The sequence below is a fragment of the Adiantum capillus-veneris genome, chromosome 29 (assembly GCF_014529385.1).
Source record: "Adiantum capillus-veneris isolate H3 chromosome 29, ASM1452938v2, whole genome shotgun sequence".
NCBI lineage: Eukaryota > Viridiplantae > Streptophyta > Polypodiopsida > Polypodiales > Pteridaceae > Adiantum > Adiantum capillus-veneris.
Genome location: NC_140959.1, coordinates 29789100 through 29861188, shown reverse-complemented (window position 1 = coordinate 29861188; position 72089 = coordinate 29789100). Strand labels below are relative to the sequence as shown.

At 41.7% G+C, this 72089-nt stretch overlaps 1 protein-coding gene across 1 annotated transcript; it reads right to left on the bottom strand.

The window, feature by feature from the left end:
- Positions 1–28048: 28048 nt before the first annotated feature.
- Positions 28049–47816, bottom strand: LOC147418974 (uncharacterized). The gene is made up of 6 exons (XM_086505764.1): positions 46568–47816; positions 32229–32581; positions 31825–32020; positions 29667–29739; positions 29454–29578; positions 28049–28344 (listed from the first exon to the last, which is right to left on the bottom strand). Exons 1-6 carry the CDS (start codon positions 47814–47816, stop codon positions 28049–28051), a joined length of 2292 nt encoding a protein of 763 aa, XP_086361890.1.
- Between the last annotated feature and the right edge of the window lie 24273 nt (positions 47817–72089).

The window sequence follows — 72089 nt, the reverse complement described above, 5'->3', positions numbered from 1 at the left end:
GATAATGCCTTGAAAAAATCAGCCCCCTCTCTCTCTCTTGGGCGAGCCCTTCCTGCTAAATTGGTCTGGCTTTTGCCTCATTGGACCTCTTCAAGTCAAGCCAATGGGTGTTAAGCAGCATAAGTGATAGCCTTCTGACATGTGTCCCCCTTTCCCCTTTTGTGAGAGCTTTAGGTAATTAAATAATTAAACTAAACTCTCATCGGACCCCTTTGCCTCCTGGCCAATAGAAATCAGGCAAGCCATTGGGCTCCTGAATGCTCATTGGACCCCTTGGGAGACTTCCCAATAGTCTTCTAGGAGACTTAATTCTCATTGGTTTCTTTTATTAAATGTTTTTAAATTAATTAAACTAGATTTACTCTAGCTTAATTCTCATTGGTCCACTTCAAGGGTCTTCCAATAGGAATTGGGCACACCTTGTGGGCATCTGGCCTAGGGAGCTGACATGTGTCCCTAATTCCCTTTGTGTAAAGGGAGCCTGTGTGTGTGTGTGTGTGTGTGTGTGTGTGTGTGTGTGTCTTTCTCTCTCATTTCCTGCTAAATGGGCTCGCCCCCTCCTTTGTAGGCTTTGAAGAAGACTTTTGTACACACACTAAGCATTCAATTTTCCCTAGGGTTGACCTTTGGACACAACCTTTGAATTTTGGAACCTTAGCATTTTGGAAGTCTTAATGGGCTGAACCTTAGGGTATTTTTAGCCCATTGTTGCACATGGTCCTTTTGCAGATGGCCCCCCCCTTTTGATCCCTATTTTCCTTCCTTTGGATCCCTACTGTGGCCGGTCTGCTAGCTTAACCAATATTCTAGCTTTTTCTCCCCTGGTACCTCCCCACATTAAATGATCAGTTTAATATGAAAAAATCATTTAGGAGAATTAGATACTGATTATTATGACAAGAGATGAGTTTTTCAAATGTTGTAGCTTGAGGTTCCAAGCATGCTTGGAAATTAAGGGGATGGAAACTTGGAGGAGTCTATTGATGAGGTCATTGAGCCGTTCTTCTACGTGTGCGTGATATTCGTCAAGGTACGTTTGAAGATTATTGATGAGGAGCGATTGTGCTTGTGCAAGTTCTTTTGTACAATCAAGTTGATATCTTATGGTAAGGGCGGTGAACTTGGCATTGAGAAGTGCTTGAGCTCGTGCATCATCTATTGTTAATTTTGGTGGTTTCATACACAAGCTATTAGGTGCTCTTTGATTTCCAAGCAAATCGTTGAGGTGGTTAAGGAAGCCTTTAGCTTTTCCAATTTTACCATGAAGCTTTTTATATTCCAAAAGAGAGTTGGATATAATCACCTTGAAGTCCTCCGGTTGCTTGAGTTGAGAAAGTGCATGATCGGTCAAGGATGAACTCAAAGCTTGAAAGGTTGAAAGTGTAGTGGCTTCGAGAGGGTTGATCGAAGGCAAAGCAAGGGTGCTTTCAATAGGGTTTGGGCCGGAGCTTCCTTTTGTGAGCAACAAAGATAAATCAAAGGATTCCATCGGAAGTCGCTTCAGTTCTTCCGTGATGTTTTCATAGGCGTTGGTCGTAGTGCAATCCTTGTTTCCCAAAGGCGGGGAAACGACGGCCGACAAGTTTGTCACCGAGGCTTTCGCTCTTGCATAAGCAGCGGCCGAAACAAACCCTAGGAGGGACGAGCCAATCGTAGATGAGGAAGGGATGTCCAAAGTGGGGTTGGCTTGAGGTTGCTGCAAATTTGAGGAGCTGGGATCCATTGTTAAATGTAAGCATAGAGGACTCTACACCTCGAGACACAAGCAGGCGCTCCAATGTGGAGGTCCCAAGCATACAATCCTTGAGAGTATAGGTGGGATGAGCGTCCTTCTAGTGTGTTGAATAGGGGCTGAGCAGGTGTGCCAAACGCAAGCGTGTATTTGTAGAAGTGACTTATGTGTTAGGTTATTGTGTGTGCAGCTGGGGTTAAGGCATGCACATGATAAGGAGCCCTTTCAGGTTAAAAAAAAAGGGAATGGGTAAAGTTAAATCGATCTGTAGGGGTTGCAAGCACCGTGGTAAGTAGGAGCTTGAGCTTTTGGGGTTGTTAGACGCATGCACGGGTGTGGTTGCGAGGGTGAGCAAGCTAAGTTGCACGTGAGGAAGTGGGGTTCTGGTTCAGCGACGATCCAAGACCTCACACACTTTCAAAAATGGTGAGAGCTAGCAGGGAATGAGGAAAAGTGAAGAGGAAGAAGATGTAACATACGAGAAAGAAGTATTCTCCTCACATAATCACTCTTAGAGCTTAGCATAGCATAATAATTTAGATGGTAGAGGAGATGAGCATGCCATTGAAGCTTGGTTCTTGCTTGGATTTGCATTCCATAGCCAAGAGTTGTTGGTGTAGGCCTCTACTTCTCAATGCTTGGAGAAGGAGATGGAGTTCTTTGCTCAACACATGAGTTGTGTGAGTGTGTGTGTACAAAATGAAGATTCTCTCTCTCTTCTTGGTCAACCCCTCTTGCTAAATTCTCTTGCTAGCATCCCATTGGTTCATGCCAAGCTTAGCCAATAGGAATTAACACAAGCAAATTGTGTAGCCTTGTGAGACAAGTGTCCTCATTTCCCCTTTAGAGAGAGCTTAGGTATTTTTTTTTATTAAACTAAACTCTCATTGTACCTTTGAGTCTACTAGCCAATAGGAATCAAGCTAGCTTATGGGCTGCTTAATTCTCATTGGACCCCTTGGTAGACTGTCAAACATGACAAGTAAGCATGCAAACCCTCAAGCATGGTCTTAGGTCTAAGGACTTTTAACACTAACTTTTGGAGGTCTTTAATGAAGCTAACCCTAAGGTCTTTTAAGCTCTATTAGTTGGCCATTGCTCTTTGATAGACCATCTCTCTTTTGGACCCATTTCCTTTTCTTACTTTGGTTCCGTGTTGAGATATATCTAAAAGCACATGTCTATATTCTAACTCTTGTTCCCATTTATTTTCCCACATTAAATGATCATTTCAACATGAGAAAATCATTTGGGTTAGTTAGATATTAGATTTCATGACATTACCTCTCTCTTGAAATCATAGTCTTGTCCTCAACTATGAGGTAGAGAAGATAAAGTCTTAGTTATTAGTCCATTTTTCTTAGCGGGTGTAGGATCCCTTTTTACCCTTCGACATCATTCCAGAATGGATGACTAATCCATTTGGGGCTTGGGAGACGCAGCTACTGCAAGCATGTCTTCTCATGTAGTCCATATCATACTCTCTAAGTAGAGTGACGTACCTTGTCTTCATGTTGAAGAATTGATTCGGGTTGAAGCACCTCTTCTTGATCTTCGACCTCGAGCGAGTCCTCTATGATTGGTTCACTTAGTGGTTCTCCTTTGTAAGGCTTGAGTAGGCTCACATGAAAAGCATTGTGAATGAGCCACTGGTTGGGTAACTTGAGTTGATAGGCCATCTCATTGATTTGTTTGAGGATTTGAAAAGGACCATAGTATTTTTGCTAATTTAGCATAATACTTTTGGTGGCCCGTAGGATTTTTACCCGTAGTTTGCCTCAATCGAGCTTTGGGAAACTTGAGTAGGACCCAATCATTTTCCTTGAAAGTAAAGGCCTTTCTGTGCTTGTCAACAACAAATTTTTGCCTTTGTTGTGAGATGGATATAGACTCCTTAATCTTTTGAAAAGATTCTTATAGGTCCCGGCTATATTCATCGGCAGCAAAAATCTTCCCATGTACCTTAAGTAGTAAGGGACTTTTAGGTCTTCCCTCGATGATTTCAAAAAGCGCCTTCCCCGTAGTAGTATGGACAGTGTTATTGTATGCATACTCTACAAGAGGTAGGTACTTTTCCCATTGTGAACGTTGATCTACTTCTGTAACATAGGTCTTGAGTAGATCTAAAATCGTAAGGTTGGCTATTTCACTTTGTCCATCCGTTTGGGGATGGTAGGCCAAAGAGAAATTTAGCCTTGTACCTAGATTCTCAAAGAGACCCTTCCAGAAATTACTGGTCATTCGAGGATCTCTATCCAACACTATTGATGTTGGCAAGCCATGGTACTTGAAGATTTGGGAGATGAATAGGGTTGCCATTTGATGTGCCTTAATAGTCTTTTTTGACAGGTATGAAATGTGCTTGTTTACTAAACCTGTCGATTATTGTCCTTATTCCTGTATTCCCATGGATAGACTTGGGCAATCCAAAGATAAAATCCGTGGATATTCTCTCCCATGGTGAATTTGGAATTGGTAAGGGCTGGAGTAATCTAGGTTGCTTCCCTCTATCATACTTCGTCTTTTGGCATACCACACATTTTGAGACATACTCTTGTATGTCTACTTTCATGGTAGGCCAATAAAAGTATGTCTCTACTCCTCGAAGGATAGGTTGAATCCCTCTGTGCCCCGCATAGGGAGGAGCATGGGATTCATACATTACTTTCTCACGAAGAGAGTGAGTAACACATAGCCGATTGCCATGGAGAAGATAACCATCTTGCAAGGTGAACGGGTCTTCTTTCTTCCCTAAGGCAAGGGATGAAATTGTATCCTTGAAATCAAGGTCAGTAGCATACTCATCTATCATGAAAGATAGATCTTTATGAGTTGCTATAGACACCGCATTTTCTCGTGGTCATTGTGATAGTGCATCAGCTACTTGATTGTGCTTGCTAGCAATGTGAGCAATATGAAAATTGAATTGCAAAAGAAAATTTTCCCACCTCATTTGTTTTGTTGGAGAGTTTGGTTTGTGTCATGAAGTACTTAAAACTTTGCTGATCCGTTCGTAGGATGAATGGAGTCCCCAAAAGATAGTGCTTCCATGTGTCAAGGGCATGGAGAACAGCTAGTAGTTCCTTTTTGTAAATGCCCAAAGCTTGCTCAATAGAGTCAAGTCTTCGACTCTCATAGGCTATGGCATGCCCTTCTTGAAGCAAAATTGCTCCAAGGAAATCACCACAAACGTCACATTGGACCTCAAAGGGTTTTGAGAGATCCGGTAGTGTAAGCACAGGTTGAGAGATAAGCTTCTCTTTAAGATTTTCAAAAGCATCTTGCTCTTTTGTAGTCCATGTATACCTAACGTTCTTTTTTGTTAGGTCATGTAATGGTCTTGCTATGAGCGAGAATTTTTCTATGAAGCATCTATAGTATGCACACATACCAATAAAGCTTTGTAGTTCATGTAGATTCCTTGGATTAGGCCATTATTTTATTACCTCTAACTTTGATGGATCCATTTGGATGCCATCTTGAGAGATAATATGACCTAAGTATTGAATCTCTTGTAGGAAAAATTCACTTTTCTTTTGATTAATAAAGAGCTTATTTTCTCTCAATGCTTGAAAAATTACCTGGAGATGTTGCTTGTGCTCCTCAAGTGAATTGGAGTAAATGATGATATCGTCAAACAACACTCCAGTAAATGTGCAGTAGGGCCTAAAATTTTTCTCCATTAAGCGGTTAAATGTGGTCGGAGCATTTGTCAAACCAAAAGGCATGACAAGATATTCATAAAGACCAAACGTAGTACAAAAAGCGGTCTGTACAATATCTTCATTCACTATCTTTATTTGATGATAGCCACTTTTAAGATCAATCCTACTAAAGTAGTTTGAGCCTTTTAGCTTATCAAATAGATCTTCTACTTGCGGTATAGGAAACTTGTTTTTGATAGTGATCCAGTTTAGTGCTTTATAATCGATACACATACGGTATGTGCCGTCTTTCTTTTGCACTAAAAGGGTTGGTGACCAAAAGGGAGAGGAACTAGAGCGCAAAAAAAAGATCGCGTCATATATCGCTAAATTATGAACAGACAATATTTTTCCTTCCTTTGATTCAATCACATAGGGGGGAAGCTAAGAGGCTCCTGACCTTCCTAAATTTTCCATTGTGCTTAGCCTGTTTTTCTCCGTCTCATTTGTGATCAAATTTTCCACCACTTGCGGTTGAAGTACCTGCGAGGCGTGCCGCAAAGCCTATCTCACCTTTGCTAATCTTTTACGAGAGTTCTTTTGTGCCAGTTATTGGCAAACTAGTTGCAGACAACTACAGAGTATTGTTCATAAGAATAAGTACTATTGATATATATTGTGAACACAGTTAAAGTCCAGAGAACAATCAAGTAAAATATTTAGCAGGAAATACCTTGGTAGTGCCCCCTTTCCACCGACCTTTGCTGCCCTTTTCAGGTTTTCCAACTGGTTTTTCGCTTCCTTTGCTATATGGGACTTCTTTTCAGCTAATCTCTGTGCAAAGGGATCCGCACCTAATTCTTCAGAGAAAAAAGCATGTCCAATTAATTCGAATATTTGCATTTCCTTCGTTCTCTTCAGAAATACAGTAAAGAAGTCTTTCAGCTAAGAAAGCAGGTTCAGTTATTTGTTGGTCATTGAGGATGCCATGATTATTAAGGAACCAAAAAATGTGAAAAGAAGAAAGATAACCATATTAACTCATCTAAAAACATAGTCAATATGCGAAATGTCCCTATGCTGTGTATCAAGGATAACATGTGCATACAAGCATGAAGGACCCCGGTGGCCAGGTGTGACAAGTTTGCTGACTTGGGAACGCAGCAGGTGATGGAACCATTGATGCAAGAACAGCCGAAGGAGCGCCGGATCAAAAGACCCGTCCCTAAGCAGTAGGGCTCACAATTTGCAGCGCAAAGACGGGACTGTATGGACGGGACGTAGCAGATTCAACATTGACGAGCTTTTTGGCACCAATTATCTAAAAGAGTTGACTTCAAGACTTTTTGGGGACCAGTTATCTAAAAGAGTTTACTTCAAGACTTTTTGGGGACAAGAGGATGATTTTTAAAGCCCTCTTTTTAGAGCTGATTTTTCAGTTTCTTTTTAAGGCCAAGTACCTATAAATTAAAGCCATTGTAGAATGCCAGATAAGTGGTGCGTGGTCAAAATGATTGAAAACTGGAATTACTAATCAATAACAAAATACCACCCGGGGGCACTCGATTTGCTCTCTGGAGGGGAACTATAGCTCTCCTGTGTCGTCTACAAAGTGCAAGTGTGAACTTTTCTCTTTCATTCAAGTCTTTCAGATACACCTTTACATATTAGAGTGGATCATCCGCCCGGCGGTTTACAGTGATGTCAGAGCCCAGCCACCGCCTCCTCTCACAAGAAGAACAATCACTTCTGACAGAGGCTAACCCTAACCCTATATGAGTTTGGCATCTCTCTGGATTCGTCCAATCCGTCTCGATATCTCCCAAGGACAGGCAATAGGGAGTGAGGGTTGTTTTGTGGCTGTGTCGGCCGGAGTGAGGTAGTTTTCTCATGTTTGGATATGTCTAGCCATGTGAAGCCTTGAGTTTTGGCTCTTGCCATGGCCATTTAGGAGCCTGCAAGCTGGGGGTATTTTCCCCCCAAGCCCCTAGTGTGTTTCTCCCTTTTTCCCACTTTCCCCCCTTTTTTCTTTCTTTGTCGTGGGGCCTTATATGTGGTTCAGGCAGCTGCATGTGGGGAGTATATAGGTGGGGCCGGGGGGAGGGGGGGGGGGGGGCTCTTATGCATGTTTCAGATGCCTCTGAGGGCAGCCCCTTAGGGCGTCTTAGGGCAGCCCTTGAGTTGAAGCAGCCTAGCCCTTGAGTTGAAGCAGCCTAGCATTTTCTCTAGCAGTAGCCCTTCTACTTAGATGTGTAACACTAGGCTATAGTGAAGTTCAACAGTTAGCGACTCTTGCTTGAGGATCTGCGATGTTGGATTGCTTCGGTTTCCCCAGATGGAGTTTGGTCGTGGCTTCCCACAAGGGGAGAAAGCTTGTGGCTTTCGGATCCACAATGACTTCTATAGACGCAACCAATGGAACTTCATAGAAGTTAGAACCCTCTTGTTTACGAGACCTCCGGGACAATTCCCCTTTAATCGTGAATATTTGGTGGAGCTTGTTTTATAATTGCAAATGGTTTTTCTTCAAAGCCGTATGCACATTATGTGGAAGGTTAAGATTTCCAATCTCTTTATGAGATTTTGGGGTGTACTTTTATCTCGGGTGATATCTTCCTCTCAACCTCAATCATTTTTTGCGGCATCTGTTCCCCCTGTTCCGCCAATGTCCATGGGATTGTTGCCTCCGCATAGCCCTTTTCCACAACTCCAGACCTGAAAATTTTTATTCCTCCAATTTCTACTCCTCTTGCTCCTCCTCCACAATCTTCATTGATAAGAGGTGTTTTCTATTATCTTGCACCCATGTTGCCATGTCCCAAACCATTTAAAGATGGTGGTTCTAAGGTAAAAATCGACGGATTCCGTGGAGTTCAGAATAGACCAAAAGCTTTGCAATTTCTCCAAAAATTTGACATCGTCGTTGTGGCCTCCATTCTCCAATTTAGGAATATTGCCTTACCATTAAAATTTCTACCATGCAAGATATTATGGATCATGTTGCAGTTGGCTACAAGATATCCAACTGGCTACAAAGATGATGGTTGGAAAACTTTCACCAATGATAAACCTTCTTCAATGAATGCTCCTATCACAACCTGTTGACATGGCAAGCCCCGAGAAGCAGGCCAACCTACAAATCCTAGCCGAGGGGCCTAAAACCTAGCAGAAGTAGAAGAAGACGAAAAAACTGAAGGTTTACCAACTTATGAAGTTTTGGCCGAGTGGCCCAAATAATAAATGGGTTGGGATTAAAATAAACCAACTTACATATCCTTGCCCGAGGGACCTAAAACATGAAATAAAGCAAAACACACTCACTTGCGGAAAAACTGATGACGTGGCAGGCTGTCGAAAATTTCCACGTTTTGTGTTGAGACGTGATGATGTGGCAACAACGTACGGACAGCCCTTTGGGCACTTGGCTTTTGGAAGATTAGCTTTTAGAAGTGTTTCTTTTCATGTAACTACTTTTGTACAAGGCAAGGGCCTTTAAATATGTGTTGTGGGCACTCACTCTGGCATTCTAACCTTGGGAGATGCAGAGCAAAGCCACAGAAGTTGTACCTTGTAGAAGCAATATAAAGAAAGACCGAAAGGGGCGCCACAGTTTGGGGCCAATGCAGTCCGAGGGCGGAACTCCGCCACTTAGCGTCTCGTGTGGATTCTCTCTCTTCCAACTCAGTTGTATTGAAGTTCCTGAAAGTATGTTCTGTCTGTTCTTTTTAGTAGCTCCAGTCGTGTGCTTTTCTGAAAGCATACCGATCCTCCCAAGAATAGACAGAACAGGATGGCGTTTCTGGATTCTACAAAGTGTCTGCAGTTTCTCTTCGACCAACTTCACAACATACTTTTGAGGCATCCTCAGCAGAATCTCCCGGTTCTGCAAAGCTTTCAGTAGTTCCTGAATTACATGTTTCCACCTCTATTGCCTCAGACAGTACCTCCTCTTCCGACACCAAAAAGCGCAAGGGCCTCTAGTCGACAACCTACTGAGTCTTGTATTCCAATCGGGGGAGTTTTCAAGAACATGGTGCAGCCTTTTAACCTTGATCCGGTGCAACCGCCTCTGCCTTTTGCCATTGCACCGCCTCCCCCACCACCACCACCTAGATACAATGGTTGGAGCCCATATGGATATCCCTACTACTACCCACATCCTGGATTTTCTCCAAACCACTCAAAATATTTCAAGGATGGTGGATCTACTATAAAAAAAATTACCTTTTCAATCGTGAGAGTGTTAGAGTGCACAAACGCGGGAGCATACACACACACACACGATCACGAGAGAGAGAGAGAGAGAGAGAGAGAGAGAGAGAGAGAGAGAGAGAGAGAGAGAGAGAGAGAGAGAGAGAGAGAGAGAGAGAGAGAGAGAGAGAGAGAGAGAGAGAGAGAGAGAGAGAGAGAGAGAGAGAGAGAGAGAGAGAAATGACACGTTGACTTGAACCAAAAACAGATCTTGGCTTATGAAGACGCGAGATTACAATGGGAGCTGAGGGTTACTTATATAGCACCTTAGCCAAATTGCCCTACCCAGATTTTGACTAATAAGTAAAGTAAATACCTAAAGCCAAAATAAATAATGGGACCACATTCGGCAGTTCACTTGAGATGCCAAAAATTTAACAACCTCTATGCAGCTCATAGTGGACATGAATGGTGAGACCAAGTCAATGAAGAAGCTACCATGGACACCCTAGAAGAGGCCTGCAACTGGGTACACCTCGGTTTTGCTAATATCAACATGTCTCCCAAGAATAATGCCATCTTGAGCACCTGTAGCCGTTAAGAAAGTTGAACTGTAGACCACACTACGTCCAATAATCCCCACTCGTGAACTGTGAACACATCACGTTCAAACCTCCAAGATAATGAACTGGGAAACACATTCTATTCAGAATCTGCCAACACAATGAATTGGCTAGCTCATCCATAGTGTTTTAGATACATCTGTTTGGTTCCTTGCCAGATGCATGTGCATTGAACTCCAACTCACGGGTCCAAACACCAAGACCTTGAACTCTTAACACATAGGTCCAAATCTTTTATACGGAGCACCTTGTGCCCTCTTTGCCACTCACAGAGCTCTCTCTAGCTGAAGCACGTGGCGGCAACCATCCTTTGACTAGAAATCTGGCATCATGGCCACCGTGGCCATTGGCACGTGTGCCATGCCGATCTCCTCTATCAAAGCTGCATCACCAATGTCTCTGTCCAGCTTGCCTCCGCCTTCGTCTTCATGTGAGTTCTTGCTATTGCCTTTGGCTTCAAACTCCAGAGCCAAACAATGCGTCATGTCACATTCAAGACAATGAGTCTTGAACCTCGTTGATATCGAAGTAGCTAACTGAGCACTGGTCAGGGCGCTTTTCATAGCCGATAGTTGATCATGGTCGTCGATGTCTCTGGCAATCTTGCAAGGGGGGGCCAAGGCGACGTGGCAAGATGCTCGCCTACACGCTCTCCGATAGTTGGCCGCAAACTCCGCTTCAAGTTGCCGATCAACGTTGTCGAATCTCCTCTCTGCTAGGATCGGAGAAACTGAGTCAGAAAGCACGAGTATGTATAGTCAAGGTAAGTTAAAAGTAGTTTCATTTTCATTTTCCTTCTTTGGAGAGAGATCTTGGTGACTACTATGCGTGCGACTTCCTCGGCTTCTAGCGATCACCACATCACACTTTCTTGCACAAGACATGAGGGGTGAGTTCCTAACCTACTAATGAATGTTTCTAATCATGCATATGGGGTCAGGGTAGCTCAGAAAACCCTTAGGTTAGCAGAATCTCCTCGGGGAAAAGTGAGTGTAAAAGTGATTGTACCGACCAAATCAGTCTACCAAAAGCTACCAAACTTGATAGGGGGCATAACACTAACCTATAGAACATTTCTAAATGACTAGATGACCATTTGACCAGGGTCAAATGAGGGGTCTATAGATAATAATCTCAATTCCTGCCCGAAGTCAGAATTCAATTCTGACTTCACAGGAAGCTTCCCCACAGGTAAACTAACCAATGTACCATAGTGGAACTCGAAGAAATCATTATTTGATACCTATGGTAATAAAAAACGGTTCGACAGATGACAAAGCATCATTTTTGACCTACGACAACAAACCAAGTCCAAAATGGGCAAAAGTTGACGGAGTACATCTATTGACCTTTGGGATGCACCCATATGCATAACGGGAAGAAAATGGCCGTCACCAAGTGCCAGAGCTAAAAACCGCTAGAGTTAGAGTACCAAGCACTAAAATGGCATCATTAGCTCAGAAAGGACCAAGCTAAAGCTACTTATTACTTACTAGGGTTGTAGAACAAGTGTGGGTCATAGAAAAGTTAACTTGATAAAAATTTGCATGGTTAGATAATAATCACGATTATTATCTCTAGGGTTAAATCTAGCATCTACTGACATTTTGTCACTTTGGCACCCCTCCACATGTTGTATTAAAGCCAAAAACCCAACTGATGCACAAAATTCACTTGTTCAATGACTCCCAAGATTAAAAACGCACTCTTTTCACACAAAGCCAAAACTTGACTCTAGAAAAAATTTATGAGCCCAAAAATCTATAAAATCATATTCAGGGTATGGGGACATGATGGACAAACAACCAATAACACCAAAATGCCAAAAAGGTCAAGAATTTCATACCCAAATAATAATCCCGATTATTATCTTAGAGGTAAAAAAAAGGTGATGACTTGGCAATTTTTGGTAACCACCAACACGAGTACACTCTTACAAGCTCACATACCAAATTTCAATCCAAATGGACATCCCAAGAATTTGCACCATCACTTTTTCATTCTGGGAAGCTTTCAAGCCAAAAAATGATCAAATTCTGGTATTTGTGCATCCAAATGTTTCCAAAAGTTAAATCCTACCAATATCCAATGCCCTTAACACAGGTGCACAACCAAAAACATGGGTACTATATTTGAGTGCCAACCACAAAGTCACCATGTGTGGAGTGTGCAAGCTTTTTGAAGGACAACAGCTGCATGATCGATGCAAGCTTTGTGGAGGACGATCAACACAAGCACAAACTTCTCCTATTGTAGTTGCGTCACATAAATGGCCAATCACTAAAAGCTACTCAAAATAGGGAAAACAACATAGCAATGCCATCAGAAGCCAAAACCAAACTCTGAATTGGTGAATCTGCTAACGAGACTGGCTTTGAATTTGAGAAGGGTTTTATGAAGCATGCTAAGAAAATCTTGACATAAAGAAAATGTGTTGGGTGCTACTCTTTTTGATTGATTATTATTCAACAACCTTAACTCTAATAATAGAAAAGTTAGTGCCTTCCAAAGGTGTTATGCCGTTGTCTACCCTTCCACAAGTTGTGGCTCTAGGATCCTCCCACGCTACTCGACAAGGCATCCAATGCTCTATTTCAATGGCCATCACCATTTGCTGTTGTGATGCTAGAGAGGAGGAATGGTGAACACACCCATAACACACACAACTGCCCCTATATAGCTCAAGGTATTCACAACACCCCTATCCCCTAGTACTCATACACACAAGAATACAATATGCAAACAATCCCTTTCCCATGCCCAACTCAAGGCACACAAACCTTGTGAAATCATAGAGTGGCACACACACCCCATGCCCCGGTTTCCCACCATTCACAACACACCTCTATCACTCTCTCTTTGCTCATAACAATATCCCGGAAGACACACACACACACTCTCTCTCTCTCTCTCTCTCTCTCTCTCTCTCTCTCTCTCTCAACCCACACCTCAAGCATAAGAGATTAACAGAGGAAAAAAGGGGTAAAGGGGGATTTGGCACGAAGAAGCAATGGAAGTGTATAGATTGTGCTGCCAACAAAACATGTACAAAGCTTTTTCCCTAAGCCAAGCAGTCTTCAAATTTCTCCTTCAATAGCGAAACGAGACAACCCGAAGAAGTGAACTTGCATGCCACCATCAGGCAAAACTCTCCCACAGCTCAACCAGATGCCCCAAGCCAGCCAACCACCAAAGCCGTGGCAACCAACAAAGCTACCGCTAGTACACCAACTAGTCTTGCTTGGTGGGCCTCGCTATGTAACATGAATATAGTAGGACATATGCAAATTGGCATTTAACATTGCCCACTGAAGGAAACAGAAGCATGACTAATTTGGCAATGGCGGCACTACGTGAAAGGCAGATATACCTTTGGAAAATGCTATAGTTGTTTTGAGAGGAGACGGAGTTTAGTGCTTGGATTGTAACCTTGTAGGCCTTGAGAACTTCATATTGACACCTAGTATGAGAGAAACGAGGACAAATATAGTATGGCATCAATTTGTTTAGGTCTAAAGTAAAGATGCACAAAGTGCATTGAAGATTTCATTACACTACATGTATTCACTACTTATGCATTTAATTCTTTAATACACCACATGTTGAAATTGTTATTATGTATTGCCTACCTACCATATGCAAAGAGTTGTATGTATAATTAACATATACAAATATAGATGTTGATCGGCATCGAGTGTATAGTTCTGAAAGCATCATGTAGGTAAAGAAAACAAAAGGAAGCAATGTACAAAATTCTAAAACAAGCAAATTGATAAAGCATCAATGGATTGCAATTTGAAATGAAGTACTTTACTGACCTGAAATGTTGTACAGATGTTTTTGGATTGTCCAAGCTACACGCCAATCTTTGACTCTAGCTACAAAAAAGGAATGTAAATAGTTAAACATTTCATCATGCAATGAAGCATCATAAATTGAAGATGTTAAGTATTTAGTGCACGTCATGCAGAAGTGCCATACAAAAGTATGGTGGAAAGTCGGCACTGTGGTCTCTCCAAAAATTATAAGAAACAGAAGCCGTGCCCTGCCCCGTAGCGTTTATGTATTGCGCAAAGCAAACACATAGTCATGGGGAGTTGGATGGATATAACGAACCTTGCAGTGTAGTCCAGCTGGAGTTGTACGTTTGTGCAATCGAAACGTCCAATGTTTTGAGTATATGTTCTCCCTGTCAGACACAAAATACACATTATGATAAATACATGGTATGTAGCATATTGATTAAGCTTAAAGAGAAATAGATCTAATTTTATTGCATGCGCAATAGATGGGCATGATAAGAACGTCACCAAAAAGGAACTCGTTGAAAAAAAAATTGATGGAAAACCGGTATCATTGAAGAGCACTCCCACTGATTCGCTTGTTTTTGTGAATTGTTGGGCTGGCATAGTTGCTAGTCGTCTACAAATTTGGTGAACTTCGGCTTCTCGATAGTGGCCTTCTCTTTCTATGACATGTACGAGCTTTTCTAGCAAGTCAGTTTTTGGATCTTAATATTGGCAACGTTTTGGAGGTTACGAATACTTTTATTTTCCGAGTCGAGGTGGAGTTTGTGATATATTTTGTCTTTGTTTGTTACTCTTAATTTGTTGTGAAAGAGTCTAGACTTTTTGATGGTTCAATATTATTCTTGGTTATTGTTGGAATTTGTCGAGGTAGCGGGATCGATGCCCTTTATATTACATGTACAAGCTTTTCATGGTGCTGTTTTTACTTGATTCTTATGAGATTGCTCTTGTCGACTTTTTTGTAAACACCACTAGCGCTACTTTATCTCACTCTATAGATTTGCTCGCGAGTCTCACAGCTCCCTCGTCTCTCTCTCATCATCTGAGTTGCAGCACGTTGTTTATTTTTCTTGTAGACGACGTGTTGCTTCTCTTGGTCGCCCTTGTGATTTGTCAACTCTTGCAGGTGACATCCTCCTCTTACTCTGTGTCATCCCTTGCTAGTGCTCCAATCACCTTCTTCTTCACACTCTGCTCCTTTGTCTTTGGTGGTCGCACGATGCTGTTCCACGATGCTATTCCTCTACAAACACCACTAGCACTACATTATCTCACTCTGCACATTTGCTCCGAGTCTCACTACTCCCTCATCAACCTTCCTTGTTTGAGTTGCAGCACGTTGTTTATTTGGCTTGCAGATGGCGTGTTGCTTCTCCCCTCCCGGTTGCCCTCATGACTCGTCAACTCCTACAGGCGATGTCCTCCTCCTCCTCTATGCCAGCCCTTGAGAGTGCTCCAATCACCTTCTTCTTTGCGCTTTACTCCTTTGTCTCTGGTGGTCGCGCGATTCTATTCTCCTTCTGTAGTTGTTCATTTGGCTTATAACTGCAAGTCGACCTCCCGATATAAACGATGCTCCTTTTTACTTGTTAACACAATTGTCACATAGTCGCTTGAGTAGCACGATTAATTGCAGAAGAGGCGAATGGAGAATACATCAGAGGAGGGTCCGCCATAGATCAGAGGATGAGAAGGCAGAAGTGTGTGTGTGTGTGTGTGTGTGTGTGTGAGAGAGAGAGAGAGAGAGAGAGAGAAAGAATAGATAGAGACAAACCTGCTGCTTCTAGGGAAGATGCAAACTGCCTGGGAGAAGTTCGAAGTGCTTCTGAGCGCAATTGAGCAACGTAGACTTGCACAGCATTTTTTAATTTGATTCAGTCGGTAGCGTTGTCGTGCTGTGACACGTACATAGTGGGAACGCATGCTACAAGATCTATCTTGTATTTTTTTAGATACATAATTATATTTCCTATAGTGTACATATGCATATTTAAGTATAATAATAATCTTTCTATCTCATCCTATTATTTTTCTCAAGGGTAACCTATCCTTACTTTACCATCAGAAAATACTATGGGAAAAGCATCAATAGCTCTGCCTCGTTAACTTGGGGCAAAAAGCATTGATTCTTTATTTCTACTATTTCATTATCATCTCACACCCTAGCTAGATCCTATATCTAGGGTAAACTCCAATATATATATATTCTATGTATTTTTTATACTTTTCTTATATTTCTTTTTAAATAGCTACTAGGAGATAATCAAATCCTAGTGGGACACTAGGTGGCATGATTTCAAAGATACACTTATTTTAATGCATTATTGCAAGCATAATTACAAAACTTTGTCAAGGAGCAATGTCATGCTTTCATATGGCGTGAAGTGTCCTTTGGAATTAAATGAAAGTCTAGGCTAAGGAGACCACATGAAGACTTTTGCTGCCATAAATGGACCCTATTTTGATGAATTTTTTACACAAGGTTCCAATCCGAATTGGAAAACAATTTTAAAATGAAAATCGTAGCTAATGAGCTGAAGTTTTTGCCCATATTTTTACTTTTTTATTTGGAGCCACGGTTGAGGAGATATGATCAAAATACTGGACCCCAGTCTGCCCACATCATGCAGGGGCAGCTCATTTCCAACTTTTCCAATTCCTGTTCACACTGGCTCCTCTCTTCTTGTGTAAACCCTTGGGGGTTCCCTTCACCTATAAAAGGGGACATCTTCTTCCTTGGAAGGAACTCAAGCATTCAAGCCATTGATGAGAGGAATTCTCGAGGGAGTGAGTAGTAATGCCTAATTGTACTTAGCCATTAACATAAGCCCAAGCCTACACTTTCTCCTAGAGGGAGACTAGCCATTCTTGCAACAAGCTAACCTTGGAAGATCAACTCTAATCAAATAAGGTCTTACACTTGGTGTATCAATCAAAGTGGAATTCTCCACTCTTCTTCTCTCTCCCATCAATAATGGTGTCGAAGGGTTTCAAGTAAGATGTGTTCTACATTGATGTTTTCTTGATTTCTTGTTGTTTTCATTTTCATCTCTAATCCAACATATATATATGTATCTAATCTCATCTCCTTAACCAAACCTATCTCTCTCATTCTTAGTAATTCATCCTCTCTAGGTTCTCTTTGCTACAGGTACATCTCTCCCCGCAGTATCCTTATTGCCTACGTGCAAGAATAGGGCTTGGGAGGGAAACTTCTCATCTCTTCACTTCTCTCATATCTACATTTCTCACATACTATCCTAGATGAATAACCCACATGATGATCATTTCTATCGCTTTCACTCTGTACGATCTATTAGAATTAACGTATGGATTAGCCGTAAAATACACTTTCAACAACGTATAGTGTTTCTCTTTGGCCCTGAAAGGCTCAATGAAATACTTCTATCACCGGATCCCATCATACTACCTCTCATAGACTATAATTTTTCTTTTGATGTAATCGTAGTTATCTTGCTATGAACCAAGAGGATTTGTACACACAATTAATCCCAATCACTAGACAAAATATATATATTATGGTAAGCACAAAACTACAATTCCAAAGAACAAATCGTAGCCTATTTGGTTAGCCAAGATTGAATGCCATTAACTCATCCATTAACCCTTTCATATTACCCATGATACGATATGACCATAGCCTTGATGTTTTCATCTTCGTATTGTTTTGACATTCTCTTTTGCGTTCTTTCTTTGTGTGAATGCAAGAGAGAAAGAGTGAGTCTTCTTTGATTGCACTTCTTTCCAAACCCTAGTCTTCATGGCATCTATGGTTTAACTCCTTCATATAGTTTTTGTTGAGTTCTCTCACAAACTCTCACAGCCATAAGCCCGCTGCTTTCCTGGCAAGACCGCAAATTTCTCGACATATTTTTGGTGAACCCGACGCGAATCTGCTAGGGTGAGAGTTTGTGGGTAACCATGGGTGATCATGTTGAGCAACAGGGTATGCATTTTGACCCAGCAACAATGCAAATGTTTCAAGCATTTGCAATGTTCATGCAACAACAACATGCTACTGAAAGAAGGGAGATTTCAGCAACAAAGGCCATACAAGCGGTCGTCAACAGAATGGATCAGTTCAATGGCAAAGATGTGACCAAGTACTTACGCGAGTATGTGAAGGAGATGGAGCTGCATCGCGTGTCAGAAGGTGAGATGATTCAAAGCTTTGAGCTAGTTGTTGCTCCAGAAATTAGGGAGCATGCTAGGGCAATTAAAGATGGGCATGGGAGAAATTGGGAAGAACTCAAAGTAGCTTTAAAGGAGGAATATTTCATGGAGGACTCGGAGAGAGTGACCAAAAGGACATTCTTAGAATGGGTAGTCAAGCCAAAGCAAGGACTATCAATAACAGAGCTACTTAGGGAATTTGAGTGGCGCTATGCACAACTCACTAGGACAGAAAGTGCCACACTAGATGCAGAGAAGACAGATCTTTTCTTACAAGCTGCAGGTAAAGAGTTTCAAGAAAATTTGGAGCTTCTTCTTGAAGATAAAGATGCTGAGAAAGGACTAAAGACCGACTGGAATGAGGTTGAAGGTGTTGTCTCACTGCTTGCCAAACGACAAAGAAGAAGGGACAAGATGGTAGTAAACACTACAAGTCCTTCCACCTCAACTTCTGACAAAATGGTAAAACCTACTTTTATCGCTCCTAAGTTTGATGAGTCCATGCTAGATGAGCTTGTGAAGGGAATGCGTGACTTGAAGGTGAAGTTTGCAAAGATTGAAGAAAAAGGCCAACCATCAGGGCCACTTCCTAGGCAAAGACAAAAGCCCAAAGAAGGGTTTGTTAATAGATGTATTTGGTGTGATAGTACAGACCATGTAAGAAGGGATTGTGATGATTTTAGTGATGCTTTGTCAAAAGATGTTGTCTTTTTTAAGGATGTTAAAATCCACTTAAGAGAGACAGGTCTACCCTTGAGAACTAACTTTGGGAAGGGGGGAATGCAAACCTTAGTTGAAGATATGGCAACCAAGCATGCCACCTCTTCAGTTGAGGCACCTACTTATGGAGTAAAAATTGAACATTTTTGTGATGAAGAGGTGAGTGACCATCATGGTCAAATTTGGCCAAATGTCATGCAATTAGCTAAAAAGGGAAAGCTTACAAAAGAGATTCTACATGAAGCAGGTGATTGCATACGTCTAGAAACAGGATGGAATGATCCAGTGGACTCATTGTCAGTGCATGCCTACATTACAAAATGCCAACAAAATGAGGCAATTGTAGAAGAGAAGCGCAGATGTGAGAATGCTGATGAAGGACCATCAAAAAGAGCTTCTAGAAGTGGGGGAAGAAGCGACTCAATGCCTTCTCAAACACCCTCAACACAAGGAGCATCTCCACCTGAAGTACTCATGGAGGAGTCTACAACAGGAAAGAAGAAAGAGCCAATGAAAGGTAAGACAAAAGGCCCAACTTATAAACTACAATCTGATATTGAAGTTGCTACAGATTTAAAGAAAGTCTTGGAGGAAAGGATCTTGAATAGCAAGATTGAGTTCACTCTGGGAGAAGTTCTTGGCATTGCAAAGCGTGAATTCCACGAGGAGATCATTGACATCATCAAGAGGAAGAGGCAAACCCTTGCTGAAGTTTCTCGTCCACAGGTTGAAGGGGAAACCTCGAAGACACAAGGGATGCAACTGCAAAATAAGGAGAATGATGGAGCTGTGGTAGGATGCTACCAATCTAGTGGGAGAGTGAAGCAAGTGTATTTCTCAAATGATGATGAAGAAGTTGAAGATATTCCTAGGAGTTACTATTCACGAAGTCATTGGGCAAGGGCTACTACAGAAACTTTGGTCAAGGTAGGTGATCTTGAAGATCCATTTGTTGCCTTGATTGACCATGGTTCAGAAATAAACATAATGTCAAAGAGTCTCTACAACAAGTGCAAATGGCCGATGGACACAGATCATGGCTGGATGGTAAAAGTGGCAAACAATTCATCCGGTGAATTGTATGCAGCATGTCCAGGTGTGAAGGTAACAATAGGTGATGTAAAGATTGACCAAAACTTCTTTGTACAGGATACATCTTCATATCATCTCATCCTTGGACAACCCTACATTGTGGGAGTTCAAATGGAAACAAAGGTAATGGAAGATGGTTCAGCATATGCTAGAATACGTAGCAAAGATGGTAAACGAGCTGTCCAATTTCTCACAGTCTGTATAAACCATGAAATAAATCGTGACAACCTCAGAGAACATCCTCTACCAAAGGTAAGCAAAGAGTTTCATGATCATAGAGAAATGATGGGTTTTTGCCAAGTACCATTGTAAAGCGGGATTGCAGTGGTACAGAAAGAAAAAGGGTCTCGCCTGATCCAAAAATAGGTGAAACTTTCTCAATGAGCTCCTTGGTAACAAGGAATGGATCAGTATGTTTTACAAAACTTGAATATTTGAAGAGATATGAGAGGCAATATGTGCATAATGTACAAATAGGCATGAAAAAGAGTGGGTTGCTAAAGCCTACTGAAAATGTTTTGGGTTTGTGTGAACAAGTTTCTTTTGTAGATACTATATGTGAGCTTGATGCTATAATGAGGTCTAGTTTGCATCTTGAAAATGAAGCTGTGGAAGTTTGCTCTATGGAAATGTATCAAGTAATAGAAGCCTTTAAAGAAAGCCAAATAGTTGGCCCAGAAGTCCATGTTGAAACTAAATACAAGAGTGTAGCAAAGAAGGTGAAACCAGTAGCTTCACCTTTACCACCCAACAACAGGGAAAAGATTGAACATGCTTCTTTACAACCAAGTTTGCGGAATCCTAAAAAGATCGGGCATACCTTCACAAAAGAGTCTTTTCAAGAGTTGCAGATTGGTTGCGAGGAGTTTCTAACACAGGAGGAGACAAAGTGCTTCAAAGAAATGCTTTCAAAGCATGGTAAGGCTTTTGCATTTGAGCCACATGAGATAGGATGTGTTGATCCTTATATTGTAGCTCCTATGGTAATTTTCACAATACCTCATGTGTCTTGGAATCTGCGGCCTATTCCGGTTCCAAAGGCTCATTTGCCAAAGTTAGTAGAGCTACTGAATGAGAAAATCAAAATGGGAATCTTGGAGCCTTCTTGTGCTCCATACTCAAACAGGTGGTTCACAGTTCCAAAGAAGAATGGTTCTCTAGGCTTCATCCAAGATATGCAACCAGTGAACAAGGTGACAATTAGAAATGTAGGTACAGGTCCAATTGTGGATGAATTTGCAGAGGCGTTTGCAGGGAGGGAAATCTACTCAATGGGGGATCTCTACTCAGGGTATGATCAATTTCAGCTTGCAATCGAAAGCAGAGACTTGACAACCATGAGGACACCTTTGGGTTTGGTAAGGATGTGTACCTTGCCACAGGGAGCAACCAACTCGGTTGCACATATGATGAATGGGATGAATAAGGTCTTACGTGACTTTATTCCTCAAATCACAATGCCTTTCATTGATGATTTACCTATCAAAGGATGTGAAGAAAGTGACAAAGATAAAGCTTTGGATCTCAAGGGATGTCGCAGGTTTGTGGTAAATCACATAAATGATTGTGATAAAATTTTGTCTAGGTTGGAAGAAGTGAATCTTACATTGTCAGGGAAAAAGTCTATGTTTGGTGTCAAAGAAGTGATCATTGTGGGGCACATGTGCGGGCCATATGGTAGGAAACCTTGTCCATCAAAGGTAGATGCCATCCAAAGAATGAAAGAAACATGCACTAGCATCACTGAGGTTAGAAGGTTTCTGGGAGCATGTGTCTTCTATGTTATTTAAATTCCACATTATGCACATGTAGCTGATCCTCTTTATCAGCTGCTTAGAAAGAATCAAAAGTTTAAATGGACAGAAGCACATGTAAAATCCATGAAAAAGCTAAAGGAGTTACTCCAGTCAGCAACGACTTTGAGAAAGGTAGACTATGAGTGTCAAAGGTCAGTGATTGTGACAGTAGATACTAGTCCTACAGGGATTGGATGGGCAATAGGGCAAGATGACAAAGAAGGACAGAGGTATGTGGTAAGATTTGGAGCAAAGGTACTAAGTGCTCGCCAAAGAAACTATCCACAGATAAAGAGAGAGTTATGGGGTATGGTTACAGCCTTGAAAAGTGGGAAAGAGTACCTAATTGGTGCATGTGTGGTTGTAGAAACAGATTGTCTACCACTTCTTGGGATGATTACAAGCTGCTCAACACCAGACATTGCTATGTTGCAGTGGATTGCCTACATTAAGTCCTTAAATCCCAAGTTTAAGCACATTGCAGGTAAAGAAAATACAGTGGCAGATATGATATCAAGGGCAAGGTATGAAGATGAGTCACAAATGATTGATGAGGGAGATGATGTAGGCACAAAATTCTATTCTATCTCTCATGTCAAAGGTAACAATGTCTGCATGACTAATTCACTTGAATTGTTCTTGAAAGATCTTTATGAAGGTGATTGGCTTTCTATTGGAAGGTACTTGAGTACTCTAACAAAACAGGATGATTGGTCTGAACAAGAATTCAAGAGGATACGTAGGAAAGAATATGGGTACTTTTTAAGGGATGGTTACTTGTGGAAGCATCCTAAACAAAAGGGTGCTACACCACAATGGGTTATATGTAAAAAAGAGACTCAAGTAAAGCTCATGCAAGAGTTTCATGAGAGTCTATGGGCTGGACACAGGGGTGTGTGGGCAACCTTCTCCAAGTTGAAAGAAAAATACTGGTGGAAGGGTATGTATAAAGATGTATCTCAGTTTGTAGAGTCATGTGTATCTTGTCAAATGTATTCAAATGTTTGACATCGTGATGGATTGCACCCTACATATCCACTAGCCATGCACTATAAATGGGTTGTGGATCTAGTCACGATGCCTTTAGGACTCTGACAGATGAGATACTTGGTTCTTGCACGAGAGGACCTAACTAACCAGGTTGAAGGAAGAGCATTACGAGCTAAGACCACAGAATCTGTGTGCAAATTCCTTCTTGATGAGGTGATTTGCCGTTATGGTTGTGTGGGAAAAATCACTGCAGATCGAGGTGAACTGGATGCTGAAGAAGCAAGGGAGTTCTTTTCTAGATTAGGGATCAAGCTTTCTCTTACTACAGCTTACAACCCTGAAGGCAATGGAAAGAGTGAAAGAGGGCATCCTCCTATCATCAAAGCTTTGGCCAAGGCTTGCGAAGGAAGAGTTGGTGAGTGGCCAAAATTGTTACCATATGCTTTATGGGCTGATCGTACAACACATAGCTCAGTAACTGGCTACATGCCTACGGAGCTAATGCATGGTCAAAAGCCAGTGATGCCGATTGAGGATACAATTCCCACATGGAATGTACTACCTTGGCAAGAGGGGCTTAGTAGGGAGGATCTCCTTGCACTGCGTATAAGGCAGCTAGAGAGAAGACCTGGAGACATTGAAGCTGCAAAAGAACGACTCAAAAATGTAAGGTTGAAAAAAAAGGACTATTTTGATAAGCGACATCGACTCAGGAGCAAAGCAATTGACAAAGGTGACTGGGTTTTAGTGTATGGTAGTAGCCTTGATAACCAGCACACAGTCATGCGTAAGTTCTCAAAAAGATGGTTTGGACCGTCTGTTGTAAAGCATGTGCATGAAAATGCTACTTACAGCCTGTCTGAACTAGATGGTACAGAAGTAAAGATTCCCATTGCAGGAAAAAGGATTAAAATGTTTAAGAGAAGAGAACACAATGATCTAGAAGATATTGATGAGGAAGAAGAGAAAAACACAGGTGAAGATCAAAGTGAACATGAAGCTCTGGAATCATCCAGTGAAGAAGAAGACAAGGAAGATGTACAAGAGGTCTAATCTTACAAAGAGACAATGTGGCACATACCGGAGGATGTGCAGGTTTAGAGGGGGTGGTTGTCGTGCTGTGACACGTACATAGTGGGAACGCATGCTACAAGATCTATCTTGTATTTTTTTAGATACATAATTATATTTCCTATAGTGTACATATGCATATTTAAGTATAATAATAATCCTTCTATCTCATCCTATTATTTTTCTCAAGGGTAACCTATCCTTACTTTACCATCAGAAAATACTATGGGAAAAGCATCAATAGCTCCGCCTCGTTAACTTGGGGCAAAAAGCATTGATTCTTTATTTCTACTATTTCATTATCATCTCACACCCTAGCTAGATCCTATATCTAGGGTAAACTCCAATATATATATATTCTATGTATTTTTTATACTTTTCTTATATTTCTTTTTAAATAGCTACTAGGAGATAATCAAATCCTAGTGGGACACTAGGTGGCATGATTTCAAAGATACACTTATTTTAATGCATTATTGCAAGCATGATTACAAAAATTTGTCAAGGAGCAATGTCATGCTTTCATATGGCATGAGGTGTCCTTTGGAATTAAATGAAAGTTTAGGCAAAGGAGACCACATGAAGACTTTTGCTGCCATAAATGGACCCTATTTTGATGAATTTTTTACACAAGGTTCCAATCCGAATTGGAAAACAATTTTAAAATGAAAATCGTAGCTAATGAGCTGAAGTTTTTGCCCATATTTTTACTTTTTTATTTGGAGCCACGGTTGAGGAGATATGATCAAAATACTGGACCCCAATCTGCCCACATCATGCAAGGGCAGCTCATTTCCAACTTTTCCAATTCCTGTTCACACTGGCTCCTCTCTTCTTGTGTAAACCCTTGGGGGTTCCCTTCACCTATAAAAGGGGACATCTTCTTCCTTGGAAGGAACTCAAGCATTCAAGCCATTGATGAGAGGAATTCTCGAGGGAGTGAGTAGTAATGCCTAATTGTACTTAGCCATTAACATAAGCCCAAGCCTACACTTTCTCCTAGAGGGAGACTATCCATTCTTGCAACAAGCTAACCTTGGAAGATCAAATCTAATCAAAGAAGGTCTTACACTTGGTGTATCAATCAAAGTGGAATTCTCCACTCTTCTTCTCTCTCCCATCAATAATGGTGCCGAAGGGTTTCAAGTAAGATGTGTTCTACATTGATGTTTTCTTGATTTCTTGTTTTTTTCATTTTCATCTCTAATCCAACATATATATATGTATCTAATCTCATCTCCTTAACCAAACCTATCTCTCTCATTCTTAGTAATTCATCCTCTCTAGGTTCTCTTTGCTACAGGTACATCTCTCCCCGCAGTATCCTTATTGCCTACGTGCAAGAATAGGGCTTGGGAGGGAAACTTCTCATCTCTTCACTTCTCTCATATCTACATTTCTCACATACTATCCTAGATGAATAACCCACATGATGATCATTTCTATCGCTTTCACTCTGTACAATCTATTAGAATTAACGTATGGATTAGCCGTAAAATACACTTTCAACAACGTATAGTGTTTCTCTTTGGCCTTGAAAGGCTCAATGAAATACTTCTATCACCGGATCCCATCATACTACCTCTCATAGACTATAATTTTTCTTTTGATGTAAGCGTAGTTATCTTGCTATGAACCAAGAGGATTTGTACACACAATTAATCCCAATCACTAGACAAAATATATATATTATGGTAAGCACAAAACTACAATTCCAAAGAACAATTCGTAGCCTATTTGGTCAGCCAAGATTGAATGCCATTAACTCATCCATTAACCCTTTCATATTACCCATGATACGATATGACCATAGCCTTGATGTTTTCATCTTCGTATTGTTTTGACATTCTCTTTTGCGTTCTTTCTTTGTGTGAATGCAAGAGAGAAAGAGTGAGTCTTCTTTGATTGCACTTCTTTCCAAACCGTAGTCTTCATGGCATCTATGGTTTAACTCCTTCATATAGTTTTTATTGAGTTCTCTCACAAACTCTCACAGCCATAAGCCCGGTGCTTTCCTGGCAAGACCTAAAATTTCTCGACAGCGTAGAGCTTTTGAGTCTTGACGACATCGTTTTTTTTTTTGCTTTTTTAATCTAAATGTAATGCCACTTGGTGGCTTCTGCGTTCAGATACTTGAAAGAGCACCTTTGGCTCACCAAGTAACAAGCAACCACAGATAGTAAGTTCGGTCCCCATAAAAAAAAACCGAGTTGTCTCCATTACACCAACCGGCTTCTTAGATGAGAACCTTTGTCCACCATGCAGCCTTGAAAGCTATCTGCGCGAGTCTGTAGACCTTGTATGCGCCCAGACCTCACCTTGCAGGCCACCAGGGCCCCCCGCCCAAACGCCGAATTCCCATGCCATCACTAGCCACCTGTTTTCCCTCCCATGAAGGAGGCGGGAGGGGCGGCCTCCTCCCGTTGGCTCAAAAATACGAGGTTGGCTGCGAAGGGCCAAGGGCTGTCCCTGCACCGGCCTACTGCCGCAGCACCCCTCTTTGGGCTCCCCCAAGCCCCAGCGGCCTCGTAGGCTGCAGTGCCCCGAACAACCCTGCACCCCCAGCTTCAGCAAACACTAGGGTTTTTCCTCTTATTATATTCGTATCTTATGTTTAAGATTAAAATGTTTTCAAATGCTAATATCCTGGTGATTTAGCTTGAAAATAAATGGGTCCTCCCCTACTCACTTTCTCATTTTCTCTATCACAAAGATGTCTCTTATCATTAAATTCTTTTCAATAGCCTTATGTAGGCCATAGTGATTTTTCACCTTGTTCATAAAGAGAAGTATGTAGAATGTCCTACTCGGTCCGCTTCTAATACACGAAATCTCAAAAGATTCGTTCCAGAGCTGTCCTCGTTGCATGAATGTAGGCACCTTTATTCAAATTGAAGACCTTTGTAGGGATTAATCCCTCCCCTCACTCTCATGGTCGCGTGCTACACATTATCACACCTGCAACACCCCCCTCGCACCCCTTTGTTGCTACGTGGTTCGTTATGCATGTGTACCAGCAAGGCTTGTCGCCACCCCTGCTCTGTGTGTGTGTGTGTGTGTGTGTGTGTGTGTGTGAGAGAGAGAGAGAGAGAGAGAGAGAGAGAGAGAGAGAGAGAGAGAGAGAGAGAGAGAGAGAGAGAGAGAGAGAGAGAGAGAGAGAGAGCTATTGGCGGATACATAGACTCACGCAGCTAAGACAGAGAGAGAATGATGATATGAGGCCGATCTGTGTGTGTGTGTGAGAGAGAGAGAGAGAGAGGGAGAGAGAGAGAGAGATCGCTATGGAGGACCTCATGATGCTGTGATGGAGAGAGACATTGGAGGGCGAAGAGACCGTGCCTTGTGTCGCGATTGCTTTCCAGGCATAGAGAGAGTAGGAAAGACTTGGCCTTTCATCGCGCACACACCGTGGCTGCAAAGAACATGGAAAGAAACGCCTATGATTATCTCTCCCTACACAAGAAGGCACAAATATTCCTAATTTTCTAAAATTTCCTCTTGGCAAACTCATGGAAAGGAATTTTGTATGTTTGGAAAAATGATTTATCCCGAGCACTGTGCTCCTGACACATTAAACCAATTTCTCTCTCCTCTTTCTCTCCTCCACGTACCATGTTCCTTGCTTTTTCCGCTTCTTTCCCTTTTCATCTTAACTTTCAATCAATTACTTTCATAGGAATCTTGGTAGATTCTTATCAAAAAGACATTCGTACAAACCTATTTATTTTACGTAGCATGATGTGTGATTTTTTTAATTTTTTATTTTCTTCAAAAGTGTGGCTCAAAATTTTGCTCTTCTTCCAAAAAGGGCCAATTCTAGAGGAATCTCTTGAAATGGCTAAAGTAGTTACACCTATAAAATTTGAAATTTACCCGTAAATTTAGATTAAAACTAAGAAACCTACATATTCTGGAGATACTCGCACGCCCCGCCTACCGGCGGGCCTCGCTCGCTCTTACCACCTCACTCTGTATGTGTTTGTGTGTGTGTGGATCTTTATACATTTCTCCATGACACATACACGATTGACACTCACACGATCGACACTTTCTATCTTTGGCCCCTTTAAACTACTTCTGGTACATTCAACCCCTTTTACGCACACACACACACACAGATTACATAAAAAGCGCATGACTAAAGACATATTAAAAAAAAAAACAGTTTACATTATTGCCAAAAAGACTAAGGAACATATCTGCATAGAACTCTAAGTCGTGCTATTTCAACTGGATCAAGATATTGTGATGGAGCTCTACAAACTTCTCTTAAATCTACTTTTTGAACCCAGCTCAAGTAAATCTTGTAATGATGAATCAACCCAAGCTCTTGCTTTAAGAGCATAAGCCTAATGTTGGGAAAAAGCAACTTGATGTAAATCGTGTCCAACTCTTCATCTACATATGACCCCCAAACAGTGTAGTTATTCTCAACCACTTCCCATGCCCATTGCCATCCCCATTCAGCAGGTAACAAATTTTCTTCAAAAGCATCAACAATAAAATTTTTTACACTTGGAAAAATATTCACAATTTCGTGGGCCATTTAATTGGCTGCAAGAAAAGAAGACAACATTAGTACTCAAAGCTTAAAATGAGAGAGAGAGAGAGAGAGAGAGAGAGAGAGAGAGAGAGAGAGAGAGAGAGAGATGATGAACATGGCCACTTAAACACTTTAAAAAAGTATAAGTGCAATACGAACACTTCAATTACTAATTGTCATGCCAAAAAGTGTCAAGAGGCTCATTAGGTCAAAGTCTTTACAACAACCTCAAATTTTTTGTTTACGACTCATATTCTACTCTATAAGTGGACGGATGAGGATCACTCCAATATACCGCATCGATAAACTTCACAATTAATTTCAAAATTGCAAACTCTTCATCCGAAATGTAAGATTTGTGATTGTGATATATCTTTCGCAACTGAATATCACAACCACAAACATTGACATAATAAATATCAACCATATGTAGTTCTTGTAGGACTCTCATCAATTTTATTTCGCTCAATATTTGTGACACTTTGCATAGTCTAATGCTTAACCGTCCACAATTTCCATACCATCCATCAGCATATGAATACACCCAATGATGCCACCAACACCATGTACCATATCCTTGACAAATGTACTCTTCCTTAACTTTCAAATATATACTCATCCTTATATGTATTGGGAGAATAGCCAATACATCATGACCCATGTTAACCTACATTAGCAATTCGCAAATCTCTCTCTCTCTCTCTCTCTCTCTCTCTCTCTCTCACACACACACACACACACACACACACACACACACACACACACACATTAACCTATGTAGTAGATAAAAACCCACTTCAATAAGCCAACAGTAACTAAATAAATATGGTACTTAGAATGCATAAACAATGGATCAAAGTGTTCGATCATCTAGAGAAGTTGAGCCTACGACACACTCTACTTGGAACTCTCAAGATCCAAGGTCCGACACGTCGAACATTGCGACCGAGGCGTCGAGATGATTCACCCAAAGAATAGATTCTAAACATCCATTCATTCACTCCATAGGGACCGTATGAAAAGTTGCAATTGAGAGGGTGTTGCATACCTAACTCTCGTACAGTGATTTGCATATCATCTATATCAAACTCTATGTGATAATAACCTACAACACTTCTAAAATATCGTGCTTCATATAATGCCAAGACAGAATGTCTGCAATAATATTGAAGCCTGAAATAAAAATAACAACCAACCATTTAGACATAAAAAGTAACAACACATTTAACGTCATATGGATTCAAGTTCAAGCTATACGCACCGAAGGATCTCAAAATCCTCGACAATACGAACAATATCCTCAACATGTGCAGGACCCCTCCACAATGGAGGATCTAGAAAAAAAGTTACACGTGTAAACATACAAAATAAAGGCCAAAAAGTTCTCATTCATGGTAAAAGTAAGTAACAAAGATAAGATTTTACATTTACATACCTCTAATATAAGTAGGAACATCATTGAGGGTGTACGAAACCATGATGTGTCGTGCCATTCTTTATCTGCTCTAACAACACAGATTTGGAAGTTTAAGAGGAACAAATATGAAATAGAATAAAGAAGACTTTGAGGTTCATGCTGTAGAGAATCGTGTCCTTCTTTCTTTTGTTCTAGTGAAGGATTAGAGAGAGAGAGAGAGAGAGAGAGAGAGAGAGAGAGAGAGAGAGAGAGAGAGAGAGGAATGAAAGCAATTCAAAAGACTTTGAAATTTCACAACTTCACAAAGAGACAATACAAAAAAGTTATTCAAAGTGTAGCCTTCGAGAGACCACATTAGGGATTCTATAAGTCCAAGGACCTATGTTGTATACATTTTGCAAGATTTGGGGTGGTGTTTCAACTTGAGTAAATATCCTCAATCGATATGGTGTAGTGCGGTCTCCACAAACTCCCACCTGTTGTGCATTGACTGGTCTTTCGTCACTCACAAACCAAATATTAACTTGAATTCGACGATGCTCGTGGTTCGAAGAAAAGGCAACATGGTAATATCCAAGAACTTCCATGGACATATCTCTACCTAAGTATAGCATTTCATAAACACCTACAATGATAAAACCTCGATGGGAGTGATCTCTGCAAAGGCATCCATGAATTATGTAGAGCAATAAAATCTTAAAACTACAACTATACCATATATAAAAACTCTTACAATCTAATATGAGTTTGATCAAATAAGATCACCAAAAACATAGCAGGAACTCTTCCCCTCCATTGCGGTGGATCTTCAACAGAGTAAGTCAATGTATAAGCCAATCTTCTCAAGAAAATAATAGGTCAAGTTAATAAACTAATTTAAAAAAGAATGTAAATACCTCGAATGAATTCAGTGATGTGACCCACTACATAGGAGGCACTGCGTTGAGGATCCATCTGTGGGCAATACTTTGATCTAAGAGATATGAATAAAATTTAACATCAAGTGTGTCTGACTTTAAGTGAGAGCCACAATGTCAATTTGAACTTATGGTTATGAGGTCGCTATTTGTAATACTTTCTTGAATACAATGTTTGGAGTGTAGTAACACTCTGCTTGAGTGTTTTCAGTATTGACAACAATCCTCATAGAAGCTGCACTTCGTACACATGACATTGCAACATACAACTGTCCATGAGAGAAGATCGATGATGCAAGATATAGACCAATTATTCCAAGTGTTTGCCCTTGTTCTTTGTTGATAGTCATCCCAAAAGCAAGCCTGATTGGAAACCGACGACGCTTCATTTGAAATGGAAGCCCCTGATGGCTTCCAATAATAAAGTCAATCCTCGGAAGAAAAACTCTCTCTCCAATATTTGATGCTGTAACTATCTTTGCCTCAATCACCTTATGATGAAATTGCTTGCATATCAATCTAGTTTCGTTGCATAATCCACGTCTTGGATCCAAATTTCGCAGCAACATGATAGGAGCATTTCCTTTCAAGACTAAAGCATGAGGTGGAAAACCACCACCAAGAGTAAGGCTATATCAAATATTCAATTGTGTACAAATGTGTGTTTTCCTCTGACATACAAATTGAATCTGAACTCAGATACTCTTTGCAATCTCCATGCATTCTTTGCAATGCATAGTCATTAATTAAATCCACCTCTTTATTCCGTGGAGCAAGTATTGCTCGATCTCTTAAAAAACTTGCATGATCTTGCAAATGACACAAATCTCCATATATAAAGCTTAGAAGATCTGCAAAACTATTTCCTGGAAGCATCATGTGTGAAGGTATTTTGACTCTATCTAAGTCTCCTCCATCATCCATAACCCCATTGCCAATATCAAGCACCCAACGGGAAAAGCTTTGTTGAAGTGAATTTGAACCGCAATCAACTATACGCATATTTTTAGAAAGCCTCAATATCTTCGTGTATTTCCATATGTGAGAATGACACAACGAAGCATTTACAATGTCTGTACGACTACCTTTTGGTCCCACAGGTAGTATTTGTCGAAAGTCACCTCCAAGCAAAATAACTTTTCCACCAAACAAAGTATCTTGCTGCATAATATCTCTTAAAGTTATGTCCACTGCTTCAAACGCATAGCTATGTGTCATTGGAGCTTCATCCCATATAAGTAAAGCTGCATTCCTTAGAAGTTCTGCAAGTTGACTATTTACCTTTATATTGCAAGTTTCTTCAGAGTGAAGCTCCAAAGGTATCTTAAACCTAGAATGAGCAGTTCTTCCATTACTCAAAAGCAAAGCTGCAATACTCGAGGATGCACATGCAAGAGCAACTCTACAACTTCCTCGCACTCGTGAAAGAAGTGCATTATATAAGTAAGTTTTTCCCGAGCCACCGGGAACATCTAGGAAAAATAAATACCTTCCCTGAATGTGTGTCAACAGCTTGTAGCACTTGGTGATAAGCATCTCGCTGATCCTCATTTAAGGAAGTCTCCATACAATTTGCTATACTACTCTGTTCATCAACATTGAACATTGTTTCTTCAGCCATAACACCATTTTCACTTAAGGATACCAATGTTGAGTCTATTGCAGGCAACATATAATCACAAAGCCTCTTGCCATGTTGTTGAAGCAAAGCTTGATTTTTTGCCACATCAAATCGCACAGTTGCATATGAAATACGCATCCTTAGGGCATAAACATAGTCCTCACAAAATTCAGTACAAAACCTGTCCCAAAGAGCAGCCAGATGAAGTGGCTCACAAATAACTAATATGATTGCAAACATTTGTCTCAACTACATTCCATATTGAAAAAAAAGATGCCTCTTGAAGGCAAATTGACCATTCTTCATCATCTTGCAATAATCCTCTAGCTATACATGCCTCCTTGTATGTATCATAGATGTGACCATCATATATACGCAAGTCTTCTGTGCGCTCCTTGCCGCACTGTCAAAGCAAGGGACTTTGCCGATACACCGTGTGCGAGCCACAAATGGCTCGAAGCACACAACAAGACTAATCTAGTAAGCTCAAAAGAGGGCAATGGTGTGTCACTCACCGCTCTATGCTCCTGCCGTGGAGGATTCCTCGCCGCGATGAAGAAGAAGCTGCAGTCGTGCCGCGCTCAACCGCTTCTCCGCCGTCGTGCCTTCATAATGCTCGATCGCACACACACTCTCCCTCTCTCTCCCTCTCACATACACACACACACGAGGAGGTGAAGAAGAAGAAGATGGAGATGGAGATGGAGCAAGAGCACTCTTCTATTGCACAAATGAGAGAATGAGTGAATTTTAGGTTTAGTTGGCTTTTATATGAGCTCACCCCATTCACACTTAGGCGCCCATGCTTAGACAACTAATCCCTTGAATGTCCCAGTTAGAGTGCGCCTCTCATCGGCGATCACTCTTACCCTTTTCCTATTGGTCCGACAAGCCCGGTACCTGACTCTACCAAATACATAATACACGTCCGTCGTAGGTGATGGGGTGTCCGTGAGCCGTGAGGATTAACATGCCCCACTTCCTGATGTAGATTCCGTCCTCGGAAGCTATTGAGTTGAAGCTGGTTCGTCCGGGTGGAAGAGCATTTGAGATGAATGTCCTTAGCCTTCTTCAGTCACTGCAAAAACAAACAACATTGGCACAGTAATTGCATTCTCTTAAAAAGCATATGCAGTTTTAGGTAGACAAATTGATTGGTAAAAGAAATTCAAACAATTTGTTAGCAATGAACATTAAATTGCAATGTAATCAAATGCATAAACACATGTAAAGGTAAAAAATTAAACAAGTATGGGGTTGCTAATTTGACGGTCGAAAGGCACTAGAGATCGAATATTAATACCATGGGTAAGCTTCTTAATTATCTGTGGTCAATTAAGTTGTTTAATCGCGAGAGCCAAGTATTCATGTTCGAGGGCTGACTAGAGGCGATATTTAAAAGACCTTGTAGTTAAGCTACCATAAAAGGAATTTCTCATGAAATCATCGCCTGACTGATTACTTTTTCTTTGACCTCCCAAAGTCTTTTCACAGTGATTTAATTTTGATGTGTGTGCTTATTTTGTATGCCTTGGGTTTTTTGCTTTTCAAGTAAAAGCGCCTATACTGGGAACCTCTAGGGCTCTAGTACCATAGGCAATACATGTGAGTGAAGTACCAAATCAAGCTGAGATTTATCTTCCAGCTTAAGATTTTACAGTGTGGCACTTTGATTTTTTGTTTGTTCATTAACAGCATTTTAATTTTGTAACTTTGGGGGGTCATATAACACTGGTACACCTCCCCAGGCTCATCACACTAGTAAACTCCCTTTATAATACTTAAGCTAAAGGTCAATAGGGTCAAGCCCACTAGAAAGCCCTAGTACATTTCACACAATGTTGCTTAAATCGGATTAAGAACCTAAGTAACCATTAATTATTAGGAAGGCATTCCCCATGGTATTAAGAGAAGATTTCTAACACCTAACTTGGTCAAACTAGCTTAGTCGGACTGCTTGATTTTAAACCTTAGACAAGTGATTATGACAAAAATTACATTGAATTAAATGTTTGATACTAAGCAAATGCGGTGAATATTAGGCTACCAATCACAATTAAAGCTGACAATCATAGATGCAAAAAAGATAAGGGGCAATGCTAATGGACAAGAAACACCTGTTTGTGTCGATGGTCGCACTTGATTTGAAGAGTGAGTCGAGATAAAGATTCCATGAAGGTCCAAATCCTACCAATAGCAACACGCTCCTGTACACACTAGGAAACAAAAGGAATACCTCCAGGAGGCACATTAGTGGAAAAAGGTACCAACACTTATTGAACACAACAAAAAACATAAGGAACCCTAACCTAATTATTTGCACTCCCCCTAGAGAGTCAAGGGAATAGGATATTGTAGAGGTTGGGGGGGAAACCCTAAGGCTAAACCCCTATCCTCGTCGTCGAGATAAACAAAGTCATCATCCATAAGACCATATGTGCCATCCGTGTAGTCCTGTAAATTTTCTTCTTCATCATAGGTGCCCATGTTTACTAAGAAGGTCACTAGACGCCTATAGTCATCTTGGTCAAAAGGGTAGGCTTGTGCAATGGGAGAAACGCTCTCTACTAAGTATGGATCAGACGTGGTCAAGAGACGTATCAGCCATTCTAACTCCTCAAAATTCCTCTCACATGCTAGCGTACCTATCAAATCCCATTCACATGCAAGCACTGGAAAAACCATGTGAAATATTTGTGAAAAGTAACGAGGGTACCTCTCACCCAAGGCAGGAGTGGATGACTCTAGCGTACTAGCCATATCTGTACACGCAAATAGATGATGGTTAGAGTGCAAATATTACAAGGGTCGTGTTCTTGTGCATAATTTGTTTTTATGATTTGTGTTATGGATCTTGCTCTTTTACTTTTTTATCTTGTTTTTGTGAGTATAAGGCTTTATATATACATTCCCTAAGATCGGAGATTAAGAGGTCAGGGAGAAAGGTTGAGAGGGAAGCAAGTGAATGATGGATGTCCACAAACACTCCCCCCTTCCTTGGGTAGATCATACCGTTTGAAATGAGCTTGTCACCCGTTGAAACCAATTGTTCCAGTTGGTAATAGGTGAGGATTTTTTCCAGTAGTTTTCTATTACCCTAGGTTCCTCGTCAAGTTGCAAGGGTGGTAAGGTACTCTCCCAGGATCGAACTTGAAGGGGTTCGTCAGGTGATTCTTGAACACTGGGAGGTGTGGATTCTTTTGTAGCTTCATGGAGGTCCACTACTATAGATGGAGGCTGTGTAGAAGCTTTTACCTCTATGGATGTATTACATGAGGAGCTAGAAGCTTCATGGAACTCCCCCCTTCCTGAGCTAGGTGGGATAGATTGGTTTTGCCTTGGAGCCCAAACTAGCTCTAGACTAGGTATGTAGCATTTTGTGATCTTTCCCTTCCCACGGTCCACCGTTGGCTTTAGCGTTACACTGTTTGACTCATATGGGTTTGTTGTCGATAGGGAAGGACACATTTTACATTTAGGTACCCAAATTTGCTCATTTCCATCATAGTAGCCTTGGGCTTATAATAGTTGTTTTGGAATCCATCGTGATTTGGTCTTGACTCTCCTAGGGCGCGATCTTGGTTTTCCCAGGAAATTTTTTCTTGGAATGGATGGGAGGGTTGAGGTAGTTGGAAGTAAGGCCTTGGGGACCCATTGATATGTACTCTTAGGTCGTGCAGGTTGAGTACTTGCAATATTACTGCTTGCTGCAACTACAAGTGTTGAAGTGCTAGATTCATGGGTAGCCGGCAAAGACGAGTTAACCACCTTGGCTTGTGAATGTTGGCTATCCTTCAACTTTGCTAGAGTTTGCAACGTAGGTGACTTTGCTTGAATGATAGGGGTAAGAGTCGGTGGTCGCGTCGTGACACGACCAATATCCCAATCAATAGTGCATTTGGTTTCCAACATCCACGTGCATCCCAGGTTTACGTTGCCTTCCAGAGCTCCTGCGGGCATGACTAGAAACCTCTGCACTATGCTTCCATTGTCATAGACAACAGGGGTCTGAAGGACTCCAAGAATAGCAGTTTTATTTTTATTAATGCCCTTGACTTGCATCATACTCGGGGATAGGGTCAGTTTCCCTAATTGAAACCAAACTCCATAGGATAACAAATTGTGTTTAGCTCCCGTATCTAATAAGGCATTGTATAGTACTTTCCCATAGGGGCTATTTAGCTCAATTGGGTATCGTAGGGGTGGCTCAGATTCTAATGAGTCGTCATCTGTGTCCTCGAAAAATGCTTGCGTGATTCCCAGATTAGCCTCTCGTTGGCGTCTAAGACGTTGTTGTCGTTCTCGAGCCTCAACTCTTGCTTGGATTTTTTTAACCTCTGCTTGCTCCTTGGCAGTCTTCTTTTGATGGATGGCTTGTAACTCTTCCTGGCTTAGAGGATCATAATATCTTTTGAATTTACTCCCATTAAGGAATCCAATGGTTTCAACTCCATCTAGAGTCTCCACACGAATGGTACCTTGCGGGGTAATTTCACACACTCGATATGGTCCCTTACCAGCGTATTTCAATTTCTTCTTTTCATTACGTACCCCGTACATAAGAACTTTATCACCAACCTTGATGTCTTTATCCTTTAAATGGCTATCAAACCACTTCTTTCTCCTATCCTTCTCCACTAGAGCATTTCGCACAGCTAATTGCCTCTCTTCATCTAGCCTTTCCAGGATATATAATCGCTCCACTAAGGGGTTACCATCCCAACCTTCTTGAGATGCTACTCGAAGACTAGGAATGACAAACTCCCATGGCATAACTGCTTCTTGGCCATACACCATCTTAAACGGTGTGCAATTAATAACAACTTTATACGCAGTACGATAAGCCCATAAAGCTGATGTAAGCTTTAGGTCCCAATCAGTGCGATGAGCCTCAACTGTCTTTGTCAAAATGGAGATGAGAGTTTTGTTGGTACTCTCAGCTTGGCCATTTGCTTGGGGATAATAGGGTGTAGACTTGTGGTGAGATATCATGAAGTTTGATGTGAGTTCTTTTATTACTTCATTTATAAAATGAGTTCCATTGTCACTCACAAGTTCAAAGGGGCATCCAAAACGTGTGATAATGTTCTCAAAGAGGAACTTAGCTGTTGTTTTTGCATCCGCCTTTCGTGTTGCTTTTGCTTCAGCCCATTTGGTTACATAGTCGATAGCCACAATGATATATCGTGATTGCGTGTTACGTGCAGCCGGACTAATCGGTCCTACAAAGTCTAAGCCCCACTTTTCAAATGGTTGGGTTACCTTGATGGGATGTAGAGGCATCCTATCCCTTCTTTGTGGCTTGTTGAAGCGTTGGCATTCATCACATCCCTTTGCAAAAAGTGATGCATCCTTAAACAGAGTGGGCCACCAATAGCCTGACTGTAAGATCTTTCGGGCAGTCAAGTTTCCTGAAAAGTGACCACCAGCTACGCCCATGTGTGCCTCTTGTAGAATATATAAATACTCATCCTCGCGTGCACAGCGTCTAAGAACATCATCTTTTCTCTCTTATAGAGAGTTCCAGCCAGTAAGCAATAGGGTTCGCATTCCTTGATTAATTTTCGAGCTATATCTTTTCGCAGTTCTTTGGGTGGAAAACCATTAACTAAGAAGTTAACAATCTTTTCACTCCATTCAGGCATTGTCTCAACAATGAACAAAGGAGTATCAGGCAATTCATCATCAACCCCCGTAGGAGCTTCGCCATTAGGGATACGAGATAAATGATCCGCCATGACATGTTTCCTCCCAGGCCTCACAACAACGGTGAAGTCAAACTCAAGAAGAATTAACAACCATCGTGTAATTCGACCTGTGGAACACGGCTTGTTTACCAAATATAGCAATGCTTGATGATCAACATAAAACACAAACTTGGTAGCAAGAAGGTAATAGCGAAATTTCTTTACTGCGTAAATCATAGCTAGACCTTCGCGCTCTGTAGTAGTGTAGTTCATCTCGGCATCATTTAATTGGCGACTTGCAAAGCTAATAGGGTAGTCCAATTTATGTTCTCCTGGTTGAGTTAGAACACACCCAATAGAAAAATTTGATGCATCAATATGCACATGAAAAGGTACATTCCAATCAGGTGTTCGCAGGATTGGAGCACTTGTTAGGGCCTTCTTTAATAACTCATAAGATTGATGACATTCTTCCGTCCAGTGAAACTCGATAAGAAGCTTGTACAATGGACGCGCTATCTCGGCAAAGTTTAAAATAAATCTTCGATAATAACCAACATGGCCCATAAATCTTTGAACTCCTTTATAGTTCGTAGGTGGTGGCAAATCGGCAATGGCTTTAATCTTACTCTCATCTGTGGATATCCCGTTCTTGGACACTATATGCCCTAGAATGACTCCATGCTTAACCCAAAATTGGCATTTGAAAGGGTTCAATGAGATGCGATAAAATCTGCACCTTTCAAATATTTTTCGTAGATATAACAAATGCTTCTCCCAAGAAGAATAAACACAAAGGTCGTCTAGGAAAGCTTCACAAAACTCCCTTAGAAATTCTTTAAACGCAGTGTTTATTAATCGTTGGAATGTAGCAGGGGCATTCGTTAAGCCAAAAGCCATAACACGAAATGCAAACACTCCAAACTCTGTGATAAAAGCAGTTTTAGCTTGGTCCTCTAATGCAATTGTGATTTGATTGTAACCAGAGTACCCATCTAAAAAGCTATAAGCTTCCTTGCCCGCAACTCTTTCAAGCACATGTTCTGAATATGGCAAGGGAGAATGATCTCTCCTAGTAGCTGCATTAACTTTCTTGAGGTCCACGCACACTCTTAGTTTCCCATTCTTTTTTGGCACAATAACTATTGGAGAAACCCATTCTGAGTGCTCAATAGGGTATATGAATCCACATTGGATAAGTTTTTCAATCTCCTTTTGTACAATTTTGGCGTACTTAGGATTCATTGGATAGGGTCGTTGCTGGACGGGTTTAGCAGTGTTGATCATGGGAATTGTATGTTGCACCACAGAAGGTGGAACGCCCTTCATGTCATGATAGGTCCAAGCAAAGATATCCTTGTATTCCTTGAGGAGCTCCTTAAGTACAGCCTCTTCAGTTTCGGTAAGGTCTTGAGCAATAAAGACTGGTTTAGACTTCTCACCTGGTTTTGCTAATTCTATCTCTTTAACTACCACTGCTTCCATTGGTAGGTATTCGTTGGGCCTTGGCATACACAACCTTTCGCTCCCCCGTGGTATAAGATTTAAAATGTTCAGGAGCCGTATGTAAGTTAGCAGGCTCTTGTCCTGACGGAGACCTTTCTTTTAGTTCTGCCTCCTTTTGTTGTTGTGCTAACTCTCGGTTTTGACGTCTTCTTATAGTTCGACTCAATTTTGGCTCTGTAACCTCCAATTGAGCGAGGTCAATGGGTCGTGGGCTGCACCACATGAAACTCTGGAGATGTTCACCCCAATTGTCTACTAGCTTTCAATGAGCATCACATGCCCCTAGATAGCTAAGCCATTTTGCAGTAGATCTTTCCTTGTTTATCCTAGCTCTCACATTTGCTCGATATCGTCGTCTCTTATATGACCTTTGTTTCTTGTTAAGGTTTTGATTTTGGTAAATGTTTGAACTCGACTCGCTTGATAGGTCTTCGCTTGTATCTTCTTCACTCTCATATAAATTACCATAGATGGTCGTACTAGACCTTGAGTGTTCAGTTTCTATACTTGGCTCACTCGATGTTTCCTCAGGTTCTGAATCCATTTCTCCCTGAGATTCCGTTTTTGATGTGTATTGTCTTGAAGCCTTTGAGGAATCATCGGTTTCACTCTCAGGTAGGTGTGCCTCTTTCTTATCATCGGATGTTACATGCGCTACACCTAACATGTTTACTGGTGCAATGTGTGGTATCTCCTCCCCATCTGGTGTCCAGGTTGTTCCTCTAGCTCCCCATGTATCTATAGTTGCCGCTAGGTGTACCCAATCGACATTGTCTGACTCAGCCATTCCGGGTAGGATATCCATATAAGGAGAGTTCTCCCCAATATCCGTGTCTTCGTTACACGTGTAACAATACTGTAATGGGGGTGAGTGAATTGTTGTGTCTGATTGATTATCAATGATGAATTTATTTCCTAGAGGATGCGTTCGACCACTTAAAAGATCAACTCGAATGACAGAGTCTTGGAACTGTAAGTAGACGTGGTTTTTGGACCAGTCATGCACCATTTTTGCTTCCCTCATGAATGGACGCCCTAAGATCATCTCAAATGACATAGGATGCTTGGAAAATTCCATAACAATGAAAGTCTGCCTTACCTTGTGTCCCAAGACCTTGATCTTGAGATCCTTAAGCATTCCAATAGGCGTAACAATAGATCCATTAGCCATGTTTACCACTACGCTTGTGGCTTCAAGGTGAGGTCGCCCCATAGACTCCCAACAACTCTTTGTCACCATGCTGACTCCCGCACCACCGTCAAGGACTCCCTTTACAGTTAATCCTTTAGTAGTCATTGGCAGAGTAGCATTAGATTCATCACCTTCAAAGTATTGCCCCAACTTGTTAACGGGTACTTCAATTACAGATTCATGTCCCGCTAGGTCAGATGGTGGTGCTAAATGTTCCTCATCATTCATTACCGAGTCAGGTTTGTTCATATGTGCAAACTGTGGTAATCCGGCCTGTAATTCTCCATTGAGGAAGGCTCGAAGAGCTGAGACTAGCTCGGGGTCTTTATATAGTTTGGACATGATGGTGGTTCTAACTTCTGAAGACATGAAATCCATCAATTTGGCAACATTTAATGGCATCTTGTGGGACGTACGACCCTGACAAGAGAATGGTGAAGATGGAATCTCCACTTCCTCAAGGGGGTCGGGCATTCCCTCACCAAACATTCTCTCTAGTAGGAAAGGTGTGTGTCCACTTTCAGATGTCCTACCCTCACTCTCTTCCCGAATGATATTGGGTATATCTAACGGCCTGTAGTTCTTGTGAGGTTGAACTTGTGTGGGAAACACTGTGTCCGACATCTGGATATGTTTGGGTTCAGGTTCTAATGTTCGTTGAGTTTCTTCCACCAAACCCCTCAGTTGTTGGACTCGTTCAATTTCCACAGTTGGGTTTGGATAGGTTCCAATCTTTCTCTTGCAATCCTCATTTTTTGTCTCTTGTGGCTTATCTTGGGGGTTTGCAATTGGGTAGTTTAACTTTGAATACTCTTTTGGTGTTCGTCGTAATTCCCTCTCGTGATCCTCCTCACTGGCTTTTTCCTTTGTAGTAACAGTTTTGGTCTCCGTGGTCTCTATCGAATCTGAGTCATCCTCAGGGTCATTCATATACACGGGATCCTCTCCTGTCCCTATGTCTTTGAACTAGGTTTTGAGCTAGAAGCATTAAGGGATTTCTTTCTTCGTGTTTTCTTCTTTCTCGCTCGGCCAATGGATGCAGCATCTCTCTCTTCGAGGATGTAATTTTGATTTTGGAGCATCGACCGTGTGAGTGCATTCACTGGTGCTATGTTTATAGTTGGTGGTGTCCCATCAACAATCTCTATTATGTTCAATGGTGTGATTTTCGGTGCGTTTGGATTGTTAGGACACTGTCCGATCAAATGATCGATGCCACAACGATTACAAGTGAGTGTTGGCATTGCCAATGCACTCCCTTGACTTGTTTGCATTAGTGCGGCATTCTTTTGCATTCTAATGGGGCACTCAGCTACTCGATGTGGTCCACCACATTTGTAGCACTGAAGAGGTGGTCTCCTGGCAAAACTATCAATGTTTTGGCCTCTTGATGCTAGCGCAGTAGCTTGATATACCGGTTTGATTTGTCCCCAATGGTCTTCCATATAGTACATGGGACACTCCTCAAGCATGTCGACTCCATAGGTGATACTAGAGTCTATGTCCTCTTCGCAGTCTACATAAGTACTAGATGACTCGCAACCTATTTGGTTCATAGGTGTAACTCTTGGATGAGGGGGTTGCGGTCCTAGCACTGGAGGTGGCAACGGTGTGGTTTGGACAAAATTTTGGGTTCTAGGGACCATGTGTTGTAATGGCAACTGTTGCTCCATGGGTGGGGTAGGCATCAATGCAGGAACTCGAGGTGAGTCTGCCCAAGCTATAGGCGGTCTATTTTCCATGATGCGTTTAAGCATTAGGCAATCCTTCGCTTGATGGCCATACCTACCACACGCGTTACAAGTCCCGTTAAACTTTAATCTAAAAGTAGGGCATTCACTCATAGTATGTGGGCCCAAGCAAATTGAGCACCATTGTTGCTCCCTTCTTGGATACATATGAGTGTTTTGTGGAGCACGATTACCCCTAAGGCTTTCTTGGATGGCCTTTGTGAGATTTGCCAAAGTCATCTCAGATATCGTTTGCTCTTTCACGATTGGATTTATCTTCATTGGCTCATGCCCTGATGCTTACGAGCTACTAGACTTCGACTCGGCGGACACTCTTTCTCCTGCAATCATTAAATTATCCTCCAATTGGATTGCATTCATGGTGACTGCTTCCCAAGTAGTGATACCTCTAATGACTAGGCCATTATAGATACTTTCATGTCGTAGTCCCCTAATGAATCTATCGAGCAATTGGTTGTTGTTGAATCGCTCGTTTGGATTGCATCGAGAATTCAAATTCTTTAGGCGACTAATGAAGTCTCTCACGGATTCACCTTCTTCTCGTTGGGCTTTCTGGAGCTGAGAGGCTACACCCCAAAGTATTCCCTCTCGTATGTATTCTTTTAAGAACAGTCTCCTAAGAGTAGAGTAGATCGTTTTTTCTTCTACTCTTAAGGTTCTATACCAATCTCCAGCCTTTCCGCTTAGGGTCAAACTCAAAGCCTTACACTTATCTAGCTCATTGTGCTCTTCCAAGGAATCGCACACATGTTCAAAGACTTCCATATGCTTTCTAGAATCTCCGTCTCCATTGAATTTCTGTGTGAGCTTAGCTACTTGAACTGCCTTGCTCCTAGGCTCTCTATCAGGTGCACTATGCATGTTTTTCGCAATAGAGCGACCGATAGTTTGAGCAAATGCTGCCAAATCTCCTATTTGAGCAGGTATAATGGGTGTATGTGCTCCTGGAACCACATGTGAGATGGGATTTGGCCTTGGCCTTGGCATACGCGCGGATCTTGGGTCCCAAATTTCGTATGGTGGTGTACCAGACGGTGGTCCAAAGTTTACAGGCGTGGCCCTAGGCATAGGGGGTGCTTGATATGGCATGTTATTATTAAATGGCATGGATCCACTTGTATAAGAGCTTGGATAATTCCATTGTGGATTGTAAGCTCTTGGAATAATCGGAGGTGTAGGAGCTACATGAGGCTGAGGTACGACAGGTGCACATGATTGATACATACATGTAGGTATAGTTGGGGACACTGTGCTACTAGGCATCGGCGCAATATTAACAAATGAACTCCATGGTGTACTTCTTGTCATGCTCACCACTGGGATATGCATGGTAGCCATAGTGTCATTAAGAGACAGAGGAGCTAGATCTGGGAAGGTAAAGCTGCCACTTGTGGGCTCAGATTGTACTGAGGATCCTGGCGAAACAACATATGGAGGATCAATGGGGCTCACTGAGGGAGTCTCCATTTGTGACAGGGTTGGTTGGTTGGCCTTTCCCGTATCTAAGAATCTCATTAGGCCTATTGAAGGCATGTTGATCCCTGTGTTCTGTCTTTCTAACTCGACAATCCTATGGAGGACATCACAGACTTTCTGTTGTTGCTCATCTATGCTAGTAGCACCCGATGTGGATTGTAGAACATCTAACCAACCCACATGATAGGTGTGTCCTGTGTACCGATCAGTTAAAGCTTCTGCTTGTAGGTCATACTCCCAATTTTCGTTTAGGAATATCCCATCTAGGCCTGGCGTGCTGGAGGTTTCCCTTGAAGTGGAAGCATTATTGCTCCCCATAGCTTGCCCCTCCGTGACTGCTACCTTGGGAGCACTTGGTTTCTCGGCTGGCATGATTGTTGTCATAGGAGCCTTTGCTTTCAGGGCTCGACTTTGTTCTAGCCCTCGTAGGTTCTCAATTTCCCTCTCCCTTGTTTCTTGCATATAGCGTTCGATCTCTTGCACTTTGGCAAGACTCCTACCATCGGGTAGTAAAACCTCAGAGGGAGATAGTCCTAAGGGATCAGGAGGTGCAGTGGATGGAACATTCACATGCACACTCTCAAGAAGCATAGGGTCCATTTTAGGCAGGAATGAAGAATTTACTTCCCCACTCCCTTCATTTATTTCATTAACCGCATGTTCGGAGCGAGTAGCTCTACTAAGGGTCTCTTTTAAGCGACTAAACACGCTGGACCCGAGTCGTGGGCCCATGGCATGCATGTCTTGACTTGAACTATCAGGGTTTGGTGTAGGATACCCCTCCATGACTTCGTAGTCAAAGGAAGAATCACTAGACGCGATATGAGGATCTTGGGTCGCGCTACCTTGAGTCCCGGCCGAAGGTCCAGAACCTAGGGTGGAGGAATAATGGGTGCCCGCGTAAATGGAGGCACTACCAATATGCTCGTGCTCTAACACTCGTCCAGAGCATAGGTTCATATGACTTGGATCCCCTAGAAGTGTCAGTGAGGGCCCGTGAAGGCTGCTCACCTAGTAATTTTGGGTGTTTTGCAACCCAAGTCTTTTCTTATTTTTTGATTTTTTGGTCCTTTTTTTCTGACCCAGCTATAGAATAGAACGTATAATAGCTCAAAACGAGCGTCTCGGTCAGAGGGACGTGCCGTACTTTACAACCCTCCGCTTGGTCACTTTATGCCCTCGGAATCCCTAAAACTGTCAATTTCTAGTAGGGAACTAGGCCCGAATTAGAAAGTCTAAGGGTGCAAGTGGGAAGAGAAGGGAGGAGAGTGGAGGACTTGCCCCACATGCTCTCATTCCCTCTTGAGGAGGTAGGGTATATATATAAGAGTGAGTCTAGTATATATCATAAGACTGAGGACTGAGGCCTAGGCTTGGGGAAATGATATCGATCAAAATTTTAGTGTAGCCCCCCAGTCACTCACGCTTAAATATTTTCGTTTTTTTTTTTTTTTTTTTTTTTTTTTGGGCGACGACTGCGCGCGGATTTGGTGACCCTTTCTTGGCCACACACACTCTCACCTACCTTACCTCCTAGTCAACAGCTCACAACTCACAAACAGCTCACTACCTTATCTACTTACTAACAGTGCTGCTAACCACTAACTAATCTGTTAACTGCCTACTGACAGTGACCTAACTGTCCACCTACTTCCTTTCTCACTGCCTTACTGTGCAAAAAACTGTGTGCAGGCAAACCTTGACAGAAACTGTGTGCAGACTGTGTACAAGCAGAAATTGCTAACTGCCTTCCTACTTATTCATTCACTGCAAACAAGCTAACGACTACTAATTGTGCAAATACTGTGTGCAAACAGAAAACACAACATTATGCAGAAATCACAGAACTTGCAGAAAACACAGAAATTAACAACTTGCAGAAAAACAACTCATTCCTCTTTCTCTTCCTCTTCTTTCCTACTACAAACAACTCATAGGAGAAGCACAAAGTGCCTCTTGGGCTTAGGGCAGGGCGATTCCCCGGCAGCGGCGCCAAAAATGTGCGCTCCTTGCCGCACTGTCAAAGCAAGGGACTTTGCCGATACATCGTGTGCGAGCCAAGCACACAACGAGACTAATCTAGTAAGCTCAAAAGAGGGCAATGGTGTGTCACTCACCGCTCTATGCTCCTGCCGTGGAGGATTCCTCGCCGCGATGAAGAAGAAGCTGCAGTCGTGCCGCGCTCAACCGCTTCTCCACCATCGTGCCTTCGTAATGCTCGATCACACACACACTCTCCCTCTCTCTCTCTCTCTCACACATACACACACACACACGAGGAGGTGAAGAAGAAGAAGATGGAGATGGAGATGGAGCAAGAGCACTCTTCTATTGCACAAATGAGAGAATGAGTGAATTTTAGGTTTAGTTGGCTTTTATATGAGCTCACCCCATTCACACTTGGGCGCCCATGCTTAGCCAACTAATCCCTTGAATGTCCCAGTTAGAGTGCGCCTCTCATCGGCGATCACTCTTACCCTTTTCCTATTGGTCCGACAAGCCCGGTACCTGACTCTACCAAATACATAATACACGTCCGTCGTAGGTGATGGGGTGTCCGTGAGCCATGAGGGTTGACATATTCAAAACACTTACATCCCTTGCAAATATTGAGAAGCATTCGTAGGTAATAAACCTCACCAGCAGTAGGGACAATATTATACATTCTTTCAATAGAAACACCTTGTTGTCGTAGAGACCATGCCTTTCGACTTTTATTCCATACCCAACCATTTGGAAAGTCAGTATATGTGAAGCTATTTGCTTGAGGATAGTTTTGATTTGCAACAAACCATTCTGTCAAGGTAGTTTTTCTATTTTGCTCATTATCTAGTAAATGTGATACATCATCACCATCTTGAAACGTAACCATATTCTGCAATGGAAGGTGTACTTGCAATCGTTGAATAGCTGGCCTTTCACTATGCATGTCGAAGCCAAATATTCTCCACATAGCCTCAGATGCAGAAATATAACGTGCATTGAGATAACTCTTGATCTCATCAGTAGCTCCTTCACCATCTTGAAGGACAACAGTGGCTCGATCATGTCCCTTGTAGACATACTTATAAAGATATTTCACGGCAGTGACAGTTGAGCAAATCTCCACATTAATATGGGCTTGGTATCTTAATGATAAGAGAGGGCTGTAAGGAACAACCCAACGATTATCTAAATTGTAATTTTTAGACGTAACAAACCTTCCATCATCTCTTCTCATATACACAGGATATCCACTTTCGTTTACATTTGTAGACGTAGAAAATGTTCGTGGAAACTTGAATCTACACTTACCATCAACCATACATGGAGAACGTGGGTTCAAAGGACCACATGGCCTATGAACATTACAACGACTCACTACATCAAATAATTCTAGAACCACATTCTTGTCAGGGAGCTCTGCACAAACCAACTTGTCATAGTGTAATGTATCTGTGGGTATATATTCAGATGCAAGTATCAACAATATATGTGCATGAGGAAGACCTCTCTTCTGAAACTCAATCACTGAAACATGTCCAATCACCTCCCCAAATACCGCTTGCTTGATAAGTAAATGCATCATATCTTGGAACTTCTGATAAAACACTCGTGTTGTCACATCAGGACGATCAACAACACTTTGTCCAGGTAGTAATGCATCATCTATTTCCTTCCATCGTGGATTACATGTGAATGTGATGAAGAGATCCGGTTTACCCCTACTACGAACAATTGCCATTGCATCTTGAAATAGTTGGCACATATATCTTGGACCTCCAACAAAAGACGAAGGCAAAAAAATCCTACGACCAACATTTTGACCTTCAGCCCTCTCTAAGCCATCTCTAGCCTCAACCATGTCAACCAATCCTTGGTACACTTCACCACAAAGTGTTTTTTGATTATTTCGCATCCACAAAAGCCGTGACTCCTCTAGAGTACTATAAGCATCCACGACATACTATTGTAATAGCCTACCTCCTCGAAGAAGACACTCCACAGTATCATCTCTTATTTGTAAGCGAAAGACATAATATTGCTTTTGACTTAATTTTTTTCCATCGGTAGTCTGTAAATAAAGATGCCACCCATCCTCTCCACTTGGAAATAATAAAACATACAATAAGGACATGTAAGCTCGATGCATGCTGGAGATTCTTTTCAAACCCCCGTGTCGAAAATTCAGTACAATGTCGTGATAGCCAATATTTCTATCATCCCCTTGTCCTGGAAAAAAATTGCAGCAACTTCAGAACCCCTTGGTGCAAGATATTGCCAACCATCACAACGATGCTCCACAATAACCATCCTCATATTGGGTACAATAGCATCTCCAGACAAAGAAGCAGCAGATCGTAGAGCATTTGCATAAGGATTTACTCTATGCATCATCACTTGTAAACACTCTAGAATACTACGATCTAAATTTGAAACATGATGCAATCTGTTGCTCAACTCATGTTCGGTATCAAAAAAATATAATTGCGCAAAGCGTGGGACTTCATTTTGTCCTTCGGCTGGCGCTAAAGAACCAATTCTATGATAGACAGAGCCGTGAACCTTAAAAGTGTATACACCTCTCCCACCATAATTAATAGTCTCATCGATATGGGCACCAAGAGACACATATGCCAATGCATTATTATATCCTCGAATGTTTTGTAAGAACTGTCTACTTCTTGTTGTGGTTGAGCTCATCAAATCTTTCAATTCATTTGGTGGCTCATTCAAAGGAAGTAATTGGACTTTTCCATCAGAGCAGCAATATTTACCCACAAATGTTTGGATAGTCTTTCCTTCATCCTTCGACGCCTTTGCTCCACATTTGGAGCAAATATAATCTAAGCTTCCTAAGTTGTGCAACACACACTTTTTGGATAGAAGTGGTACCATAGACTTGTGATGTAAAAGGAGAGATGTTGGATATTCAAAGCGTATGGACAAAAAATGCTTTTCTACTTTAGAATAGTTTCCCTCTACTATATTCATTGTTGTCCTAACATTCATGGATTCAGAGTTTTCTTCATGTACATCATGCATGCTCTGCCTTTCATTGCACTCCAATAAAGTTCCAATAGTACTTTGTAGTGAATGCCTTGTTCTCTCTCGTGCTATTTGGCGCCTCGCCTTTCGTGACTCATCACACAGTCGACTGCGTCGTGCATGACCAGGTGATAATATACGTGGTCCAGATACCATCTATGAAATCAGGTGCAAATAAATCTCATATAAATACAATATACCTGATATAATTGGTCTGTCACTAAAAGAACATTCTTATGTATAATAAAAATCAATATAAACTGGGACATCTAATTATATCCTCTAACCTAAATACATTTGACACATTGATAGTGACTCAATTAAAAAGTACAGTTTGATGAAGATACAGCATAACATTACATATCTCTAACATAAGTAGGACTAAATACATTTGACACAACGGCTTGACTCAATTAAAAAGAACAGTTTGATGAAGATACATCAAAACATTACATATTTCTACCATTAGTAGAATTAGTAGGATTAGGTCGTTGAGAAACTTGACGATGCTTTGGTCGAACTAATCTAGCCAAAGCACTTAATTTATTTGAGCTAGCTCGGATATATGAAAGTCTTGAACCTTGAACCTTAGTCAAAGCACCGAGCTTGTTGACGATACATCTCAATCTTGGCACGATTTTTCGTAGATTACTGTCTTGCATTCGTCCTTTTGATTCACGTTGACTCCGGGAAAACTCTTTTCGGAGATTCTCAATAGATGCCAATATCATCTTTTGAGAATCCTCAACTTTGGAAAGTTTCTCTCTCATGCATTCCTCACTCTCTAATCTTTGCAAGTTTGATGCTTTTGTCTCTTCTCGCAATTTCCATAGTATCCCACTTTCAATCTCCAATGCAGAGCTTAAAGTTTCAACCACATCCGAGACATTGGTTTGCATTGTCTCCATCCTATTGCAGGAGGCTTTGATCTCTAGCAAGGTCTCAATAATTTGCCTCTTCGAATTCCACTCGACATTTTGAGCTGCTCTCTTTGCCGCACGCACATTTCGAATACGAAGAGATGAAAGTATCTCCCGTTCATTAGCAGATGCACTATTCCTCCCGACATTTCGAGCTACTCTCTTTGTTGCACGCACATTGCGAATAGTAGGAAGAGATGATAGTATCTCCTCTTCACCCGCTGATGCACTTACAGCTATCCCAGAAGATATCAAGCCGTTGGTTGCAATAGCTAATGGGATGGCACAACTAATCTCCATTTTACTGTACACAAAAAACTACACTGGTTGCAAAGAGAAATGTGACAACCAAAGAGAAGGTTTGAATGCTTGTAAATTAAAAAGTAACCCTCGTAGAATATTCACTTTTTAAGTGCTTTCTATTTTAGAATCAAAAAAATACATCATCTCCATCTAGATGTGAAAAACAACAAAGGATTGCATGAGAAGTGGAAAACAAACCAAAATGCTCATGAATCACTTTTGTTCAGTAGATAAAAGTTTTGCTCAATACATGATCAACCCCATCTACATTTGAAAATGGGAAAAGAGCGTTTAGCACTGGGACGCTTGAAAATAGGCTCCTTATGATTCTCTATCTTATCAGGTCCTACAATGCTCTTTAGCGCATTAATTTTGCTATAAACTTCAGATATAGAACAACAACCTAACTCAAAATCAAGGTAGAGGGCATCTGAATATCCCATCTTTACTCGAATCTGCAAAAGGCGTAGGTTGCGAAACCATTGACTGGGATCATTCTGGATTCCGACAAACACCTGGTGAAAGGGTGTGCCATCTCGAGTCATGGAAGTGCGGTCGTAGGTTCTCCAAGCTTCTTCTATAGTAACACACGGAAAGAAACCTCGAACAATGCTTTGAAAGAAGTCAGCTTTGTTTTCCGGAGAGTAGTGAATCATTATGTGATCCATTACTATCTCCATCGCTTCCAATCCATGACCAAAACGTTCAGTAGATACCCTAGGTGCCATAAAGTTCCTAAGAAAAAAAAGAGAGACATTGTAAGTGTAGTTTCTATAGGACTTCATCCACAAAACTTGACTTTACAATATGTCTCTTTAAATAAGTCTGTTTCTAGGTCTGTTTCCCATCCCTCTCTCTCCCTCTCCATCTCCCTCTCTTTCTCTCTCTCTCACTTTCATTCTATATCTAACATTTATAGGGTTCGGAAGCAGTACTGGATCTTTCAATCACACATGTTATTCTCTCTATCCAACCTTTTTTGAAATCTATAATGGTTTCATGTGATCTTGTATCCATGTGGTCACCTTTTGGTGATCAAACTATGGATTATTTTGAACTGTAATGCATATGTATATGCATTAGGAGAGAAGCCCTCAATTCGCATCATATGAAAAATAGATCAGTCCTTGCCTCTTTGGGACATCATCTCCTCCCACAATTATCAAACTCGGCATGATTTGGAGGGCCTATCATTAGATAGATCCTTTAATACTTCCATAGACAGAAACCTAAAAACCTCTTGCTTATTAGGGTGAAGACAAAGATACCATCTTGGTTCAGTATGAAGGCTCTTTTGGGCTTGCCTTTTGAGTATCATGCCTTGATTTTCAAGACTACGCAAGAATCTCTAAGGTCTATTGGAATTGCTCTAGGCATTTACATGAAGCCCGAGATCTTTGGAAAGCCTCTCTATGACATTAAAATCTACATCTTTGGATGGTATTGTTACTCACATTTATCTGTCCCTATGTCACTCTCCTATAATTTTATTCACTTTAGTCTTTTTCTTCTTCTCTCTCTCTCTCTCTCTCTCCCCCCCCCCGAGGATGGATTCTAGTAGTAGTAGTAGTATTTTTCCTCTAGTCTTTTAGCACCTAGACATGTAATCAAATTCACAGTTTTATAACAGTTTGGACTCATAGTTGATTTTGGCCTTTTGAAAACTTTAATATAGCATCTCATTTCATTTTCATCTCTCTGTCTCTCTATGTGTCTTTGTGCATGTGTGTGTTTTATTTCTATGTGTGTGAAGCCTTATGGACAAATTTGTGTCCTACAACGTTAAAACTCTCTATTTCTGGGGTGTGTGTGTGTGTGCGCTAATGAAAAGTCACAAAATGTATAATCTTTATGGATTTTTTTTCTCGGTGGCCATACATGGTTATAACCTTTGTGGAGTCCCAAGTGTGGTAGATTGGTTATGCTATTTCCCTCTAGAATAACATGTCTTGGGTTCAAGTCCTCGTCCTCAACACATTGTAACCCTTTGGTCTCATAGGTCATTTTGGCCTTTTGAAGACATTAACATAACATTTCATTTCATTTTATTTCTCTCTTGGTCAAGCACAACAGCTATTGAGATCTAGACGGCTATGTAGCTATGGGGCTACATAGCAAAGAGTACAATAGAGGATTTTGGTCTCATAGGTCATATTGGCCTTTTGAAGACATTAACATAACATTTCATTTTATTTTATTTCTCTCTAGGTCAAGCACAACAGCTATGGAGATCCAGACGGTTGTGTAGCCAAGGGGCTACATAGCAGAGAGTACAATAGAGGATTTGAGCCATACTCTCTCGATACCAAGAGTGCAAATGAGGATGGATTCTAGTATTAATAATAGTAGTAGTATTTTTGTTCTAGTCTTTTAGCACTCAGACATGGAATATTCACAGTTTTGTAATTGTTTGGACTCATAATTGATTTTGGCCTTTTGAAGACGTTAATATAACATCTCATTTCATTTTCATCTCTCTGTCTCTCTATGGGTGCGTGTGTGCGTGCTAATGAAAAGTCGCGTGCAAACACACACCCCAGAAGTAGAAAGTTTTATATTAGTGCGCCAATGAAAAGTCAAAAAACATATAACCTTTATGGGTTTTTTTTCTCGATGGCCATACATGGTTATAACCTTTGTGGACTCCCAAGTGTGGTAGATTGGTTATGCCATTTCCCTGTAGATTAACATGTCTTGGGTTCAAGTCCTCGTCTGCGTTTATCTTATCATTGTATCATTTTGTCATTTCATTTTGTATCAGATTCAACACATTGTAACCGTCTGGTCTCATAGGTCATTTTGGCCTTTTGAAGACATTAACAGAACATTTCATTTCATTTTATTTCTCTCTTGGTCAAGCACAGCAACTATGGAGATCCAGACGGCTATGTAGCTGTGGGGCTACATAGCTCCGAGTGCAAATGAGGATGGATTCTAGTAGTAGTAGTAGTAGTAGTATTTTTGTCCTAGTCTTTCAGCACTCAGACATGGTATCAGATTCACAGTTTTGTAACAGTTTGGACTCATAGTTGATTTTGGCCTTTTGAAGACATTAACATAACATTTCATTTCATTTTATTTCTCTCTTGGTCAAGCACAACAGCTATGGAGATCTAGACGGCTATGTAGCTATGGGGCTACATAGCAGAGAGTACAATAGAGGATTTTGGTCTCATAGGTCATTTTGGCCTTTTGAAGACATTAACATAACATTTCATTCCATTTTATTTCTCTCTCGGTCAAGCACAGCAGCTATGGAGATCCAGATGGCTGTGTAGCTATGGGGCTACATAGCAGATCGAGAGTACAATAGAGGATTTGAGCCATACTCTCTCGATACCAAGAGTGAAAATGAGGATGTATTCTAGTATTCTAGTATTAATAGTAGTAGTATTTTTGTTCTAGTCTTTTAGCACCCAGACATGGAATATTCACAGTTTTGTAACAGTTTGGACTCATAGTTGATTTTGGCCTTTTGAAGACATTAATATAACATCTCATTTCATTTTCATCTCTCTGTCTTTGTATGTGTGCGTGTGTACGCGCTAATGAAAAGTCGCGCGCACACACACACACACCCAGAAGTAGAAAGTTTTATATTAGCGCGCTAATGAAAAGTCAAAAAATGTATAACATTTATGGGTTTTGTTTCTCAGTGGCCATACATGGTTATAACCTTTGTGGACATGTCTTGGGTTCAAGTCCTCGTCTGCTTTTATCTTATCATTTTATCATTTTGTATCAGATTCACAAATTGTGACCATTTGGTCTCATAGGTCATTTTGGACTCTTGAAGACATTAACATAACATTTCATTTCATTTTATTTCTCTCTTGGTCAAGCACAACAGCTATGGAGATCCAGACGGCTATGTAGCTGTGGGGCTACATAGCTCCGAGTGCAAATGAGGATGGATTCTAGTAGTAGTAGTAGTAGTATTTTTGTCCTAGTCTTTCAGCATCTAGACATGGTATCAGATTCACAGTTTTGTAACAGTTTGGACTCATAGTTGATTTTGGCCTTTTGAAGACGTTAATATAACATTTCATTTCATTAATTGATTTTCACTATTTCTATTGATTTTCATCTCTCTCTCTCTCTCTCTCTCTCTCTCTCTCTCTCTCTCTCGTCTCATAGGTCACTTTCGCCCGAGATAGACGTTGATATAAAATTTCATTTCATTTCATTTCTCTCTCTCTCTCTCTCTCTCTCTCTCTCTCTCTCTCTCTCTCTCTCTCTCTCTCTCCCCTTGTGTAAATAAACATAAACAAATCAAGTAATTAACTGAATTAAAAAGGTACATGGTTGACCTAAATGGTTGAGCTGCTGCAAACACACCTCCACTCCACCCGCCTGGCTTGCACGCTTGCTGTCTGCAATAAGAATAAAAATAAGTAAGAATATGCAATAAGAATAAAAATATTTTGTTAAATTCAATTTCATTTGCATTTCACTTTTGAAGCTCTGCCTGCTAGGGGGGAGAGAGAAAGAGAGAGAGAGAGAGAGATAGATAGATAGATAGATAGATAGATAGTTCTATTATCGTCCTGGGAGGTCAAATATGACCTATGGGACCAAATGAACATGTCACGTGGTGTGAGTGGAGTTCATAAGTGACTCTCGATGCTCAAAAATGGCTGAAATGAGCGTCGCAATAGAGAGTCCACATCGTGGTTGGGAGAGGAAGGTATGTAGGGAGAGCTCATGGCTGAATATATGGGGAAAAGAGGACCTAATGTGGTCAAAAGCTGAGCACTCAAGTAGTGTGTGGTACTCACTCTCTCGCACTTGATGAGGGCATAAGGTGCAAAGTCGATGACACTCCTCGCCAGTGCCCCAACGTCCTGTCTCGCAGCGTAGAGAATGGGAGCTAAGACGAATGGAGGCAATGGTGCGGATCGCACTCAACGGGATGGGCTCAAGGATGTAGGAATGGGTTTGGTTACCTCGTTCCGAGAAGAAGAGAGATTTGTAGTTTGGGGCAACGTGTGTGGTGTAATGGCTGAAGCGAGAACCTCCAGATTTCTCCCAAGCCATGATACATTGGCGTTGTAAGAAGGCCTCATTAACTTGGGAGTCGATCGACGCATCCTTGACCAAGTGACATGCATCCCATCTTCCAAACCATTTCTTGATATCAAGCATCCACCCCGAACTTAGTATTTTGCTCTTGCATGTCTTTTGAACCTTTTGACTTGCTTCATATGCGATTCTAGGAAGTCGATGCAAAGGGCTACGTTGTGTCTTACGCATGTACTCCACAACCCTTTCCATGCCCAAGACCTCAATGGGAAGCGATCCGGACTCAAGAAGTAAGAGCATGTAGGGTGTTTGTGTCTTGACTTGGAGAAAGTTGGTGAGAAAACGCTTTTGGACATTCTCAAACTCTTTCCAAGTAGACTTCCCGATGCTTCCACTCCATAAAGAAGCACCGGTGTCACCAATGTGTCAAAGAGGTACTTTTTGAGAGCCCAACACTTGATCTCTCCTGCATTGCACATGTTCTCAAATGCATAATAAGCCCTCTTTCCGGCTTCCAAGCGACGCATTGCACAATCCTTCCATTTATGATTGGATGGAACCTCAAGGCCAAGGTACTTGAAGTGATCTACCACTTCAAGTTTCTCATTGTTGTATACAATGCATGGATTTTCGTCATTGAGGGTCTTTACAAGCATAACCTTGGTTTTGGATCCATTCACGATCAGCCCGCTATGTAGGCAAAAGCGTTCCAAGACACTCATAAGCTTTTGTGCATCTTCTAAGGTATGTGCCAAGAGCACTACATCATCGGCATAAAGCAAAAGCATGATCACCGCATTTCCAATCTTAACCTCTTCTATGCCTTCTTGCTGCGTAAAATCAAGAACCATGTATTCCAATTCATCAATGAGTAGCCCAAAGAGGGTTGGGGAAAGTGGGCATCCTTGTTTGACACCAATAGTGCTTGCAAAAAATTCTGAAATTCCATCTCCCATACGTAATCGACATATCACTTTTTGGTAGATGCGAAAGACTGCATGCATAAATTCTCTCGGCACTTGAAGGCTTTGCATACGTCTCCAAAGATTTCCTCGCGGTACCATGTCAAAAGCTTTCTTGAAATCCACAAAGCAACAATACAACTTTTTTCCTTTCAATCGAGACGCTTCCATAAGAACTCGAAGAGTGACAAGGTGATCAATAGTGCTATGATGCTTTCGAAAACCTGCTTGGCCAAGCGCACGTTTGCCATTCTTTTCAGCCCATTCACTTATCTTCATCTCCATGATACATCCAAATAACTTTGCCATCAAAGAACCAACCATTATAGTGCGATAGTTGTTCACATTGTTTACATCTCCTCCTTTGTGCAAAGGTTTGATCCAATTTGCACTCCAATCATGAGGCATGCCATACTGAAGTGCAAGGTTAAACATATCGCATATCCAATATCGTGTTTTCTTGCTTGTCCATTTAATCATTTCAGCCTTGACACCTTGAAGGTCACCTGCCTTGCGAGTAGCAAGTTTCTCAAGCGCGCGGCATACATCTTCAATGGTAAAGAAGGGAGATATAAATGGAAGGGAGCTACAACCCTCCATCTTATCAACATTGGGTTGCTCATAGAGGTTCTTACAATGCATATACATATCCTCAAGAGTCAAGTCACCAAAGCTCTCAACGCGCTTGCCTTTTAGATTTTGCCAAAACTTGCCACATGCATGTGCTTTCTCTTGTGCTAAAAGAAGTTTTTTTTCGACTTCCCACCTTCTCCTCTTCTTTTGAACAAGTGCTTTGTATGTGTGTGAACATTCCAAGTAAACTTCCTTGTCTTTGATTGCATCCAATCTTAGCAAGTGTTTTCGGGCTTGACTACATTCCATGTCAAACCATTTCTTCTTGGTGCTACCCTTCTTAGACCTTTTGCAAGACATGTGTTTCGCCGAAAAGCATTCCTTCGCACAAGAGAAAATTACTTCTTTGAAAACTTTCCACTTGCATTCTAATGTTGGGCTCCCTTGATGCTCTATCATGCTTAACATTTGGTCCACCATATCAGCATATATAAGTGCTCGTTTGAAGTCTAGACGTAGGTACAAATGATTCACATCATGATTGGAGGCTACATGCTCGGGCCGTTTACCACACTTGAGGTCAATACATAACATCCTATGATCCGATTCCGGATTCCATTCACCAAGTGTAAAGCTTTGTATGCATTCTAGAGTGGCTTCTGAGAACAACATATAGTCAATCACGCTAGCACCATTGTGCTTTCTACATGTAAAGTCATTGGTGCCTTGCCATAGAGATACACCATTTGCAATGAGAGAGAGATAAGAAGAAGAAGAAGGCAATGCTACAGCCTCTAGCTAAGCTCGTTATGGGCATCAAGTTGAGCCTTCATGGCACTTCCCTGCCTTGCATAGCTTCGCTCCAAGTAGAGGTCACTTTTTTCCTCGAGTTGCATTGTAACCCCTCGAGTTGCAACTCTCTCTCTCCCCTCGAGCTCTGTAGGTTTAGATTTCGCCTCCTCCAGCCACTGGTGCATGTCCTTGGATTGCACAAAAGCTGTCAATGGCCAGCATGGCCAGGGCTGCATACCCTCGGGTGAGTCTGTCAGTGGCTGCTCGTCTCATGGAGAGAGAGAGAGAGAGAGAGAGAGAGAGAGAGAGAGAGAGAGAGAGAGAGAGAGAGAGAGAGAGAGAGAGAGAGAGAGAGAGAGAGAGAGAGAGAGAGAGAGAGAGAGAATGGACGACCTCAAATTCAAAAGGACCAATGTGTTACTTCTTGTGCCACGCAAGAGAGAGAGAGATTTTTTGTAGCTACCATAGTCCCTTGCGACTCGCGAGATAGTGAGGAGGCCCATCAGCCAACCTGGAGAGAGAGATTCCACGCAGGAGAGAGGGAGATTTTCTGCAGCTACCATAGTCCCTTGCGACTCGCGAGATAGTGAGGAGGCTCGTCAGCCAACCTGGAGAGAGATATGAGAGAGAGAGAGAGAGAGAGAGAGAGAGAGAGAGAGAGAGAGAGAGAGAGAGAGAGAGAGAGAGAGAGAGAGAGAGAGAGAGAGAGAGAGAGAGAGAGAGAGAGAGAGAGAGAGAGAGAGAGAGCAGGTGCATCAGCTTTAGGCCTCAGGTTGCTGAGCGCTTCAAGGCAGGCGTCGGGTTGCTAAGAGCTTCATGGGGAGAGAGAGAGAGAGAGAGAGAGAGAGAGAGAGAGAGAGAGAGAGAGAGAGAGAGAGAGAGAGAGAGAGAGAGAGAGAGAGAGAGAGAGAGAGAGAGAGAGAGAGAGAGAGAGAGAGAGAGAGAGAGAGAGGCGGGACTCCTCGCCATCAGGGGGTGATGCTTACACCGGGCAGAGGCACGCACACGCACACACACACACACACCCACCGTTCACGATCAAAGTATTACTGCTTCGCTGTTGAGGTGTGTTGTTCTCTTGTTTTGCGATCCATTGTGTAGAGTGCTACTTTGCTTTGTGTTGTGCTCCCATGGATCAAAATCCATCTTAAAAAGAGAAGAAGAGAGTGAAGGAAAAAAAAAAGTTATTGGGCTCGTTCCCACGGCTTGGAGGGGCCAGTCGCATGAACTCTAAATCGTGGTTTGAAGAGGCAGTTGTTGTGGTGGATAATAGGTTCTATTACTCCCAGACCAGTGTTAGGATTTGAAGGGCAACCTATTCTTTCAAAAGATGGGTTATAGAAAAATGCACCCTTCCCTATAGAAGGGTCTATTTTCAGTTTGCCCTTCCAATGAGAAAATTTCACATAATTTACAAGGCAAGATACTATATTCTGTCAATGAGTATAACCAATATACATATAGATATTGTAAATGAGCATTAATATATATAAAATGTTTTTTAATTAGCCCTTCCATTGGCATGTATTCTATTTTTCACCCTTCTCTATAGAAGGATAATTTTTGAACAAGCCCTTCCAATGACAGACTCAAAAAAACTTTGGCCTTCATACGACCGGCAAAATGCCTTAAGAAGGGCAGATGGGCGTCAAATCCTATCACTGTGGACCAGGACCAGGACCCAGACCCCAGGACATGTCAGCCTCGGATTTTGATTTTTTCAGGCCCAGATAAATCTATGATGGGTGGGTATGCTCTGGATGTTTCTCAGAAGATGGAGTCGTTTAGCTTGGCATCGGAGGGGAAGAAGCAGGGTGGTCACACCTGCTTTGGTGCTAGGGTGCCGAAAGAAGTGCTCAAACCGGCCCCACTATCAAGCACTCCATGGTAGAGGAACTACTGCAAGGTGTTAATATGCTCAGTCTTGGCAAGGGTGAATATGGTTTCGTCATGTAGGTTGGTTTTTTGTGCCAGTAAGGCTTTATCAAGCTTAGGCGGAGTACTACGCCAAGACTGTTGTTCTATATTTTATGGGTAGACGGATGATATTGCAGGGGTTGTGGGATTGGACGCCTACTGTGCTTGCCAGTAGATCTAAGATTCAACACTTCACCGCAGCTAGCAAGGGCTTTTATGTAGTTGCTTGCACATCAACATAGGCGGTGCATGATCTGATTATCTGTGGTGGATTTTGGGGAGCTTTCTTCTTTGCTTATGTTATGCCATCATGGACTCCAAAAAATTTCCCAGAGGAGGAGATTATGCATTTCTACCCGGTATGGGTTACATTTAAAAGAGTTCCGCTTTGGATGCATGATCACATTTAGTCCATTGCCTCACAACTGGGGCGTGTGCTTTTCCTGCCAGTAGCGGGTGAGAGCTGGCTTTGATGTCAAGGTTTGTATTCTGTGGAGTATGGACAAACCCATTCCAAAATTCTTGGATCTTAATATGGGTTTCTATGGTGCTTTTTGGCAAGAGCTGTCATTTGCGTCATTTCCCACAACATGTTCAAGTGCCACAAGATTGGTCACTTTGCTAAGAACTATCCTTCTACTAGGATTGGCACCCAACATGTTCTCAAAACCACATGGAGGCGCATTGATCATGATTCTAGGATGCCGCTAGTCGAGGAAACATGTCTTGCCCTAGAGAAAATTGAAATTATGGCTTAAGAGGTGGGTAGCAAAGGCCGTGGTCATCTTGCATACATGAATGAGCAGGCAAAAACAAGCTCAGCTGAATTTTCCTCAAGGGAGGCCTTATTGACGAGTGAAACCCTGGAGTCGTATGCTCTTGGCACTATGGTAGAGGATGTTTGAGGTCAAGCTATGGAAGTAGCAGGTGGGTGTGATATCCCATTGCCTGGTTCTCCTCCAAAGAAACAAAGCACACCATTGGGATCCCTTCTTGAGGATGCCATGTTGCATAAAGCCACTACTGAGGACCCTCTAGCTCCACAACTCGATCTTCTTAGCCATATGGTTAGTATTTCCAAGTCATCTAGAAACTTTAACTTAATCAAAAGAAAAAGAAGAAGAAGCAGTGACTATGCTCAATGTGTCTTTGTTGTATGGGTTGATCGCTCCCTATAAATGCCTAGTTCTTGATGTTTTTAGCACCCATGCCAAGACCTGTTTGCATGGGCAATATTGTACTTTCTTGGTTTTGTAATATAATTTTCCCACATAATGTGGGATTTGCAAAAAAAGAAAGAAAAAGGTTTTTTTTTTTAACGGTGGAACTTGGAGGTCTTCTTTTCTTTTTAGTCCAAGCTGACAATTGTGAGTGGTAGAGTTGTATTATCTTAGCAAAGAGCGTACATTAAGCCTCATGCACAATCTGAGCCCTGAAGAGTCAAAAGACATTAAAGGCTTTTTCATAGCCAGTACAACAAATCCAATTCAAGCTATGTTCGGTCATGTCTTACTCCTTGTGTGGTCCTCTACCTTGCCAAGGGATAACTTGATAAGTCCTTCAACCAAGGGCATGATCATCCTTTTTTTTTTTTTTTTTTGGGCAAATCGCACTCATTTGGTGTGAGGTGAAAAATCACATCCTTATGAGGGCACAAGGTCGCCTGGCTGCACTTGAACCCATGACCCGGATCACGAAGGTCAAGTAAACCAACCAAGCTAGCTCCTTTGGACACGATCATCCTTCTTCTTATTGCATTTTCTTTAGCAATAGGTGCATAGGTACAAAAATTGTGTAGGTACTTGTATCACTTTGTATAACCATACTAACTAAAAGAAGCACCTTTAAATTTCAGTGCTCGAAAAAAACCTAGGTATAGTGTAATCCCACCTACAAATTTTAAGATTTACGTCTAAGCTTTATATTTGAAGGTGAAAGAACCTACAAAATTTAGAGTAAATTAGTGTAATTTAGTGTTGAAACCTTCAAATTTAGTGTTTTGTTTCGGTATCGTAGTGCTTAAAAAAACCTAATTTTAGTATAATCCTTCGATAAATTTTGAGATTTACCTCTGAGGATAGTTTAGTAGGCAAACAAGAAGCAAGGGCGCCAGCCAAGCAACACCCCACCAGTGCTACCTACCGCTTGTCACCGCCACTACTATCGTCGACTCTCACCAGCTATAGCTTGTCCTCCAACCTTGCATGCTGCTGGTCACTACCACTCATCGACACTCAGGGCTGACATCACCCCAAAACTCCCCCTCCCTCTCCCTATGGCTCCCATGCCATCACCCCCCTTTGAATTGCTCTCTGTTTGAAACTACTTGTCAATAAATTCTCTCTAATTTAGCATTTGTGGCAATATACCACTTTCACCCTCCCTTCTAACTTAATATAAGAACTTAGGAATCCTTTCTCACACCAAATATTGACATATCTATAGAGGGCTCTCTATCATTGTATTCAAAAGTTGATAATCAAAGGATCAAAGTGCATCCTTTTGAGTGATGGAGTTTGCAGTTGGCAAGGACAATGTCACACCGATTTTGATACATTCTCGGCATGCTTCACATCGACTAGAGGGGGTGAATATTATTTTCCTTGCTTGTTCTTTAGCATTCACAATTACCAAGTTTTATTTCTTGCATTTTAAAGCTTTTGTAAGAAAAATACCATGTCTGCCAGGTGTAGTGTGTGTCCATTGCCCTCTAGTCTCTTAGGATTTTCTTGTGTCCTGTCATCAGTCATGGGCTTAACCTTGCCCCAGTTGTCTGGCCGTAGGTTTTGCCAGATGCTAGCCCAATATAGAGCATGCTCCTCCTCTAGCCGCTGAACCAGAAGACATGGACATCGATGCAGCCAAGGGGGCCAAGGAGGACCTCTTGGAGTACGACAATGATGACTATGACCTAGCAGCAATGAGGAGGAGAGGATTTGTCATAAAAACCTAATATCTACTTTCCCATATGATTTTCTCATGTTAAACTGATCATTTAATATGGAGAGGTACCTAGGGAGCAAAGGTTAGAATATTGTTATGGCTGTCAGATCGGTCTCACCATGGGATCCAAAGTATGGAAAATAGGGATCCAGATGGGGATGGTCTGCTAAGGAGCAATGTGCACCAATGGAGTTGTAAAGATCATAAAAATCAACTCCATTAAGACTTCCAAAGGCTAGTGTAAAATTCCAGAGTCTTAGGCCATGGGAACTGTTCTTAGTGACTAAAGTGCTAAATCCTAAAGTCAACAAAGTGTCTACAGCAAAAGACAGAAGAGTGGGCGAGTTCTTCTAGCTGGGGATGAGACAGAACACACACACACACACACACACACACACACACACACACACACACACTACACAATGAGTTTCCTTTACCCATAAAGCAAATAGGACACTTGTCAGGCATGCAAGTGAGTGGCCCCCAATTATGCCTGAATCCTATTGGATGGCCAAAGAGGTGGACCAATGAGGATTAAGCTAGAGTAAATTCAGTTTTCTCATTTTAGAAATGCTTGATAAAAGAACCAATGGAAATTAAGCTCCCTAAAAGACTATTGGACAATCAAGGGGTCCAATGAGAATTAAGCAGCCCATGAATTTGCTTAATTCCTATTGGCCAGAAGAAAAAAAGGTCCAATGAGAATTTAGATAATTAAATTAATTATCTAAGCTCTCGTTAAAGGGGGAAAGGAGGACACTTGTCACAAGGCTCTTGACTTTTGACCATCAAATGCTATTGGATAAGCTTTTCAAGGGCCAATAGGAGGCAAGCATGAGTAAAATGGATGAGGGATCGCCCAAGAAGAGAGGGAAGGCTCATTTTTGTTTAACACAATTTCCACACACACTCACACAACTCATGTGTTGAGCAAGAACTCCATCTCCTTCTCCAAGCTTTGAGAAGTGGAGGCCTACACCAACAACTCTTGGCTATGGAATGCAAATCCAACCAAGAGCCAAGCTTCAATGGCATGCTCATCTCCTCTATCATCTTGATTACTAAGCTAAGCTATGCTACAAGAGTGATTATGCGAGGAAATACTCTTTCTCATAAGATACTTCTTCTTCCTCTTCATCTTATCTCATTCCCTGCTAGCTCTCACCATCTATGAAGTTGTATGGTGGAAGAAGAAGTATCTAATGGTTTGAGTGCGGATAAGAGCAGCAAGACTTGCCATTCTCTTTCCACCAAAGAATAGATCAGTCTTGAAGAACCTGATCTGCCACGACCTTTGGACCCATTTGTAGATTTTCCCTGACATGCCTCTGATTCCGTGGCATTCCATGAAAAGGTGGGCCAATTGTTCACTAGCTATCTTGCACCCAGAGCATTGATTAGACCCTATACCTCTTTCTTGGATCTTCATGCCTGTTGGTAGAGCACCCCACAACACCTTCCACAAAATAACGTTCATATACAGAGGCCAGTGTGGCTTCCAGATGCTCTCTGTGTGACTGCCTCCCAACGTTCTTCAGGCAAAAATATGAAAAAAGGGTAGCTTTTATGACAAATCCCGTCTTATGACACATGTAATTTTGATATTCTTCCACGGAATTGTAAAGATGAGTAGTTGGGGCTATGAGCTTCCAATTTGTCCTTTGCATTGAGTTTTGTGGACCACAATAGTGGTCATTGTCCTCCTCATAACCTCAAACTCAAAATCCTCTTCCATCCTCAAAGGCACCACATAATGATTTCCTTCCAATAGAGGCCAGAATATTTCATACACATGTGCATTTGTCAGAGAGAATTTTTTAATTGAACAAACATCTCCTTCCAATAGTCAATCATGGGGCTGATATGTTTTCCATAGCTTGACCTAGAGCCCTTGATACCCACCCATTTCTCCCAATATCTTATGTGGTCATTTACCCCTTGAACCACTTGGGTATTGTCTTTCACAAAACTTGTTATAGCTGCAAGATCGTGGGTGACGCTTAAGGAAGCATGAACTTGCTAGTATCATTGCTCTCCTATAGAATCGATCCCTCCCTTTATTGGAATCCAATCAAGAATCTTTGGATGAACCTTGTATTGCATGAAAAATACATCATCCCACTTATATTGAAATTTGGATAGATGAGTTTTGTACAAGCACTAGGTCATCCTAATCAATTATGAGAACCCTAGGAGCTAGAGACATGGATCCTCCACCCAACTGCCTATACTTATAGGCTCTTAGCCCTAGGATCCCCTATCCACACTGCTAGCTGGCCCATGGCCGGGGTCTGTGACCCCCCTTTAGGGTAGGGCCCTGCCCGTAGGACCCGTGTCCTGACATTACTCCCCCCTTTGGAAGAGTTTTCATCCTCGAAAACACAAGTGGTGGTATCTTCATAAGAACACTAATGTTTTCCACCGTGGCATCCCTCATGGATCCAACGGTTTGTTGAATCGGAACCCGGTTCATTGGGAGGTTCAATGAAATCAAGAATAACATCTTGATTTTCCACATTGTTGTCCCTGTACCACCGTCTTGGTTAACCGACCCGTAACTAACATAATGTGAAGACTCCATTTAAAACTCACTTGAGTATGTTAAACGAGTTATCATAACGAAGAGGTGTCTAAATGCATACCCAAGTTTTAGACTTTCTGGAGGTACTTGAATGTGCAATATAACCTCGGCTCATCTTTCCATGAAAGTACTATGCTGACATACTCATCAGCAGCAACAAGAATAACAGTCAGAGACTAAAAGTAGCTGTAACATGCCTTTCATCATATGAAGCAAACTCCAAACTAGAAAGGTAACCAATCCAATTGTTTCACTTCTTGCTAACGTATGCACTTAGCATATCCTTTAGCGTGATTTAACGTATGCACTTTGCATATCCTTTAGTACTAAATAGAATGCTTGTAAACTACCCATCCTACGCGAGATGAGTAGCAGCACTAAGAGTGAGGTGCTTTCCCCCAACCACTTACAGACAGTCGCCGACGACTGACGACAAACTATGAATCAATCATTGAGTATCCAGACATATATGCAATATGGAATGGAGACAACCAACTAGCAGCCAATCAGAAACACCCATACTTAACCATCACCTTGTATGGCAGGGTGTAAACTCATACAAAATCTGCAAGAAAAATTGCAATGATATTGCAGAAAATTGCAGAAACAATAAAGTCCATGAATTTGCATGCCGCTCTGAATAAATTTGTGTTAAACACTAAGGCCCATAACACCTAGTGTGCATACATTTAACACAAACTTATCCGAACCGCGATTCCATGACGAAACTTTCCACTATTTTTACGTGAAAATCTTGCAACAAAAGTTGGACCATAATAGAATGTGACAACCCGGTCACACCTAGGAACCAACCATGAGACATTCTCATGAATGTAGTAGACTTTGCTATATGTAGAAACAACCCTCCGTTAAGGTGGTTTCACAGCACTTGTAATCACCACAAGTCTGTACTTAGTACTCGAGAATTTCTGGCCACTAAAATTGTACCTGATACTGTGTGCTCAAAATGGTCGAACCAATGGATACGACCAGCACCTAGGGACTTCGTCACGACACATTGGTAGAAATTTGGCACCAGTGTCAGTACCAAAGACTCATATTCTCTACATGTGGAATATGTCTCAAACAAGGATATCAAGAAAAGTGACATCCATCAAGTCCGAGATGTACTTGTGTATGGAGGTAACTGCAAACACTCTGTGACAAGAGTGAGAGGGACCCTCATTCATTGCTCCACACTGGCTAAACCGAACTCCTGGAGTTCCTAGACCATGTTGTATCCCATGTGACAACATGTGCCAAATTGAACCCTACAAGTAGGTTCGTAACAGCAAAAGACAGAAAGATAGATTGGACGCTTGGCCCAAAATACTTTGTGCCATCATGCCCTTGGCAGGGCTCTGTAACATTCAAGCGTGCTTATACGTCTTGAAAAAACCAAGCAAAGCATATGAAAAATGGAATAACATCAAATCGATAGATACATACTTGGAGGTTTGAACGTAATCTCCTACCTGAAAAAACTAACAGCATTGCACTGGGAACCGTGGGTGTTGCCCTCGCAATCCAAGCCCTTTGGTTAAAATCTACATAGTCAAACCCTTTGGTAAGACCCTTTGTAGAAACTGCTCAACTAGCAGGTAACATTAACCAATATAGGTAACCGTGTACATAATGATTGAGATCAACTTGAAAAGTTGAATTTGTCCGCTACCGCGTGGTAGATTGCAGAATTCTTTCCTTGAAAGTCTAACTGGGAGAGATCAAACTGTGATCCTCAATGCAGATCAATTGTGATCCGCAATGATGGGGAGAGCAGGAAATCCACACAAGTGAACTGCTTAGTTCTTGTGGATAGCCATGCTGTCGTAACTGATTGCTGCATCTAACTTCCTTATAGAGATCAGCTGCTGTGAGGTGAAGTTTATCAAAAACTCAACTTGAGTGTCGCACTGAAAACTTGTAGTGCAAAAATGACATCCTAAACATCCGTAATGACAAGACTCTTGCTTGTCCATTAACGTCGATGTTGACTCCCCTGGGTAGATCTGGTCGAGCTGGAGAACAATCTCCCAATGAATACCAACAATTGGGTCTTACCCAAGATCTGACAATGACCCTTAGCTAGTGTGTGTGGCTCATAGCCCTTGTGGCAATTAGTGTTCAATCGAGGAACCGATGAAGACTAATTTAGATGGCGTCTTGCCCAATTTCTAGGTGAGAGTTAGAGTACCTTGTCTCAGGCTGGCTTACCAGCAAAACATGTATCAAAAACGTCTTATAAGAGTTTTGTTATTCTTGAAAGAAAGAAGAAAAGGAGAGAAAAAAAAGAGCATGCTAGGCTGAGGAACTTTCCTTAAATTTGTAGAGTGCCCAGAATGTGTGCTCTTAGACATCTTCTGCCTGAATTTCCATCTTATCCTATAAGCATTCCACAATCTGTTTGTATGATGCTCGCATCGAGAGAGGCAATAGAAAGCACAAGTTAAATCTTGACCATCTACCGGGTAGGGTCGTGACTTTAGGAGGATGACTTGATAGCAACCAACCATCCATCCGTACTCTGTCTGTGATAGAGTTGCGAGTGTGTTAGCGGAAGCGTAATGCATGAAGCGGTAGAATTGAATTCACGTCACTAGCATGCCTTGCATAAAGAATGCTAAGCTCTTGCGCAGAGTGATGGCCTCAACCGTGAGAACCAAAATTGTAAGGATCTTGCACAATTTAAACTGGTAGGGATTCTGTGAGCTAATAACCCCTATTTTGCCAGTTTCCTGAAGCCGTGCTTCCTATAAAATTGCCAAGCACTTTGCTTTGCAGAATGACAGTAATTGCCAAGTAAAGTGTAAACAGGAAAAACTTAAACTTGGCTAACCTGGTTGTTGTTGCTGCAACCAGTTGTCATGAAAGTTGGGAGAAAAACTCATTCCAAAATGGCCCATAGCCATATCTTGCCTATTCCTTCCCCATTTTGTATGCTCATAGCATAAGCCAAACGTGGCCAGCTTCAATGAAAGATGTAGAAAGTGAAGCAGTGCTTCATAGAACTCTGTCTGGCCTCGTTGCCACCAAATGCTATTGACGACAGCTGTCATAGCAAAGAGAGACGACCTTGTCATTCACGCACAAAAAATCGAGCGTGTCGAATTGTAAATGTACGGGAAAAACTAATATAACACGTAGAAGTTATGCATTTCCGACCTGCTTGGTGCTATGAATAACAGGTGCAGTAAAAGGTGATGCATGTCTTCTTGAGCTAATCTTGAAACCAATCAAATTTTTGGTGCTTGTGATGTGCAGGCCTAAAGTGTCTGCATGTCTATCGCATATCGTAGCTATCAAGCAGATGCTTCATAATCAAAAATCAACTGCGTGTTGGGGTATAAAGCCCAATGTGGTCACCCAGGTAAGTGGGCGGGCCGCCAGGTATGTACACATATTCTTTTGTAAAAACCTAATAAGAACTCACTATGCTCTACACATTACAGTAGAGCAAGTTCACCATATCGTCGTGCTCTTCTTCTCGCACTCTCTCTCGCGTCGCACTTCCGCTCATACTCCTTCAACTGGTATTAGAGCTCAGATCGAGGCTCGGGGCAGCACTGCAGGAGACTAGAGTCACCAACTCAGATTGGAGTGAAATTTGACAGGCGAAGACACGGCCCCAAATCCTGTGGGAGGGCGCAAAGGGCTTGGTGTTCTCAGAATTTCATTCTGAGGTCATCTGGGCCACCGTTCGGCTTCGACAAAGGTCTGCGCAGGCCATTTTCGACTACGTGGTCTCAGCGGGTGCAGATCCGACTCTGCAAATTTGGGGTTTTCGGCCTACGACTGCAGGTGCTAAGGGTATCGACACTCCCAGAGTGTTGATTTGTGGCTGTCTACACATCGAAGGACGGTTCACAGTTCTTGGAGGCGTGTCACATACGACACGGGCGCATCTACACACAGACTGTAGGCGACATCCACTAGTTCATCAGATAGCTTGTGTTTGCTGCTTGATATTCCAGATTTCATCCTGACATTGCAGGTACTTCCACATGGGATGTATTGTCAGAGATGATGTATGTCTGTTGAGGGTTTGCTGGCTGTGAGTCACGCAGCAAACAACCGCCGCAGCGGTTACAACATACAGTGGGAAATTTGTGGATGTATGACTTTGTGGGAAGTCTATGTACTGTTAGATTTACTGCAGCCTTTGTTGAGGGTCGAGTGAGGTTTTATTGAGCTGGGGGATTCTCGAATGTTGAGATCCTTTCGGTGATACAGGTCTTGAAGCGATCCCTCGAGCACCCTTAGATAGGCAGCTAGGATGTATTGACTGTGAGTTAGACAGTTGGGATTGCATCTTTGCTTTACTCCTGTTGAAGCATTGTCGCAGTCTATGCTTATAGGACAGTGACAGACAGTACAGGTGCAGGACAGGTTTACCCGCAGCTTACAGTTTCCGAGAGACAGTGTTTTTTGAGCTGTTTTTTGGTCTGTTTTTTGAGTACACCAGAGCCATTTTACAAAGGAGACTCTGTCGAAATTTATGCAGAATCTGAAGCTTTCTTGGTTCATTTGACAGGTTGATATTGGTTCAGAGGTCAGTTTACAGGGGAAACTCTGCCGAATTTTTGCCAGGAAAGTAAATCACTGTGAAGCGTAGCTATGGCTGGATCACAGGACACTGCTCTTTACAATATCAAGAAGCTGGATGGAATTAATTTCCCATTGTGAAAGAAGCAGATTTGGCATGTGTTGGTACGAAAGAAGCAGATAAAACCTATAAACCTATAAAACCTATAAAACCAGAAGATATGGACGAAGATGAATGGAGCGAAAATGATGAATTGGCACTTTCTACCATTATGCTGACTTTGGCAGAAAGCGTTTACTTCAATGTAGCAGACGAGATGTTGGCTTATCAAGCATGGTTAAAGCTGAGTGATCTTTATGAGAAGCAGAGTGCACCTTCACAGGTAATCTGGCTTAAGAAGCTTGTTGACTTGAAGATGAAAGAAGGGACACCTATGTCCAATCATCAGAATGAATTCAACACAATCTATAGTCAGTTGTCAGCTCAAGGTGTCAAGTTTGATGAACCTGTTAGAGCTATGTTCCTGTTGATCACATTGGCGGAAAGTTGGGACACTTTTCGCACAGCTTTGAGTAATTCTGCACCTCCAGATGGTTTGAACATAGCAGGTGTAGAAGGAAGTTTGCTTACTGAAGAAACCAATAGAAAGACAATGGACAAAGGCAAAGGAACAGCCTTAGTTGTCAGGGGAAGGACCAAAGAAAAGTACAAAGGTGGAAAGAGGAACCAGTCTTGTAGCAAGTCCCGCAGTGCTAAAGGCAAGAGTGACATAGAATGCTACCATTGTGGCAAGAAGGGTCACATGAAAAGAGACTGCAGAGAATGGAAAGCAGAAAAAGGCAAAGAGAAAGCTGAAGACCATGGTGAGAAGAACAAGTCCTCAGTGAAGATTCAAGAAATAAATGTGACAAACACTGTTGCAGAGGATGACAGTCTAGTGTCAGGAGACATCTACTTCTTGAAGAATACAATGGACTCAGCTCTTCTTACAGCATCTGATGGAAATGCACTGAGTGACTGGATTATAGACTCAGGGGCATCACTTCATGTGTCTCCAAAAAAGGAGTGGTTTACTTCTTATGTGACCACTAAAGATCATGTTCGGCTAGGCAATGGGCAAACATGTGAGATTTTAGGTGTTGGAGATGTTCAATTGAAGTTTCAGAATGGCTCTTCTTTCACGCTGAAGAATGTGAGACATGTTCCCGCAATTACAAAGAGCTTGATCAGCACAGGTTTACTTGATGATGCTGGCTACGTCACCACTTTTGGACAGAACATGTGGAAGATATCCAAGGGTTCTATGACAGTAGCACATGGAGTAAAGTCTGGAGGACTTTACATGATTTATGTATCAAATGTCTCTAAAAATGTAATCAATGTAACCGAGCAGCCGAACGTTTCTTTGTGGCATAGCCGGTTAGGACATATGTCCAAGAAGGGAATGGAAATCTTGTCTCGTTCTGGTTATTTGCCTGGCTTTTCATTTAATGATTTTGAATTCTGTGAACATTGTCTGTATGGTAAGCAAACACAGTAGCCACATAAGCACAGAAGCAGTAGAAGAGATACACAGTTGGCACTTGTTCATAGTGATTTGTGTGGACCTATGCCTAACCTATCTCTAGGGGGAGCTTTTACTTTATGACATTTATAGATGATTACTCGAGGAAAGTATGGGTTTACTTTCTCAAGAACAAGGATGAAGCGTTTAGTGTTTTCAAAACGTTTGTGACACTTGTGGAGAATCAGAGTGGCAAGAAGCTTAAATGCTTACGCACTGACAATGGTGGAGAGTATGTTTCAAAGGCCTTTCAGGAATTTTGTGAGTCAAAAGGTATAAAACGTGAACTTACTGCTCCTTACAATCCTCCTCAAAATGGTGTTGCTGAGAGGATGAATAGGACCATACAAGAGAAGGTCAGAAGTATGTTGTCTAATGCATAGCTGCCAAATGGGTTTTGGGCTGAAGCTGTATCAACAGCTGTTCATCTTGTAAATAGATCTCCTAGCAAGGTTTTACAGAAGGATTCAGTGCCAGAGATGGTATGCTCAGGCAAAATGCCCTCATACAAGCATCTCAGAGGCTTTGGCTGTGAGGCATATACTCACGTTCCAAAGGAATTTAGGAACAAAATTGAGCCAAAGAGTAGAAAGTGCATCTTTCTAGGCTATGGTAATTCTGGTGAGATGGGGTACAGACTTTGGGATCCCGAATCCAGAAAGGTTGTCCGTAGCAATGATGTTCACTTTAATGAATCCAAATATCATTCTAAACCAGAGAGGGTTGAGGAGATTAGAAGAGTTGTCTTACAAGAAGATGGACCTGCACGTGCAAGACATAATGTCAGGCCTCAAGAGGAGCAAGGACAGGATAGAGTGGAACCACAGGTTGTGGCTGAGCCTGAGCCACCTATTGTGCGTAGATCTGGATGTGTCACGTGACCTCCTGATAGGTTTGTTCCATCTATGAACTATGTCATGTTGGCTGATTGCAATGAGCCTTCATGTTACAAGGAAGCAGTGAAAATGA

Excerpts from the sequence above, each read along its gene's own strand:
- LOC147418974 (XM_086505764.1), bottom strand. The coding sequence starts at position 47,816 with ATGGTTGAGGCTAGAGATGGCTTAGAGAGGGCTGAAGGTCAAAATGTT. Across the intron at positions 32,582-46,567 it reads TCTCAATATTTGCAAGGGAT|TTATTTGTGAGCCACTTCAT; the intron begins GTAAGTGTTTTG and ends CAATCATATTAG. Across the intron at positions 28,345-29,453 it reads AATCACTGTACGAGAGTTAG|AAAATTTGTTACCTGCTGAA; the intron begins GTATGCAACACC and ends ATGCTTTTGAAG.